This window comes from Punica granatum, chromosome 2 (genome assembly GCF_007655135.1).
Source record: "Punica granatum isolate Tunisia-2019 chromosome 2, ASM765513v2, whole genome shotgun sequence".
Lineage (NCBI taxonomy): Eukaryota > Viridiplantae > Streptophyta > Magnoliopsida > Myrtales > Lythraceae > Punica > Punica granatum.
The window spans coordinates 8796044-8853092 of NC_045128.1; the positions used below are offsets into that span (position 1 = coordinate 8796044).

Sequence of the window (57049 nt, forward strand, 5' to 3'; positions counted from 1 at the left end):
CACGAGATTATGGCGTGTAATGATCACGTTTAGAAAATCTTATTTGAAATGTGCGTTATCATATTCTTCTTCATTTCAAATGCAGTATGCTATACTTCAATAAATAAAAAAATGGTTTCTTATAATATTACAAAAGAAGTGGCAAACTTGCAGGCAACGGAATCCACATTGATACATCATTCAGGAACAATCTTTACCCAATACATTGAGGTAAGAAGTGCATGTATACATCCAAGTAAATTACTTCTATTTTTTTGAAATGCATTATTTAACCTCAAGTACTTTATATGCTTTTTACATAGTCCACTTGAATTATAAATAAATTACTTGAATTTACCATCCATTTATTGGTTACATATTGCACGTACGATTCGTAGATGCATATTGAGTAAATGCCACGATGGAATTTTCATGCCTAAACTGGTTGGTTTACCATCAATAACAAAAACCGGTCCCGTACCTATAAGTTCTTATAATCAATAAATTCTTTAAACCCTCCAATTTCTCTGCCCATCTTACCCTAAAAAAATAGGCACCGGCAAATACATCATAGTCGTATACTCTGTCATGTGCATCGCGCAACCCATCAACAGGAGTTGAATACAAAACTCCACCAATATGCCATGGACCACACCCATCCACCAAGTCCCACAGCAGACGGAGTACTATTAACTGCTCAATTACTCATGTTGCGTAGAAATCTTAATTTGTTCAAATTGAACTACCACGATGACCATACACGGTCCCGTATTAATGCTAGCAAGATTTAGAGGATTCTTTTTTTCAGTGAGAACACGGGGATAAACCCAGAAAATTTAGGGGTTTTGAATAACTGCTTTGAGGTGCTCTTGTGAAAAACTCCTTTGGATTGGACAAGTTGAAAAGAATACCTCGACTGTTATTTTCGTTCATCAAGTGCAATAGTGTTCAATGGATTGAATTTAGCCGTGCTGGACTTACAATCTGTTTGTAATTCTCTAAAATGCAAAAATTCAATTAATTTCACAAAATATAAATGAATTATATTTTTTGAATTCAAAATATGCAACATTTTCTCTTAAAAATACAAGATTTATACGGAACTCAAATTACGCCAAAGCCAACAAGATTTGGTCAGAATTTAATTCATTTGAAAGTAACCGCCTTAATTTTAAATTTCAAAATTCTTTTCAAACGTAATACTCTATTTTAAAATGCATTCAAAACAGTATCATTCAATTCATTTAAGTTAAATTTATTAATTTTCCAAACGAAATAATTTATTTATGATTAAAATTGAATCCAATCAACCTGAAATAAGAACTAATTCCGAACAGTAGTGTGTTAGGTCGACAATATGTACATCTAAACCATTCGAGGGATAACATATGAGCACTTAGAAAGGCCACAAGACAAGCTAGAGAGGATAAAGGTAATAATAAGAGAGAAAAACAGGACAAAGCAACAGAAACTATATTACCTGTCCTGTCCTGACCTTCTCTCAAAAAACTCAAGAGAGAATGACTCTCCTCCTCCCCAGAATTGCTGCTCACCACCATCTCTTCCCGGAAAGCCTTTGTTCTGACAAGAAGTTTCTCATTTACACCGAGGAATCAAGTCGGTAGCTCCACCTCCAATTGCGAGCAACCGCCTTAAGTTTAGATGAACTATTTCTCGTCTCTCTTCTTATGTCTCTCTGCGAATCCTAGGGTCTCCATTACTCTGAGGTTGGCTTGCCTGCTTTCTAGATCTCATTTATCATCGTGATATGCAGTATCTCTGAATCTCTTCTCACTGTCCTCCCGATTTAATGGCCCTAACTTTGTGCAATAAGTCAACGGAGGTGATGATCCTTCGAAACTAGCAAGAGGAGAATTAGAGCTCTTGATTGTGCTCTCACAAGCAAATGTAGAAGCTCCCTCTCTATCCATTTGTTGAGTTATGGAGCTTGAAGTACTGTGAATCCGGGTCGAACCCCGGCCCATGTTGTATTCGGCCCATTGATGATGTAATTAGGGTTTGTTCCCTTTATAAACAGCAGTTTATATCTCTTGTAACCCAACTCAAAATAGTGGAATACCTGGCTTGGCGATGCCCCCAGACGTAGTCAGAATTTCTGACGAATTGGGTAATCAATTCCGTGTGTCACTTTTGCTTTTTCTTTTATATTGTCTTCTACTATCATATATCAGACGCAACACCATTTTTATGGCCAGTACCAAAGACTGTGGTCCTCGGTAAGTACAGTGGTAACTTGAGAATAGCAGCCTCCCTCGCTATGCTATACAGTCATGTAGTTGTGGTCAATGATGCCTTTTCTCCTCCTTATATTAGCTTCTTGGTGGCTTGCTGCGATCATCCACTGCAAATGATCCTTTATTATGTTGATCATTTGCAATAAATCATCTTCAATCATGTTGGTAATGAGCTTCTTTGTTGATTGATCTTCTTGGTGAACTTTGATTGCTTTCATCGAATCCTTTCAAATCTTCAACATAGAATTGGTCCGTATATGCACAGGATAAGAAATATGATGGATCAAGGGTGCATTTTCTGGACATGATGGATCATGGTGCATTTTCTGGAAGAATTTTATCAACCTATAATTCTGGCATATAGGACAAAACGTGGTCTCTTCAGCCTTGCGAGATATGCCTCTGCTTGAGTACTGGAATTTTAGCTCTATGCTTCGAAGCGGACACAGTTTCTTATTCTTGATTCTTAAACCTACTAAGAAAAAGTTTTCGTTGCAACCATAGTATCTCTGCCCGCATTACTTGATCTTTGGCAATTTGAAGCGTGTGGGACTCCATCCTTTTATATGTGTAGATGTTCATATACCATTGTCATCAATTCCAGGGGGCCAGTTGGATACTGTCATCTTCAATTGCCTAAATTGCGCCTATCGATGCTTGTATATTTTAGATTATAATCCGTATCTCAGTTTATTATCTTTTATCTTCGTAGTCTCCTCTGCATTAAAATTCTATTACAGTTGGCATCTCACGGTCTGTTGTGCTCGTAGCCGGTAGAAATTTTTCATCATGGAAAACATGCACTACAATTTTGCATGCTGAGCTTATCCTTGGTTTCAAATCAATTTAATCTGCACATTTCTGGATCGAGAACTGCAAATCTTTTGAAAACAATGTGACCGACTAGATGAAATATCCAAATATTTTGTAGTTGAGATCTTGATTAAGCGATTCGAGCCGACCTCACCAGACTGAGTTAATTCTGATGGCAAGGTACCCTGTCACATTTTCGGTAAATTTTACCATTCTTCCATTCTCTTTGTTAAGAAAGTAGTTTTTCTTTCCCGATGTGATAGAACTTTGATTTGATGACAGTTGACATGAGCATCGAATTGTAGTATCAAATCAAATACTTCTGAAATTCAATCCAACAGAGGGTGCTTAGAACCACTGTACTGCTTGTATCGATCAATGCCTTCAAAGCATAAACATGGTTACTTGGGAGCTCTCGAGGTCTCTAATGTAATTCATCCTTCAACATCCTTTCGTATGGTTGCAAACTGTCATTAATTGGACTTTCTATGACTCTTGCTAAAAGATGCAAAGCTTTCCATTTTCTCCATTTTCACTTTTTCCCAAATTAGGCTGACTTGGGCGTCATTTGTGGTTTTCAGGAGGATGGCACAGTTGTTGGCAAGAGGATTCCTTAATCGTTAATGGTGTTCCCATGGATGGTGCTCTTATTGACAGCTCCCAGCCACTTAGCTAGCGAGCCCTCCATTGCCTTCACCTCCTTCTAGTCTCGAGTCCTAATGGTGAGTCTCCCGACCACGATTGTCAGTGTTTCACCAAAGACGGAGCGGCAGCCATGAGAATTAGAGGATTTTAAACCGAAATTATTCAAATGAAAAAAAATGGAAAAAACATTTTGTGTTTGAAAAATTATTCAATGATTATACAGAGTAGAACAGAGACACTTCCTTTTTTTTTGATAAATGGTAGAGAGTTTCATTAATCAAAAAGGATTTACATCATAGACCATTTACCCTATGTATCAACAAAACTAAGAAGACCCCTAATTACTAGGGGTGTGCACGGGTACCGGGTATACCCGGAACCGGTTGGAACCTACCCTAACGGGTAGGGTCCGGGTAGCTCGTATTGAAAATAGGGTAGGTTCCGGGTATTAAAATTAGGAACCTGTGAAAATAATTTCCGGTTCCGGTTCCGGTTCCGGTTCCGGTTCCTGCCTACAGGGTACCCGGAACCGGTTATTTATTAAAAAAAAAAGAGAAAATAGTAAAGTTACTATTTCCTCTAATGAATCAGAATATAGGTACTTTGTTGTGTGAGATCGTATTATGGATGTTCAATTTTGTCGATGGATTGATGAGACATATTATTATTTCATTGTTGTAGATTAATCTAAATTTTGTTGATATTCTATTTGGCGTAATTATTGATTATGTATGTGATATTTTCGATTTTATTTAGCGAAAAGAAAAAATTTACAGGTTCCAACAGGGTACCCGGAACCTGTGGTATAATACAGGTTCCGGGTAGGTTCCGATTCCATGATTCAACAGGATAGGGTCCGGTTCCAAAATCTTGGAACCTGTCTCTTACAGGGTAGGGTCCGGGTATTATGAAAAATACAGGGTACCCGGAACCGATCACCTCTACTAATTACACCCCAAAGAATGTTAGCTATGAGCAAAATGGGGGGTGTTAAACATGTAATCGACTAGGACAAAATTTACAACTTTGTGAGAGAATCGAGGGAGTACAATTAACTTTGCTTTCACGTCTACGAATATCTTCTGAACCATAGCTGCAGTACATGAGATCTAACCCTGATAGATTCTAGTATTCCTCTCACGCCATATGCTGTAAATATAATGCGTCCAGAGAAGCTTCAAACAAATCACACCAAGTTTCTTGCCCCGAAGAGAGGTTATCCAATGGAATTCCGAAATCCAGCAGACCATAGATCGATGCAAGCCAATTCTAGCCAATAGACTTATCCAGATTCCTTGGGTGACAGGACATTCAAAAAAAAGGTGGTCACGAGTCTCCTGCTGAGAACTACAAAATTCACATTCAGCTGCTGCGAGTTGAATCCCCCAATTTAAAAGACGGTCCTTAGTCAGTAATCTATTATGCACACAAAGCCAGCCGATGAATGATGAACGAGGAAAATGTCCGTCAAACCAAATGACATTGCTCCATTCAATTCTTGGATTTCTGGGACGTAAACACTTCCATGCAGTAGCAATAGAGAACTGCCCCGACTTGTGAGCGGTCCATAAAACTCTATCCTAATTGAAACCTGGATCAAGGGAGCTTGAGGATCTGAGCTTCTTGGCCAAGACCATAGACCATCCATCATATCAGCGCTCACCTGAACGTGCTCACCAAGAGAAGGGAAACAATGGAGACCTCTGCTACAAAATTTGATCAAGGGGCCCATTGGGAGCCAGGAGTCATGCCAGAAGGAGATAGAAGTGCCAGAACCAACTCCATAACTAACAGAAGGAAAGATCAGAGGACGGAATTGCAAAAGTTTCCTCCAATTCCATGAGCAGTCCCCAGGTATGCGCAAAGTTTCCTCCAATTCCATGAACAGAGACACTTCTTACGATATTATACATTATACAAAAGTGAAAAATATGTTATTTTAAGTAAAAATATTTTGTTGATAAAAAAAGTGAAAATATTTTGAAAATTGACCCAATAGAGTATTCTTCTATATAGTTTCTTGTTCTTCCTTTTTCTTTTGTTTTTTTTGGGCCAACTTCTATATAGTTTCTGAGTGACTCAAATTTGGTCTTCACCAAAGAAATCGTACCCCTTCAGCACTAAGGGAATTCTATTGGATTGTTTTATAACTTTTTTTTTTGGTTAGATTGTTTATAAAATATTTCGTTTTTAACTGTGTTAAGTGAAACGAGTGAAATGCGTATTAAGTAATTCAACGACCAGCAGCTCCCCTGCATAATGCGTGCAGTTTTATTGCTTTGATTCTTTCTTTGGATGTCAACTGAATTTTGGGAGGAAGGATAAATCGCCCTTCTCCAAAACATATCCACACGAAATATGGTTCAAGACCGATAATAACATATGAATATTACAAAAGTGAGAGTATTACAAAAGTGAGAGAATCCACGATAAATTCGGCGCATCGGAGTTACAGTTTGTTTGGAACTCTCTAAAATGCAAGAATTCAATTAATTTCACAAAATTCAATTGAATTATATTGTTTTGAATTCAAATGATATAAAATTTCTTTTTCAAATGTAAGATTTATGTGGGGAACCCAAATTGTGCCAAAATCAACCAGATCTGCCAAAATCAATTCATTCAGAAGTAACAGTTTTAATATTTAATTTCAAAATTCTTTTCGAACAAAATACTCTATTTTAAAATTCATTGAAAACAATATCGTTCAATTAATTAAGCTAAATATATTAGTTTTTCAAGCAATATAATTCATTTACAATTCAATTGAATTGAAATGAATCGAATCGAACCAAAATAAGAACTGATGCCTAATAGTATGTTAGGTCGACAATATGCACATCTAAACCAATCGAAGGATAACAAATGACCACTTAGAACACAAGACCAGCTAGAGAAATATAGGTAATAATAATCAGAGAAAGAAAAACAGGACAAAGCAACAGAAACAACATTACCTGTCCTGTGCTGAGCTTCTCTCAAAAATCTCAAGTGAAAAATAAGTTATTACGCCAATTTGGACCCTGAAAGAAGCTGGATTGTCCATAAACCAAACAAACTGTTTGTTAAACCCTGAAAATAACCCAAAAACCCGACGAGCTGCCCATTTTTAACCAGGTTGAAGCAATATCTCCATTACTGAATATCGGCAGCAAGAAGGATGTCATTAGCAGAAGAAACCTAAGCTAGATATGCCCATCTCTCATTGTCCTATGGTCTTCATGTGTTGTATATTCATCAATGTACATAAGCAGAGTGCCGTTAACAATCGATAGAGATAAGAACAAAGTATTGGTTCAAAAAGGTGACCAATGTCTCAGGGCTTCTGAACGGAGAACATGATGAAGGATTGCCGAATTTCACTCGCGTAGTTGGTGAGGCCACACAACATACACACATCCTTGATCTCCTCTGCCGTCAGGAAGATGTAGTTTGTCGGAAGAACCTGAAACAAGAAAATAATTACAGAGGGGTGACTGTGAGTATAATGAGCTTCATCGAATATTTCGAATGATATCGCTATCTGATTATCATGGGCCCTAATTCTCGCCAAGGCCCCAGAAGCTATGGCATGGAGAGGGGATGCTTTTACAAGCTTATATAGCTATCCAAGTCCCTCAATCCTTTCCGTCAATTATCATGGATAGACCTGCCTAGGACTGGCAGCGAAAACCGACAGATAGAGGGTATCTAAGATGATCTCGAATTGAGCAGAAGCTATGATCGAGTTCAAGGTTGGTTGAATTCATGAAATGATAGAGAGCTCAGTTTTGATCGAACTTAATTAAAGCATTTAATCTTATTCTATCACGGAATTGACTCCACAATTCATGTTGCAAATCACAAAAGAGGTGGTATACTGTATATCTATGGTGTGACAGGGTGAGTTTACACTTTACATGTCTCAAGAGCCTTAGAATCCTCGGAGTAGCTGGATTGTACCGAAGAAAGCTGGTCCCAACAAAAACTCCCCCGCTACGAAGAACACGGGTGATCTCTGCAATCTGAAAGTGTGTTTTCGATAAGTTTTGGTTAAGACTGTGAGATGTGAGTCATCTTCACAATTTTTTGAGAGCAAACAGAAGAGGAAAACTCACGGCATTGGAAGGCGATGACCAGCAGTGCAGAGCTGCACCAGCATGTACAGCATCTACTGAGCCTGAAGCAAAGGGAAGCCTCGCGACATCAGCTCTCACAAGAGCAAGGTTCCTACATTTTTATTCGTGTGGGTTAGCAATATATCGAAGCATTGAACTCGAGAAATCTGGGGAGAATTCCAACAACGCCCTCTGTAGTTATGAAAATTGAAGAAATCCCCTGCCTGCCATCCATACAACACTAACAGCCTCAGGAGACCCATAGAACCCACGGTAGAATAAGGAGTATGTTTCCACATCATATAATTAAAATATTATCCTGCTCTGTTCCATTTGATTCTCGCACCATACAAATCATACCAAACCGGCCATTAGGTGATGTGATGGCCCTGCTAATGCCAGATAGGATTGTGTGTCACATTTTCACCATTTCAGCTTCACAAGGACATGAAAACAGTACGGGAAAAGCATAGGGCTGAAATGTCTGATGGCGTTTATGTACTTTTTGTCTAGGTAGAATACGTGAGAGCTAAACTTACGCTTCCATTAGGGAGCTGTCGCTTTTAATGAAATCATAGCACTGACGGAGCATGTTCTCCGAGAAATCAAGGGCGATAACTCCCGAGTAAGTCTCCGATTTGGCAAATCTCCTCGAGAACAGACCACTCCCGCAGCTAACATCAACTAGAAGTCCGCCTTCTGCAGGTTTAAAGTACCTTTGAGCCATTTCAAACTGCATACATCCATCCAATTATTACTGTCGCATTCACTCAGTATATTAGGTGAAGATGAGTTATCGCAGATCTGAATGATAGTAGTGCTCAAAAGACGCACTTCTTCATCTGGACCTGGGAAGCCACTTCGTTTGAAGTTCTGTCGCCAACCTCTTTCGTATAAAAATGAAACAAGTGGGATCCTAGCAAAAGAGGGAGGGCAAAAATAGGATAGGGTGAAGAACTTTCCGAGACAATTCATGAATCGTTTAGTCTTATTATCAGAAAAAGAAATCACTGTATGTTCAAACCTGAACAGTTCGGTCCCGGCTGGTTTGATTTCATTGTACTCCTTCAAGCCCGCAACTAGAGTGAGATCAAGATAGTTGTCTTTGCTGGAATATGTCTTATTGCATTTCTCACACTCAAACCCCGACCAATGTATAGCTCTCCTGCAAATTTTGCACTAGACTTAATCCACAGTGGAAATACATGCATACACATAGCCAAATGGTATCCACTGAAACTCTGGTGAACCCTTTGCCATAAGATACCGTACAAGTTTAGACCCGGCGGGCCTTTTCTCATGAGTGGATTGTAGCAGATTGGACACGAGAATATTTCAGTATCTGGAGTCGGGTTCTTCTCAGTGGCTATTTCCTGAAATTGCAAACTCCGATGGGTCTCAGCAGAGAAATAGGATATTGAAAAACACGATTCAACGAGAACTGCATAAAGTTTGCACAGAAATATACCACGAGTATAAACAACATATGTATGAACAACAATGTAACCTGAAGTGCAATTGGTGGTGATATCACATAGCAGTTTCACGAGAATTTCAATTTCAAAAATATTCAATTCATAGACTAATTTTGAAGCCGGTAGATCTAAAATGGATATTACCATGTTGCATGGTAAGCCCAAACGGGGTAACGTGGAGTATAAAGTTCGACTTTTTTCAGGAAAATTCCAACCTTTTACCCAACCAAACAGGACATTATTCTTTTGACTGTTTCTTTATAAATCAACTGAATCTGGGGAAAGGAAAAATCACCCTTCCTCCTAAACATTCTTGATGAGCTAAGAAAGTTCTTTCACAGCTTACACGCAAGGCTCAGGTATTCAATTAATCCTGAAGCATAAACCGATTTAAAGTTCTTGTCGTCCTTCGAGAAAAGTGTTTTCGAATGGCTAAGTAAGAGCACTTATATTCAGCCAAAATACTGTTTTCTAACCACTCAGTAAAATAATGTGTCAATGCCTGCTATTTACTCACAAGGAAGGCCTAAGTAGTCAGCCAATCCATAGCATTGAAACCACCCGGCCGAAAACCTGTTCTTTGCACAATTAATTGGTCATTGGCATATATGTTACTCACCCCACTACATGACATCCAAAACTTCCTCCCCCCATATCGCTCCACATGGCCTTCCCACGCTTTCACATCCTTCTCCATTTCCTTAATACTAGGCAACTCAAACTTTCCGTCAAGGAACTGCGCAAGCCACTGGCACCGTATCTCAAACAGGGGCAAGTTTGACATGCTCTCAGCTTGCCCAATTACTGCGAGGCGTGGAATTCGGGGATGGATTGTCTGCCTGCAGAGAAACATGAGCGCATTTTGGTTGAGACGTACTCTCAGCAAATGATATGGATGTTAACATTTTGGTAGTCACATTGAAGTAATAATTGATGAGTCTAGTTGGATCACCTGTACAGAGGAATTATTGAAGTAGACGAGTGGGTGACGTATTTCCGGAAGATTGGAGATTCAAACATGTTAGCAAGCTTCTGGTCGCCTTTGTAACCTGTGGCAAGAATCACCAGATCGGTTCTTATAGGCCGGTCTTCTCCTTTGAGGATGACTCCCTCTTCAACGAATCCAAAACCTCTTGATCTCTTCAAGATGATGCTTCCCTTTTTTACCTTATCGTAAAAGTTCTTAGGTAGCCTAAAGATAGAACCGGAGGATACATCTTGAAGGAAACTCTGGTTCGGTATCATCCCGTACTTCCTGAGTGGAAGTTTCCACTGCAGATAGCACTCAACGAATTTTGAAATACCCCATCTCTATAAATGAACAGTACTTTGTTAGTCTTGCAATAAAAGTCATGTTAGAAGAAGTCCCACGTTCGACCGAGCAGAAAGAAACAATTCAGTTGATGAACATAATTCGACTCACAAGGGGCGAGAATACGGTGGCAAGAAGTCTGTGCAGCGAAGATTCACCAGGCTGGTGTGTTGATAGTTCTGCAAACCGCTTGCTGTATAAGTAGCCGATATGTGCACCCCGCAGGGAAACACAGGGAAGCACCCAATGGGGCGTCAGTTGGATTATCGTACAAGGATACTCGGCCCCTGATTTCACAATTCGAAATTTTCTTATCAGAAAAGAAAAAGGAATCTTATACGAGAACCTAGAAAGTAAACTATGGTACATAAGATGTCACAGGAAATGTATTGAAGTGTCGGTCTTACCATTTGTGTCTGCACATTCAGCTGCAATATCCACTGCAGATTTCCCCGAACCAATGACGGTGATTCGCTTTCTTTTGATGAGTTCTGCAGCCCCCAAATCATCCAGAGCAGAGTATACCCTGGAATCCAACACTTTCCCGCAGAACCGCTCAATGGACTGGTCTGGAGGTAGCTTCGGAATGTTTGGGAGACCGATGAAACATCCGATACAGAGGATCACAAATTCAGCTTGGTGCACCTGACCAGAGGGAGACCAAATCATCATACTATGCAACTTCTACTCATTCTGTGAGGATAGACTCATTCTGAGAGGAGATGCATCAGTGGGAAACATTTGGTCAGTTGACACTGATTGATTTACTAATCAATGGATGAAGTATTAAGCGGAAACATGCTGGAAGATAATGGTTTACCTCTATGGAATCGGTCTCCTTCTTGTGGACAGACACATGCCACTTACCAGCCGACCCGAACGCAGTCCCCGTGCCGCCCCATCTGTCCCCCATTTCCATTTCCTGCTCAGTCTCCCCAACATACCGGATACCAGTGACCTGGCAGTTCAGTTGGATGTGTGGCAACAGCCCGAATTTCCTGGCATAGGCCTTAATGTATTCAAAGACGTCAGTGTGGGCTGGGAACCTGTCCCCGCCCCCAGTAGGGGACGGCCAGTCAAAGTCCGAGAACTGCAAGTCCTTCCCGGGGTTGTGGAGCTCCGAGGACTGGATAATGTGCTTCAACCAAACGTCTCCAATGGTGGACTTGGCCTCAAAGACAACGGGGTTGAAGCCCTTTTGGATGGTGTACTTGCAGGCCAGAAGGCCACTTATTCCGGCTCCGATGATGATGACTCTTCTCTCCATTGTCAAAAGCTCTGTCGATGTAGAAAGAGAGGGGGAGAGTGGATGACAGTACTCAACTGAGCTTCAAAGTATCGCTAGAGGATGCAGTGACTGGTATGGAGATTGTATGATATTTTCAAAAATGGAAAGTATCATATAAACCGTCAAATTCAAGATTCTACTGGCGAATATAATTCATATCGTCTGATGGTGAATATAAATCAATTAATAAAAATTTATATATCATTTTCTGTAATAAATTTTTCTTGTTTTCCTGATTGAGAACAGAGGCAAAATTTGCAGCTCAAGGAAACTCAGAAAGATCTGGCTTTGGCTTATCCGTGAGATAAGTTGATCATTTATGAACCACAAAAAAAATAAATAAATAAAAAGAACAATTTGCCTCAAAAAATGAAGGACGTTTTGGGTCTGGCCAAAAGAAAAAGACAGTTTTGGTTTTCAATCTTTGGTGTTTTTGTCATTCTCTCCTAAATTTCTTTGTTTTTTTTTATCATCATTCTCATTCTCAACCATTTGCTTTTTGTCACCTTAGTCCATCCATCCATTTTTTTCCAAAAAACAAATGTTCTGTCCAAAAAACGATTTTTTATAATAATATAATTTTTGAAATTAAAAAAAAATACTTTTTTTAAGGGAGGAAAGAAGTAGAATGGAATGGGGAAAGGGACCAGACAGGATTCTCTCGTGTAGTCTTCTGCTACTAATGGTATATTCTCGACTGCAAATGCTTGGGAGTACTTCAGATCTAACGGAAACAAGGTGCAGTGGTGGAAGGCAATATGGTTCAGTTGGCATGTCCCTCGAGCCTCTTTCATTTGTTGATCAGCAATCAATGATAGGCTAAGCATGAAGAATAGATTACTTAGGTGGGTCATATCTGTTAGTGCTCATGAGTGTGAATTTTTCAGCGTGGAGGTTGAATCACATGACCATCTCTTCTTCACATGCTCTTTCGCTCGTGTTGCGCGTCTCAGCGGAGTTGGAATTCACAAAAATGTGTATGATTGAAACTTGAAAGTCGAAGTTGGAATGGATCTGCTGGTTCAACGGAAGAAGATTCGATTCCATCATTCTTAGATTACTGGGGATTTGTTTCATCTATCATGCGTGGAGATAAAGGAATGCCAGAGTTTTTCAGATGACAACGGGCTCTGCATCTTTGTTGCTGTGGCGGATATGGCAGTCTGCGAATTTAAGAATTCTTTTTATTCCTAGTTTAGAAGCAAAAACTCAGTTTTCTTTTGCTGCAAAAGCTTTTCACATATGATGAAAATTGTTGCCGAGGATTTTTTTCTTGGATAAGTGCATTCATACATATGTTTGTTAATTAATGGGAAGTATCATTACTTTTCCCAAAAGAAATTATTCATTTTTCAAACAATATAATTCATTTACAATCAAATCGGATCGAAATAAGAATTGATGCCTAACAGTGTGTTAGGTCGACAATATGCACAGCTACACCATTCATAGGATTGGAAATGTGAGCACTTACAACACAAGGACCACAAGACCAGCTGAAAAAGATAAATAAAGGGAATAATTAGAGAAAGAGAAACAAGACAAAGCAACTGAAAAGAAACTATATTAACTGTCCTGCGCCGAGCTTCTGTTGAAAACTCAAGAGGATGGCTCTCCTCCTCCCCAGAATCGCTGCTCTCACCATGTCCACCACCACTGTTCCCGTAAAGTAAAGCCTTTGCTCAGATGAGCGTTTTCTCATTTGTTCCGAGGAAATCAAGTCGGTATCTCCACCTTTGGTTGACACTGACTGCCTTAAGTTCAGAATCTTTATGGTTTTCAGGAGGATGGCACTGTTGCTGGCGGGAGAATTCTGCAATCGTCAATGGTGTTCCCATAAACGGTGTTTCCCGTTGAGGGCTCGAAGCCCTCCGTTGCTCGTGCTGCCCTGAGCTAAGATGCATCCAACGAAGCAATCTTTTATGGCCAGCCTCCACCACCTTCTAGTCTCTGAGTCCTAATGGCGAATCTGCCAACCCCGATTGTCGGCTGTCAATTTCTTATCTGCTTTAACCGTAGGCGGAACCACGACAGTGATAATCAGAGGATTTAGGTTTTCCTCAGAACTGTTCGAATGAAAAAAATGGAAAACATTTTGCTTTTGAAAGTTATTCAATGAGTGCACATAGTAGAACAAGGACACTTCTTAGGATATTGTACAATATATGAAAGCGATAAACATGTCATTACGACAATTTGGACCCTGACAGAAACTCGATTGTCTTGGAAAACCAAACCGGCTGTTAAACCCGGAAAATAACCCAAAACCGGACGAGCTGCCCATTTTTAACCAGGTTGGAAGCATCTCCATGTCGAATATTTAGTGGAAGAAACCTAAGCTAGATATTCCCGTATCCCTCATTGTCCTGTGATCTTCATGTTTTGTTTGTTTATTGATGTACATAAGCAGAGTGCCATTACCAATCAGTAGAGACAAGAACAAAGTATTGGTTCAAAAAGCTGGTTAATGTCTCAGGGCTTTTGAGCGGAGAACATGATGAAAAATTGCCGAATTTCACACGTGTAATTGGTGAGGCCGCACGACGCGCACAAATCCTCGATCTCCTCTGCTGTCAGGAAGACGTAGTGTGTCGGAAGAACCTGCCACAATAAAATAAATAAAGTGGTAACCATGAATATAATGAGCTTCATTAAATATTTCGAATTTTTACCAAAAAAATATATTTTTCAACTGCTATCGTTATCTGATTACAAAAAAAAAACAGAAAAAAAAAGAATTCCAGGTAAGGTTGAAGTCATGAAAGTATAGAGAGCTTAGATTTGATCAAACTTAATAGCATTTAATCTTATTCGATCACAGAACTGACTCCGCATCCCTGTGGTAAATAACATAATTAGTATACTGTATATCTATATTGTGACAAAGTGAGTTTACATGTCTCAAGGGCCTTAGGATCCTCGGAATATTGTACCGAAGAAAGGTGGTCCCAACAAAAACTCCCCCGCTTCGCAGTACACGAGCAATCTCTGCGATCTGAAAGTGTGTTTTGGAAAAAAGTTGGTTAATATTGTGAGATATAAGTCATCTTCGTGGATTTTTTCAGAGCAAAAAGGAGAAGGAAACTCACGGCATTGGAAGGCGATGGCCAGCAGTGCAGAGCTGCACCGGCATGTACAGCATCGACTGAGCCCGAAGCGAAGGGAAGCCTCGCCACATCTGCTCTGACAAGAGCAAGGTTCCTACATTTTTGTTCATGCGAGGTTAGCAATATATCGAAGCACTAAACCCGAGAAATTAGGGGAAATTCCCAACAACACCCTCTGTAATTTTTTTTTCTAGGTAGAATGGATGATAGCCAAACTTACGCGTCCATTGCAGCGCTGTCGCTTTTAATGAAATCGTAGCACTGTCGGAGCATGTTCTCAGAGAAATCAAGGGCGATAACTCCCGAGTAAGTCCCCGATTTTGCAAACCTCCTCGAGAACAGACCACTCCCGCAGCTAACATCAACTAGAAGTCCACCTTCTGCAGGTCTAAAGTACCTTTGAGCCATTTCAAACTGCATATATCCATCCAATCATTACTGTCTCATTCAATCAATATTAGATGAAGACGATTTATCGCATATCAGAATGATAGTAAGTGCTCAAAAGACGCACTTCTTCATCTGGACCCGGGAAGCCACCTCGTTTGAAGTTCTGTCTCCAACCTCTTTCATATAAAAATGAAACAAGTGGGAACCTAGCAAAAGAGAAAAAAGTGGAAAGGGTGAAGAAGAACTTTCAGATACAATTCATGAATCCTTCATTCTGATGATCAGAAAAAAGAAACCATTGTGTGTTCAAACCTGAACAGTTCCGTCCAGGGTGGTTTGATTTCACTGTACTTCTTCAAGCCCGCAACGATAGTGAGATCAAGATAGTTGTCTTTGCTGGAATATGTCTTATTGCATATCTGACACTCAAACGCTGACCAATATATAGCTCTCCTGCAATTTTTGCAGTAGACTTAATCCACATCAGAAATAACTACATAGGTAAATGGTATCCACTGAAACTGTGGTGAATGTTTCGTGTTAAGATACCGTACAAGTTCAGACCCGGCAGGCCTTTTCTTGTGAGTGGCTTGTAGCAGATTGGACACGAGAATATTTCAGTATTCGGAGTCCGGTTCTGCTCAGTGGTTATTTCCTGAAAGTGCAAACTCGGATGAGCCTCAGTGGAGAAATAAGATTGAAAAACAGGATTCAAAGACGACCACGTAAATTTGCAAAGATATGTATCACAAGTAATTACAACATATGTATGAACAACAACGCAACCTGAAAACTTTGCAATTGGCCGTGATATCACATAGCAGCTTCACGAAAACCACAATTTCAACAATATTCAGCTCATCAACTTATTTTTGAAGCTGGTAAATCTAAAATGCAGATTGCCGAGTTTCATTGTATGCCCAAACGGTGTAATGTGGAGTGTAAAGTTCAGTTTTTCCAGGAAAATCTTAACTTTATACCCAACCAAACAGGACATTATTCTTTCGACTGTTTTCTTTATAAGTCAATTGAATCTTGGGGAAGGAAAACTCATACTGATGAACTAACAAAGTCTTTTCACAGCTTACAAGGAAGGCTTAGGCATTCAATCCTGAAACTTAAATCAATTGAAGTTCCTGTTGTCCTTGAAAAGTGTTTTCGAACGACTAAGTGAGAGAACTTGTATTCAGTCGATATACTGTTTTCGAACACCTCAGTAAAATAATGTGTCAATGCCTGCAATATAGTGCTATTCTGTCGTTGCGGATTGCAAACCATATCTTTGCACGATGATTTGGCCATTGGCCCATATGTCACTCACCCCACCACGTGACATCCAAAACTTCCTCCCAGGATATTGCTTCATGTGGCCTTCCCAAGCATTCACATCCTTCTCCATTTCCTTAATACTCGGCAACTCAAACTTTCCGTCAAGGAACTGTGCGAGCCACTGGCACCGTATCTCAAATAGGGGCAAGCTTGACATGCTCTCAGCGTGCCCAATTACTGCAAGGCATGGAATTCGGGGATGGATTGTCTGCCTGCAGACACAGATGAGTGCATTTTGGTTGAGATGTACGATCAATGAATGATATGAATGCTAACATTACAGTGGTCACAAGTAATAACTGATGAGTCTAGTCGGATCACCTGAACAGAGGAATTACTGAAGTAGGCGAGTGGGCGATGTATTTCTGGAGGATTGGAGATTCAAATATGTTAATGAGCTTCCGGTCGGCTTTGTAACTTGTGGCAAGAATTGCAAGATCGGTTCTTATTGGCCGGTCTTCTCTTTCAAGGATGACTCCCTCTTCAGCGAACCCGAAACCTCTTGATCTCTTCAAGATGATGTTTCCCTTTTCCACCTTATCATAGAAGTCCTCAGGTAGGCTAAAGATAGAACCGGAGGATACATCTTGAAGGAAACTATGGTCCGGTATCATCCCATACTTCCCGAGTGGAAGTTTCCACCGCAGATAGCTCTCTGTGAATTTTGTAATACCCCATCCCTATAAATGAATACTACTTTGTTAGTTTTGCAATAAAACCACGTTAAAAGTTCCACTTTTGACTAAGCAGGAAGAAACAATCAGTCGCTGAACATTAATATATATAGTATATATTCATAATTCGACTCACGAGGGGCAAGAACAAGGTGGCAAGAAGGCTGTGCAAGGAAGATTCACCAGGCTGGTGTACCAATAGTTCTGCAAACCGATTGCTGTACAAGTAGCCCATATGTGCACCCCACAGGGAATCACCGGGAAGCACCCAATGAGGTGTCAGCTGGATCATTGTACAAGGATACACGGCCCCTGATTTCACAATTTGAAATTTCTAATCAAGAAACAGAAAAACGAATTGTTATACGAGCAACTAAAAAGGAAACTGTGGTGTATAAGTTGGCACTTGTGCCTCTGATGGTTCATTATAACAAGGGATTTGACTGTGTCATGAAAACATAAGATGTGACAGGAAATGTACCGTAGTTTCCATCTTACCGTTTGTGTCTGCACATTCAGCTGCAATATCCACTGCAGATTTCCCCGATCCAATGACAGTGATTAGCTTTCTTTTGATCAGTTCTGCAGCCTCCAAGTTGTCCAGAGCAGAGTATTCCATGGATTCCAACACTTTTCCGCGGAACCGCTCAATGGACTGACCTGGAGATAGCTCCGGAATGTCCGGGAGACCAGTGAAACGTCCGATGCAGAGGATCACAAATTCAGCTTGGTGCACCTGACCAGAGCGAGACCAAATCATCATTCTAGATACCAACATCTACTCATTCTGTGAGGAGATCCATCAATAGAAAACTATTGGTCAGCTGACACTGATTGACTTGCTAATCGACGGATGATGTATTAAGCCGAAACATATGCTGGAAAACAATGGTTTACCTCTATGGAATCGGTCTCCTTGTTGTGGACAGACACGTGCCAATTACCAGATGACCCAAATGCAGTCCCGGTGCCGCCCCATCTGTCCCACATCTCCATTTCCCACTCCGTCTCCCCGACATACCGGATCCCAGTGACTTGGCAGTTCAGTCGGATGTGAGGCAACAGCCCGAAGTTCCTGGCATAGGCGTTAACGTATTCAAAGACTTCAGTGTGGACTGGGACCCCATCCTCGCCCCCAGAAGGGGACGGCCAGTCGAAGTCCGAGAACCGCAGATCCTGCCTGGAGTTCTCGAGCTCCGAGGGCTGTTTCGTGTGTTCCAAGCAAACTTCTTCAATGGAGGACTTGGCCTCAAAGACGACGGGGTTGAAGCCCTTTTCGATGGTGTACTTACAGGCCAAAAGGCCACTTATTCCGGCTCCGACAATGACAACTCTTCTCCCCATTGTTGAAAGATCTGGAGATGGACAAACAGAGGGGTAATGAGGGATGACAGTACGCAACTGAGCTTCAAAGTATCCGTTAGAAGGATGTACTGAATGGCATGAAGAAGTGGAAGATGGTGTAACATTTTCTTTTCAATTTTGTACATAATGAAATATTATCTTTGGATAACTGATGAAACTTCCATTAACCATAACGAAGTACACTTCTCCAAAGTAAAACCATTAGCAACTACTTACATCACAAATCGAAAAGTTGTAGCTGCAAATGTCCCTTAGATCTAAGCTAGAAATAGAGAGAAGCCTTAGCTCAGTCAATACAAAATGAAAAGTTAAAAGGCAAATCAATAATTTCGATCGAGTAAACCTTAAGGGGCTACTGGGCGAAGACCCCACGACGTAATCGAACTTTTTACAAACGAATCCGTGTCTCTATGCGGATTGAGTAATTGGACCGATCACAAAAGGTATACATTCTCGGGGATCAATCACTTTCTCGACCTGAAAACTCGTATACTAATTCTTGATAATCAAATATAACATACACCCCAAAAAATACCCCGAAATATTCCCAATTATAGTGAGACTTTGCTCCGTGCACTCTCCGTGGAGTACACAATCGTCTCTCCCATGTGGTAGGGCTTCTGCTTCTTGCGGTGGCGTGTTGAGCCAAATGGGGAGAGGCTCCATTTTATATAGGGTGGAGAAATTGTTATAATTAATTCATTCATGCAAGTTGTGAGCACATTCCCTTTACCCGAAGAAAGATTGAGATAAGATTTTAGGAAAAATCTTTCCTCCTCCCTCCATATCTTCTTTGGGGTCAGACCACTCCAAGTTTCCTTTCTTTTTTGGGTAAGCTCCCTTTTCTTTATAATTCTCCAGCTAGTAGGGCCGCAGTAATTTGGCCCCACCGCCAACAAATATAAAATCAAATGTCGTATGCCGGATTTTCACTTCCATCTCCATTAATATTTGTGTTCAGCTTAGCTCTCCTCAATATACATACATAGCTAGCTAATAATAAGTTATATATATATATATGTATGTATGTATGTATAGCTTTTTATTAATTAAAGGTTAAAAGGAGAGTTCTGAAACTCTCTATAGCATAAAGGTGTCCACGTCTCCGAAATGGATAGTAGTAGGCTAAAGAAGTGTCTCTCCAGTGGCCACGTCCCAAAGAGGAAAATGTCACTTTATTTATTAAAAAAAAATGGATGGGCAGAGGAAACTGCTTTTCTTCTCCGAAAAGAAAAAGATTGTGCTCTTCGTCAAAGTCAAATAGAGGAGGCGAGAAATGGAGAGAAAGAGATAAAAATGACACGGTGCTAAATTTAGTTTTTAAATTATTATTTTAATTCACTCTCCTTAATTATTTTTTCCTCCAATTTAATAACATAATTATTCTGGATAGGGAAAAGAAACTTGGCCCGAACAGGCGGGTTAGAAGGCTCCTTGCAAGTTGGGGCCCAAAATTAACACCCTTAATATTGCTGGTAAAAAATGTCCTCATGTCTATAATTTCTTTAAATCCTCTACTACCTAGGGAAGTTGAATATACAACGTTTGATATTTGGGCTCATAGTCGTCATGACAACGTCGAGATACCACAAGACAAAGATGACCATCCATTAACAAGGCCCTATCGTTAGCTGCCGGATTACTATTAATTGCTCACATTGCTATGGAGTCCTCATTTGTTCAAACCGAACTACCGCTGTGGCCTCACGAGATCCCCTAATAATGCTAGCAAAATTCGGATGTTTTGAGAAACTGCTTTGACTCCTTTGGATTGGCTAAGTTGTAAAGTATAGTACAAGACTGTTAGCTAAGTTTGATTCGCGAAATGTTAGACTACAAGGATATTAGATTGCTGAAAAAATAAATCCTAAAATGCCAAATTTTTAGAAATGTTATGTTACAGTGTTTAGTGAGGGCATTGTATTTCTGAGAAAGTATATGATAATGTGACATTATGGTATTTGGTACGGGACATAGATTGATAGGAAAAATTTGTAAGTTTATAATAATGCCCTTATTATCTAACGTGTTTAGGTTAATAAAATAATTTTATACTTTATTAAGTTACAAGTGTTTAAAAGTAATACGGTAATAATATACTCCATACAATAAATAATAACATTTAATTTTTATTTTATTTTATTTTAACTTGTAATAAAGTAAGAAATATTTTTATATAATATATATAAATAAATGAAGAAAAAATTGGCCCCCTTGCCCGAGGGAAAGATGGTCAAATTTAAAAAGTAAAACCAACCTTCCTATCTCGGGGTGAATATTCCCACTGAGGTAGGAAAGATTTTGGAGTCTGTTCGTCCGATTTTGGAATCTCAACAGCAATCTCACGAACCAAAGTCCCCCTAAATCTTATTTTCCCACGATAGACCCCCTCATCAAGTGGAATAGTGTTCAAGAAAGATAAATCTTATAAATATTATAGACTCGAGAGAATCCACGATAAATTTGGTCGCACTGGACTTACTGTCTGTGCGGATCCCAATTTTATCTCTTCGAAGCCCGCATGCGTGCGCGCTAATCGCATGGCTTGGGAGTGTCCATCTTTCGAGGGACGAAATTCGGGTCTTACGAACCGGGAGTTCCGAATGCGGGGGTTCTGTTACGTGCGGACCTATATCTCGTACACCATGTCGGTACTCTAGTTTATCTAAGGTTTACCATTTTTAATTTATTTACTGATTGATTAGATTTCGCTCATCTCGCTTGTTTTGTTTTGACACTGTAAATTCGTGGAATTAATCGATTCAGCGTAAGAGACCGAAAGAGGAGCGGATCCTTAGGTCAGGGAATCGGTCCACCGTCCTCGCATCTCGACTAATCAGGCCATGATGGCCGGCTCACCGCCTGGACTAGACACATGACTTGTGTGGTCCCGCTTGTCTTGAGGACCCGTAAACTAATTCGACCGATTCCGGCTCTCAGACTCCACACTTGCCGACCGAGATCGTTACAAAAATAAAATGTTCAAATAAATACCTCATAATGTACTCTTGAATGAGAAATACAAATTACAACAAAATGGATCATGCTTGACATGCGTTCGGCCAATATTTCGCTCATGCTCACCACGTGGTTTGAACAACTGAAACTGAAATTAAAGCGACACGAGCTCATGAAAGCCGAAGGTAGGGTCCGATCGAACCGGCGAATCCCAAGAGGACCAAGTAGTCCTCAAAATATCCGCGGGATCAGTCAAGCTCCTAAGTGATTGTTTACCATCATTTCATGAGTCCAGAACCGAGTCATCCTCCACTTGGATATTACTACGGTCGAGATGGTGACTCGATGCTAGAGCCCATACTACACTCAGTGTATAGGGGCATTAGACCCCGTGATCGATGGTTAGGGGCGTTGGACCCCGTGCATACCGTGTCTTAATGGAGTTGGGCTCGACCCGCAAAAAACAGAAGAAAACAGATAAAAATAGACAATGACATATAAAACAGACAAGTTATGTTTTATTGTCAGATTTACGTGATTTATTAGATTATGAGCCGAAGTTACTTAGCACACAAGTTTTTGACCTATACAAACAAAAACAGAAGAACATAAGGAGAGAATCGGTCATAGACCACCCCCGGAGGGCATGTTGCATTTGAAAGGACTTGAAGGGATTTGACAGACATGCATCTATAGTCATATCTCGAATGGGTGGGTTGCTTTTAAATTATTATGTATTGTGAGACTGAGGGCTTTAATAAATTATGATGGAGGTATGTTTTCGCCTAAAATCTAAAAACCTAATATTTTGCCTATCTGTTCTCCACATTTGATTAAGCTGAGTTTGAAATTGATCTATTTTTTGTGTTTCGACCCGTTCTAATCACAAACTTAGGGAAATTGTGACACGAAACACCACGAGGGTGCCAAGATCTCTGCACTTGTCCCCAGAGGGACCAGACCACATTTCACGGGCCGTCCCCGCTCGCACCTTTGATCCAATTCCCTAAGCGTCTGAATCTACGCTAGGATGACAAAAACATGTAGATAGGAAATGAAGGGTAAAAGGGGTGACAGTCGCACCTAGACAGGCACCCACCCATTTCCTCATTCGACATGTTTTGACCCTCCTAACACCTATGGAGTTGGCAAATCATGAACTGGTGGTCATGCCCTTAAATCGAAAAAAATGTGTCTATGTGTACAAAAAGTCGAGACTACGTAACACGGATCGGCGAAAGTCTATAGCCGGTGTCGACCAGTTCCTTGGACTCATTGGGGTCATGTAGACCCCGAAGGAGCCAAGATACCGGTCGTTCCACCCAAAAGTCATCTAAGAAGAACTCATGCATCTCGACTCGAGCGAGCTCAAATCATGCCCAGACTCGAGTCAAGACAAGCGAGTGCTCCCTAAATATCCATGCTATGCGTGTTACATATCTCGGTGTTTTTTATTAAAATGTGAGTTTAAAAAGGGCACTGCCACCAGTTCATGACCCGTCGACGCGATTACAAATTATTGACCAGTTCATACAATTTATTAAAAAGCCGAGTAAATTAGTTAGTCGAGTGAAACATCTTGATTGTCGCATATGGGGAATTATTAATTTAAATATAGGGTAAATTACAAAAAAAAACCCAAGTTTTGTAAAATGTCTCAATTTTGTCCTAAATTTTGTTTTGTAACAAAAAAAACCATAAGTTTTCTAAAATGTCTCAAAAACGTCCCGTAGAGTATTCTTTTCTGAAAATGTAAAATTAAAGTTAAATTAAAGAAATGTCCCGAGTTTAAAAGCCGTAAATGCTCGAGTAATTAATCAAAAATACTTCCCTTCGATGGATGATGGAAATGACAATTTTGCCCCTCTTCCTCGTGATCATGCTAGATTGTCGATTTCGCATTCTCATCGAGCTACGATCCTCTCCACATCGCTCTCGGGCCATCATGTTGATATGCCTTACCCGGTTGTGAATAGTGACCCGAGGTTTGCCGGGCTATCTTCTATCAAAGCATGTGTTGTGGTCAGGATCGCTGTCATTGTTCTTTTAAGGAGCTGGTGAACCAAAACGAGGTGCTGACACTCCCTATTTGAAATTCTCTACAATGCAAGAACGCAAGAATTGAACTATTTCTACACAATTGACTTATGTTGCTTGGAATTCTAATGAAATCATTTTTTTTTCTTTATTGAAATAGGATTTATTTCTATATGCAATATTTACATTGGAATTCAACAAAAAGAAAGATTAACAAGATTTGGTCAGCGTTCAATTCGTTTATCCACCATGCCATGCTTGCTAGGGAGGACATTAAACCAGCCTGGAAATGGAGGTGGATTTCGTGGAGTAACCCTCATTTTGGTTGGTTTAAACTCAATACAAATGGTGCCTCGAGAGGAAACCCAAAACTTACAGGTGCACGATGTGGGCTTCAAGATGTCGATGAGAGATGGTTGAGTGTTTGCCTACAATGTAGGGATTGCATTCGCAGTAGTGGCTGAATTATGGATAGGAGTATGCGACTTCGAATATTCTATTTTTCACGATACTCGGACCCTACTATATTCGGGATATGTTTCAAGATTTTGGAACCGGACTCTACCATATTGGGATCTGCAATTAGAACCTATCCAAAACCTGAATTATACTGTAGGTTCCGGATACCCTGCTGGAACTTATAATTTTTTCTTTTAGTTTTTTACACAATAAATGAAATGAATAATTAAAATAAAAAAGATTACAATCACAATAATGCAAAACAGATAATAGATTAATCATAATCCATCTATCCATAAAACTAAAGGATTTTGTAGCTCTCCTTAGAATTATATAGTAGACAAAGTAAATAAGCAACTAAAAAATTATGTAGCTATCTAGTAGAAAAAAAGAATGATGTAGTTCTCCTTAGTAGACAAAATAAATAAGCGCTCCTTAGGATTCATATCTACTACATCGCACATAAAGGATTATGTGAATATAAAATAATTTTTTTAAAATAAATATATAGGTCTCAAATACCAATTTCGTGGATACACCTGTATGTTTGTAGTTGGAATCTATTTTTACCGGTTCCTTGAATTACTATCCCGACTCTATCCTATTTTCAATTAGAGTTACCGGGACTTTATCCTAACGGATAGGTTTCAACCAATTTCGGATATACTTGGTATCCATGCATACCCTTATGGAGTGCCTAAATTGGTTTGCTGCATGTTGCGTAGGAGTTTGGGCAGGGTTATCTTAGAAGTGGACTCGGAGGTGGCTTGTGGACTATTTGAGTTGGTTGAGAAATGTGCTCCTCAGGTTTCACATCTCGTTGCTACGACCATCAAAACCGTTTTGCATAGAAAATGGATTGTGGAGATTTAACAAATTTATAGGCTTGTTAAGTGCCGTTAGAAACTAGTCCACTGACACATATCAACTCGTTACTCTTTGACGTCATTGTTAGGACTTCTACGCTTCGTTACTGCTTTTTTTAGTTTCTTTTTTGCTTCTTCGAGCTCAGGCTCCGGTGTGTACTCCACAGAAAAAAAAACGTAATTTTAAATTTCAAAATCCTTCTTCAAATGATGACTCTATTTTAAACAGCATTCCCTACAACATTATTGAATTCATTTAAATAAATTTCATCATCCTTCTAGGCAACAATATAATTCATTTACAATTGAGTGGAATTGAATCAATAGCATCGAGCTGAAATAATAGAATCGATTCTAAAGAGGGTGTTAGGTTGACAATGTGCCATATAATAAGGCACTCTTTTTTTTTCGCCAAATGAAAATGTTAGGTCGGGTTATTAGCCCGCTATGACTGTCCTAACTAAGAGAACTTTACTGTCACGGAATGTTCATTTTGCTATAACTCATTAAGACTTTAGCCCACTTGATCACTGCAACCCCACCAACACACTATGCCCCAATTAAGGGAGCTTAACCGTAACGGAATATTCCTTTCGCCATAACTCGCTTAGACTTTAGCCCAATTTGATCACCGCGGCTCCACCAACACACTAGTGAATTAAGTTCAAGATCTACTAAATCAAGTATTATAGGCCGTCAACTGCCATCCATAATACATCCACATAGTGACGAGCTCTACGTTCTCAATGAAATTCGAATTCGTAATGTTCAAGTGAAGCGCTTAGAGCTTAATCACTAGGTCATCGTGCTGGTGGCCATATAATAAAGCACTCAAAAGGATAACATATGAGCTCAATTTAGAAGACAAGGCCACGAGACAAGCAACAGAGGATAACGGTAAAAGATAAAACAGGACAAAGCAAAAGAACTACGTTAACTGTTCCTGTCCACTGCTGCTCTCAAAATTTCAAGAGGATGACTCTCCTCCTCCTCCCAAGAATTGCCTCTCACCATGTCCACCACCACCATCCCCATAAAGCTTTTATCCCCACTCTCTCCTTCCGTGAATCGACTGTTCTTGCCCTCAACTCTTCCCCAATGTCTCCCCTTGAGAAACAGTCCAGATTTCATGTCTTCTTCTCTGCCCACCACTCTGTGTCTGAACCTGCAGAAAAGGGGAGTTGAAGCCTCGGTTGCCTTCAACCCCTCTGGGAATTTCGACCTGTCGTTGCATGATGACGAACAAGGTAAAATTTTTTCAGCTTACTTGAACAAACTGTTTGGTGGGTGTCAGGTAGTGAATTTTAGGTGGTCTGAAAGTTAGCCTTTTTGAGGTTTACGTTTGGCTTTTAGCTGATGGTCCTATGGGTTAGCTCGATCTTGAATTGCCCAAGTAGCAGTTACCTGTAGTTGCTCGTTACGCTATCGAACAACAAGCGTGACAAAATTCTCACTTCATTGGCTTGTACAGGAGAAACTAACGGTGCGTTTGATTTCAGAATTAAAAGTAACTTTGATTTTGATTGTGAAAAATAACAAATATTGTGTAGTGTGTTGAGTTAAAATTAAAGTTAAAATTTTTGACTTGGAAAATGTATATTTTTGTTGTGTAGTGTGTTGAGTTAAAATTAAAGTTGAAGTTAAAATTTTTGTGATTTTAACCCTGAAAATAAACGGGCCATAAATTACTCCCTTGCTGGGCACAAGCTTTCCAAGAATTAGCAATATCTCATATTTGCAACAATTTGTAATGCATTTTAAGGGTATACTTTTATCATAGTTTAATTCATTAATGTGGGAAAATCGAATCACCGACCAGTTCTGATTCAATTGGTGTATGTATGATGATCAAAAGTAGCACTGGTTCTTTCCCTTTCTCCGAGCCCAAGGTGTTATTATGTCCATGTTTGGATTTAGATTCATGTATCAGGAAAGGTGCAAGTTAAAGCTGGCAATTTGACATTTATGATTCAACGGGAGGAACTTCTCTGGTTTCCTCGGGAGTCATTTGCTACGGTTTGGTGTATCTACTTCACAAAATGGACCTCGAGTGAAAATCATGTGACTAGTGCTGCAGAACTTCAGGCATCGTCGCAGATTGGCTAGTATTCTAACCTTTGCTTGTTCTTTAACTGAAGATGATCAAAAGGTCACCCCTCCAATGCCACCGACGGAAGGCCGACTCGAAGTCGTGATCGATAATGACATTATTCGGCGTCTTGACTTATCACCATTTCAATCTGCCACTGGCATAACCTCACCTCTCACAGGTAAAGCATCAAGAAAATTTTAAGATCCTCCTCTGTCTAGGGAGTTTAAAGGTTCTAATTTACAAAAGTTAATTGCCAAATCCTCCATGTTTTCCTGTTTTGGAACCTGACAGCTGAGCCGAAGCAGTATCTTGAACGAACCATCGGATTCACTATCAACTACACCAGAGAAGACCCCAGTGATCTTAGAGAGTTATCCGAATTTCCCGATATAAGACTTTGGTTCGTGAGGCTTGATGCTACTTATCCGTGGCTACCTGTGTTACTAGACTGGCGAGCAGGAGAGCTCTCCCGTTATGCAGCAATGTTAGTTCCCCACCAGGTAATGAATGTATTTAGTTTCTGCTGGTTATGGCTACTGCTTTCTGGTGTAAATTACTTTTAATCCCTAGATTTCGTGTCTGATCACTTTGCAGCCACGCAATTTGCATTTACCGACTTCTACATCATGTAGTTCAAGCTTAGAAACAATTGACACTCTAGAGTTCACATGGTACCGGCATACACTGCATTTCATCTTTGGTTCAGTTGCTGCATCGGATCACTGACATCGTTAGGATCAATCATGTGAACATTCTTCGCCATTAATAGCTCCATGGGATGAGCAATATGATGGTTGTCCGGTAGAGTTTTTTGGATTAGAATGAGGATTTGACTGAAAGAGAAATAGAATCATTCAGTACAATTTTGGTGCAAATCAGCGATGCATATAAAGATAGAAACTGGTTACGAACTCGAGACTACTAGGTGCGAGTTGGTCTGATGTAAAGTAAAATTTCCCTGCCTTAAGAAGTAAATGAAAAAGATTTTCAGAAATCTAAGGAGAGTTATTCCGGTTGGCAGATGAGTATGCGGATGGGCGTGGTCTTCAATCCGGAGGCGCTAGAGCTATTCATCATGAAGAAGGTGGTGATCGTATACAACTGGTTGAAACAGCATGATGTTCCGAAGCCAAGACTGAAAGCGAGTGACATGGCGAGGATGCTTGGGTTTGGGATTGGGGACGAACTCTTCGACTTGTTAGATCAAACCTGATGGGAGCAGATACATGCCACCTGTGAAGCTTATTGCTCCAGGCGCTACTCTGATTGTCGAAAGACTGAAAAAAGGTCACCTTTTTGGAAGATACGAGTGCAAATTGAACTTGTCATGAAGCTCCAAATATATGTGAATATACATTACAGGAGAAGAAGTGCTTCGAGTCCTGGAGATATGACGATGGCCTTCCAGGTTTCTTAGAATAACCAGACCAATTGCCAATTGGGAAACCCGAACGAGGTTGTTCCGGGTTTCTTAATCCGTGATCGATATCCCTAATTTTTTTTTATCTTCCTTTTTCATTGATTTGGGCTAATATAATCATGCTATTCTCGTACCCCACTAATAGCAACAAACTAACACATTAATTAAACATGTGGATATATATTTCGGATATTAATTAATTATTATATAGTGTAAAATTGCAATTAAAATAAGCATAAAACAAAGAGCTAGCCTTTTGAGTTGGATTGGTGTTTTAAAGAGTTTACAATGTCTCTTGGTCGGCCAACTTTGGGAATAGTCCAAAACCAAAGTAGCAATTTTCCGTACACATTTTGGTTTCTTCCAACACTATCATCAATGGAGATACGCTCTCAAACAATGAGAGGAAGGGGGAGACGAGAAGGAAAAATGAGGGAAATTGCTTACTCCCATTGTTTTCAAATGAATTCTTCAATTATTATGCATAAATAAAGACTAAATTAAAAAAATTGAATAACTTGAGAATATATTAAAATATTTTTGTGAAATAAAATTATGAAAAATAATACTCTCACATCTCATAGAATGGGATATCTAAAATTATATTATAAATAGTCTCATTATTATGTAAAAGAACAAATCCACGGAATGGTTGATTTCCCTTCTACGTGATATTTAACAAGTTTAACAATATTTTTCGGTTTCATAGGGAGGCTCATGGGTATAGTATCATAAAATAAAAATACTAACAGTTAATAGAGAGACACGGGTAATTACATCGAGTATCAACCTGGAAAGTTATTAAGTGAGGGCATGTGTTATTACGCTAAGTTTAACATTTTAAATGAGACGGTTGTAATGTTTTAAAATCTCACACTTACAATAACCTATATAGCTATATCCAAAGATGTTTATATCCTTATATCGACATATCCCTATGTGTACGTGGGATAGGGATTTACGTTCTGTTAATGCTACAAATATACAATCATCTATCGACTAGCAAAAGAAAAAAAAAAACACCTAACAAATTCATACACTGAAGACCCGAGGACCTTGAAATTAAACAACAAATTAATTCCCTAAATGGCGGGACACAAGCACATATAAATTAAAATAATAAAGTTCTTGCTTATAAAAAATTGTATCAACCGAAAAAGAATTATTAAAAAAGAAAATTGTTCTTCCGACATTGTGGCAACTAGCTAGCTTTCATGGAAGAGCCAAAGGTTTTGTCTCAGTAGGCATAACTTACAAAAGTTGCAGAAAATCCTCATCTCATTTCTAAAATGCCACATAAAAGTTTTTTTTTTTTTGATGTTTTTCTTGAAGGGATAATTTCTTGAGCTTCATTACATAGGTTAGGCAACCCGTATCTGTTTAAATCAAGCAACAGATAGAAACCCTACATCCGGTGCACCTTTCAACATGGTATATCATGTTTCAAGTAGACATAGACAACCTAAATATGGTAGGTACCATGTACGAAGTTTGAAGCCAGTTGAACATTTTTTTTTTGTATTATGAATATATGTCAAGATAACTATTTAGATACTCTACAATATATGAGTACGCTGATTTAGTTATAGTATTAACCAAAAAAAAAAAAGACAGTCCCAAGTTTGATCATATATAATTTAAACCCATAAAATGAGATTTATGTTTCTCTAGTGTGCCTACCTAAATGATTGGTCTAATTTGCTCCCATTAAAATAACAATATTCTCATGCACTTCAGAGAGGGACAGAAAGGAACCAAACAAATTAAATATTCCGATTAAATCCCATGCATGTTCTCATATTGGAGACCTTCTGAAGTGCAGTCCTTATTAAAGGCCACGAAGATGTATACATACACAGATAGATACATATATACGCATACATATATATAGGAGCACACGGCAGAAGCAAAATTGACTTCATATCAAAACCACGCTTTAAGCTATCAAAGCGGATTTCCCAAACTTTCTCAGCTTAAATTTTCATTTCATCTTCCTCTCTAGGAAACCTTCTGTGATTTTTCTATCGAACCATTCTTGCATATCCGAAAAATGAAGCACTTGAGTTTGTCGTTGGTCGGACTTCTGCTTCTATGTCTCGCCCTTCCTTGCGCCCAAGGTAATTAATCTTTAATCCGAGGACCCATTGATCTCTCATCTCTGCCCCGATGTGCAGAGAAAGCCAGTTTCAATATCGTAGAGTGTCCTGAACTTTCCTGAATTAATGTTGCTTTTTCATGCTTCTGTGAAGGGATTCGGTTGGGAAAAGGTTCAACATTACTCCTTCATCATCATATCCATGTGAGTATGATTGTATGCAGAAATTGTACATTTATTATACGCACGACACATTTACAAAGACAAGTATCATCTGATATCTATTTAGACCAGGTCGATCACATACTTATGAATGTATCATTTTACACATATTTATTGTCATATCGAAACTTATATTTAACATGTGAATGTCATTCTACACATATAATTATTGTCATATAGAAACTCATATTTAACATGTATATGCAGGTCGAGGTTGCACCTATAGTGAAAGGCAATAATGGAGGAGAGGCTTCCCTTTGTCGGGACAAGGCCTGCTTGGTCAGTACCATGAAGAAGAAAGCTTCGGGACCGTCCAGAAAATCATCGAAAGATTGGATACCGAGCATCCAGGAAGATTACTATGGACCTAGAAGGCACAGACCAAGCATCACAAGCACTAGTTATATATCTTTTGAACATCAGCTTACAGTTTTCTCATGTTCAACCTTACTATCGACTTTTGAGATCTGACACATTAGAGCTAGCTGGTTCGGATAGTTGGAAATGTTGAAAGCTGATCATTCGCGTAGTTTACACTCATTAGGGCAGTCCTGAAGCCAAAATTTTTGTTCTCTGACATTTCTAGCTGGTTAATTATTCTGTACTTTTCAGAAGTTATATTAGTTGCGTCATTTTGGAGAATCGAAACAAGTGTAATACGATTCTTGTGTGCTAATTTAGGGGGCAAAAAAACAATCACGATTTCGTATACATATTGTTTTTCTTGATGCATATAGAATTTTTTTTGGTTCTGGGTATTTTCTAGCTTAAGAATATTTGAAATAACTGAGACTTCGAAAGAAACACTAACAAAGCAATCGATTTCATTCACAGGGAAGAGAAGTTCAGTTCTGTAACGCGATCGGAATGAATCAAATTTCCAAATTTCAATATGGTTCGGCATTAATTCCTTCTGCCTCACAATCTCAGGATGATTCTCAATCGACATTTTTTTTTTCTGTTTGGCCAACTCAATGACATTGTTGAAGCATGAAAACATAGGGAAGGTTCTTTTCTCCAACACAATTTTCTTTGGCGCTCAGTTGGAACTAATCAATAATCTTTTGGGCAAAGTTGAAAATTATTGGGTTGGCAGACATTTGAGGAGCAATTTTTGGATAATACTAGCCATTCCTCGGACTTACGTACGATGGTCTTTCTTTTCATACTGAGATGAACAAAAGTGGAATCGTAATATAGGTGATGGTGGCCAATTTTCAAGGAAAAGCAGTACTAAAGATAGAGCTGGCCTTATATCGGGTTACGGTATGATTTAATTTCTTATGAAAAATTATCCGATCCCTTTACTAAGCAATCGTTCCTTAGTCCCGTTTACTCTTAGAACCTTCAGAATTTTCGTTTATAAATTGTTAATAAATACCTTTCAGATTATTTAGTTCATGATGAATGCTTCAAGACAAGAGGCTTGCTAGGTTGGTCATTAATTGAGTTAGATGAGTCGTTTTCCAAAATTGAGAAACATTGCACCACCCGATGTCGTACCAGCACCGCTCCACAGTCCCATCTGTAATAGTTGAAACTTATGCTTAATAAACCTCAAGATGCGAATTCCATTTCTGCCACAAATTTTTAAACCTATCAAAAATCTCATTGAGATTTCAAATGATAGAATCATTTCGAAACCGTTGCCATAGAATCTCCCACACAAAACATATATTCATTTTTTTGGGGGGCCAAAAAACATATATCCAATTGATTCAACAAATTCTGATGACTATCTTATTGCTTTACATATTTCACGAATTACATGGCTGTCTCTATTCCCTAATATTTTTGTCCTTACAGTTCAAGTACAAAAGTGGCAATATGCAATAATAAACATTAAATTGTCTTCATTTGGGCTTGGGCTCATTGACGTGGGCCAAATTATTAGACATGATCGTGACACTGGGGTCCATTGTGGCGGCAAATAATTTCTGTAGGGAATCCACGCCGACCTTTAATAATCACACCTAAACCTAAAATCTAAAATATCCTAGGACTCCTCAATTCGAATTTATAAGTGGGGAAGCTGTGCAGCATTCAATTCCCCGGAGATTAATGAGCCCCCTTTTATCCGTTGAGCTTCATTGTTTTGAAGAAGGAAAAAAGGATACGTTTATTCAGTATCGTATCTCCTTAAAAAGTTTGATCGGCGATAACATATTCTGTGTATTCTATATAAATTATGAAGGTATTAGTGAAATCGCTTCTTCTTCTCTTTTCTTTTCATCTTCATCGTACTGAACACGGACCGGTAAAAAATGTTGATCTGGTGATTTGGTCTAGCATGGAACTTTGATATCCTAAATCATCTTGGAGGTCGACTAATCAGAAGTTATTGTCGATATTCTGAATTCGGTTCGATTGAGCATCTTCTCGGCTGGGAAAATTATATTTTGAGGGATGTTTGGAATGTTGCATGTTGAGATTGGCTAGTTGTCCCTCGGCATTACAACGGGGAGGATGATAATTGCACAAATTGACTTATCAATCAAGCATTCACGTTCTCTCTGAGAGGGCACACACATAGTTGATTACAACACCCGGGGATATTGTATGGATTTCATCGTCCCTTCTACGTTATTGGTACCTCAGCGGAAACGAAACATTTTTATTTTGTTGACTTTAATAATGTATTGCCAAATTTTATTCTGCCTTAGCTGCTTCACTTTTCTAGGTCCCTAGTCCAACTTTTGACACATCCATTGGTCCAAGCGTGTTAGGCATAATTTGAAGCCATTGGTACTACTACGACCACTAATGTATTAATTAGTAATATTAGGGAAGTAAATAAAAATTGTGAAAAGCTGAGGGACAAGGATGTAATTGGGGCCCATAACTTTCATCGGACCAGATTGTGCCATGTCAGCATCCACCAGTTGTACCTTTCCTCCGAGTTGTGAATCATGTTGCAGTCCAAGATTCCTTTTTCACTCAATTGAAGCGGGACCACACCCTCTAGGCTTTTGACCATAGGAACGGCTAATAATCACCAAGGTTTGAATCTTCTTAAAAGTAATTAAACATATGATGATGGTATTGGTTTGTGTTTGGTGGGGAAATTCCTATTAGTAGATAGTTCACCAAAGGACTAGAAGTTTGAATTTTCCCGATTTATGTCCGTCAATTTATCTCGAGTCATAAAAATTTCTACTCGTCGGGGATGCAATAATAGCTGCGCAAATTGGGTTGCCAATCAAGCACTCACGCTCCCTCTAGGAGTGCACATTGTAGTATAATTACAATACCCCTGATCTTGGTCATTCACTTCACATAGATAGTGTGTGGCTTCATTATCCCGCTAATGTTCGCCGTAATTTTCTCATAATATTTGCCCTATGGTCTCATTGAAAAAGGAACATTTTCATTTTGTTGACTTTAATCAAAATTGCTACTCATCACGAATGCAATAATTTTTTTGACAATCGGATGAACAAGAATAAATAGTTGTACTAACATTAGAAAGAAAAATGAAATGCTCCAGCTCTGACAAAAAATAAAATAATATAAGACTGCCCAAAACAAGACAACAAATTTTTTTACCCAAATTGAGAAAACAGTATATTTTTACAATAATAGGTCGAATCTATCTAACCCAAAATATATTATTCAACAATAATTGATGCTAGTTGATCCATGCGCGTTGCACAGTAATTTTTCATCTTTTTTACAAAATAGATAATTAACACATGCGATTTACAAATTAATATAGATAATATATATATATATATACTTAAAAAGGGCTACCGCTTAAGAAAATCATGATCACAATAAGCAAAAACACACTCTAAACATATAAAACGAACGATATGCTTATAAATAGACCATTATCTTATAATATGTATAAGTACTTAGGAAAAAAGCATATTGAACTAGAAAAACGATGGGTAAAATGAATTTTTCGGGTATTTATAGAGAATTTAGTATATTGAACTTCAAATATATCACATATTTCAATGAATATTTCCTATTATTGAAGAAACTTTTAATTTTTCAAAAATAATTTATTATATATTATTATGTGCAAATAATTTAGATACATTTGTAACATTTGTTGAATATAACACTAATAAAATATAGTATAAATTCATTTAACTAAAAATGAAATGTCAATTCACGTGAAGTTGAAGATTATCAAATGGAATGATTTGAGTAATCGATAACATCTCATCAAGAGCTGAGAGTTTCCAAATAAAACACCCACAATTCCGCTCTTTCACTTTTATATATTCTATAAGTTGGCTACGTTTGGAAATATTAGAGAAGAAAGGGCTAGTCATATATATATATATAAAATTATGCACAATATGTGACTGGAAACATATATTATTTGCTTCATAGTTAAATCTACTTTAATTTAATACAATCATATAAAGCATCTGAAAATTTTAACAATCAATATCCTTATTAAAAAAACATTATGTATTCATTGACCGACTATTATTATGCTATTATATTAATGCACCTTATTTATAAAATTGGTTGGCTTATTCAAGTTCCATAAGTAATAATACCTATTTATATACTTTATAAATCCTCCTATAAGATTGATTTAAGAACTATTATATTATATTATAATTATTATTACTATTTACTTTATGGTTAAGTAATGTCTATATTTACATTAATTTATTCGTATTTTTTAAAAAATAAAAGAAAAATTCGAGAGTAGACCAACCCTTATTATGCCATTATATTGATGCATATTATCCATAATATTGTTGACTTATTCAAATTATATAAGTAACAATCATTATTTAAATACTTTATAAATCGACCTATAAGATTAAATTAAGAACAATCATATTATATTATATTATATTATATTAAGAACAACTAAATTATATATATATAGATATAGATAGATATTTATTTGTAATGTAATATTTCTTTAATTGGGCTGTAGTTTTTATTTTAATGTTTGAGTGTACCAATTGCACAAAAAAACTTCTAAATTAATATAATCTTTTTGAAATATTTAATATATAATATATTTAATATTTAATATATATTTGTAAAATATATATATGTAAAAATGTAAAATTATACAATAGATTTAATAGATTTTTTTCGATTATAATGGACGGTCATGGGTCTAATACAGTAAATAAAAATCCCAATAGCTAATAAAGAGGTATGGGTGGTTCCATTGAGTATCGAACTTGGATCATCTTGATTATCAGACGATGACATTCGTCACTATGCTATACTTTCGTTAATATCTATATATATATATATATATATATCTAGTCGATATTGCTATGTATAGAATATATATATATATATACTTGTATATATTTGTCCACGGTTTTACTAATGTACCTTAGTGTATATGCAATGATTGAGCAAGGAATTTATCCTTGTATTGTTTTATTTTTAATGATAACAGAGAAATTGAGCCCTAAAATAGAAGAAAAGATAACAGAGAAAATCTTTTGTATTTAAATAGACTGTTCAGTTAATACATCTTTGCACTTTTATATGCACAGATTTGGGTCTTGTATTTGAAAAATTATTGTGTATACACACTAGAGATAAACCGTCAAAGTAGATAAAGTTGTGAAATAAATTATTTATGATAATTTAATTAATTTTTATAATCATATTCTAGCTATGAGAATATATATATATATATATATATATATATATAACCGAATAATTTTGAGCAAGCCTCTTATTTTCTTGAGTTGGGTCCAATGAGGAAGAAAAAAATCAGAAGAGAAACTACTCTTGTAAATGGCAAAAAAATATCAAATTGCTAGCAAGACTAATATCTTGTAGTATCCTTAAAAGTGATCTAAGGTTTGTGAAAGCGATGAATGATATTTCCACCTTTTGTGGAAATATCACATTTGCTGTTGAGCAATAGAGAAATCCAACCATGTCTTTGTCAAAACAATCATCTTCCCATTTGAACCGATTTATGTCTTCTAAGTAAGACCCAACCCAACAAAATGCCAAAACAAAGGCAGCTCCCTCCCCACATATTTTACACAATTATTATATCAATATAATAGAAGTACCAAATCCCACCATTACAAGTTAACGCTCATAAAACGTGTCTTTTTGCTCGAAATTTCATAAAGAAGAGGGACAAAGTTGAGAATATCAATTAGGACCGTTTTCCTTTCCTATTAAGATTTCGACTACGCGTATTTTATAAGGTGATTTTAGGATAGCTGGCACATAAAAAATAATCATAATGGTTGACAATTTCTCCCTTATTAGATTTTAGTAGAAAAATTCAATCCATATATGTGGCTTCATTTCTTGAGTGACAATCTTATACTCATACTATTTTTTTATTTTTTTATAAATATTTTTGATGATGTGAAACCGCATTTGAGGATGGTCTTCCCTCCCCCGAAGCTGACCTACTTCCCTTCCCTACTTGCCTGTGTTCCTATCCCTCTCCACGACTCGCGATGGTCAACTCGAGTTGATGCCTCTGCACGTCCTGCCCTCTCCACGATGACGATGGCTTTCTGCTCAAGTGTTACCACGGCGTCCGCCTATCATGGGCAGCTTAATTTATTGAAACAAGGCATCATTTGATTAATTATACACGGTATGTCGAGTTGATTGTGTTCTATGTTCGATTAATTCATTAATTAATTAAATATCCAATTAAAATTCCAACAACGATAACATGGTCAAAATCAAAATTTTAGCTCCACTTCTCATCCCTTCGTTGCCATTTTGATTTGAGACTTATCATCTGACTGCAGATGCGCCCCCGCCCGCATCTTGGCGAGGGGAGGAGCTGCAAAGGCGTCGGATTCCCTGGAAGTGAAGGAGGAGTTCAGGCATTGCGACCCGCAAGACGGAGGTGCGCAAAAGAGAAGAGGCCCGATGTCGACCGAAGAAAAGGCCATCTACGGTTACGGTCCCACATCGTAGGAAGTATCTATATATCGGTGAAAATTTAAGGAACAAAATTATGAATATGGGATTATCATCATTCTTTTATAAATGAAGCCACATGTACGAGTGTAATTTTCTCTGCTAGAATCTAATAATAAAGAAAATGTCAACTACAGTTCAATTACCCTAGAATTTCCATGTAAAGAATAGTCATAACAAGAAAATCCAATTCATTGGAGATTTCATTAATGAAATAATTTCTTATTAAGGAAACGTCCCCAAAAAGAAACCTCATCTCCACCACCAAATATATTTTTTTTTTGTTTATTTGGCGATTTAGAGAGATTCGCGTGGAAAATTTGGGTGCACTAACTCCAAATATTCTAGCATGCAACTTTACATGTTTAAGTCACGTGAAATAGACTTTTTCGAAATATCATATCATATGCTAAGGCAAACTAACTAAGATCAGAATACAACTATTTTTTTCTTACAATTTTTACATATGTGAAGAGGAAAAAACTGTTAAGTTGCATCCACCTTTGATTTCCTTTTAGGTTAATGGCTAATCTTTTTTCTTTCTTTTTTGCTTTAATTTTTTTTACATGTTACAATATATTTTTTATGATCTGGTCCGGTCTATGTCAGATGAAGTTGAACTCATCACCTACCAATTGAAATAAACCCACACATAATTTATTAGGACTCATTAAAAAGCTTCCACATCTAACCAAAGCTCTCGAATCACTACTAATAAAACTCTAATAATAAATTGAATAGCATAAAATCGTGTTTGCTGTGATGCCTATCTTGATTTTACTCTAAATATGTGAATTGTTTATATATATGATCTTCTACATCATATGCTTAGGCAGCTGAACTGTAGCCCGCGAAGTATGTTTACATTGACGGTAGAGTGTTCTAAATCTAGGCAATTACATATATATATATATATATATATATCCGAGCAAATTATATCGAGATAACTTTATTTCATTTTTTGATAAGAGAACTAAAATAATTTTTAAAATTTTGTATACAGTAATATATAAATGTACAGAAAATTTTCGTTTTTTGGTTCGCAGAGATGGACCGAGAAACTTAAGGAACAATCTCTCCTAAAATTTTCACGCTCTAAGGAGATTTACATATTATTCTTTAATTTCATTTTTTGAAATTAATACTATATGCTCCTTAGTTCGAAAATTTTAGATTTCTATTCGCCTCTCAAGGACTCCGTCCCTTTGATCGAAATGCTGCATCTGTCACTTATTGATTGGAAAGATACTGGTTGGAAGCCATATCTTTGAATTTTGGATGAAAACCATTGGATAAAGGATCATAAGCACTTCTAAAGTAATTCAAGCTACTTTACTATAAATTTAAGTAATTTGCTTGTCCAGTTAATACAACTATTTTTAAAGTGATTGCACCTTAAATTTTTTTGATAAAGGATTATAAGCAAACTTGATTGAAGTCAAGGACATCTGAATTCTCGGAATTCAGAAAACAAATAAAGAGTGACTGAATGACTTGATCCAATCAACAATAAATTTGGGGCTTATGATAAAAACATCCATCAAGTTGATTTAAAGCTAGCTTGGTGGCTGCGCAAAGAGGCAGAGCAAACCCTTTGGTGCAGGTTAATGGTCAATATCAGAAGCATCGTGGTAATCTTAAGTAAGAAAATTAGTTACGATACAAAATGCGATAAATATAGTAGGCCATCATTGAGGGTAATCATGTGAAATTTACCTTTTACTTGAAAGTATTTATTGGTTGACCTAAGGGAAATTTGCTAATGTAGGGGAACCAACTGATCACATTTTTTTCATCATTAATATAAAAAGGTGATGATTATTACGTACAGCCAATATATCAATGATCTTTCACATTAGTATTCAAATGATAGTGGCAATACCGTCAATTCAACCACCTTATTTGAGCGGCCGACTTATATCCAACACCAACCCTTGACATGACAAAGCAAAAAAACCAACACTTGACATATAATAACATTAAACAAAAAATGTCTTCTCAATTTCTTTATTGTCAAGGAGAAATTTTTTTATATTGTCATAAGAAAATTCTTAATTATTATTTACAATTTTTTAATGTAATAACCAAATAATATGATTTTATTAAAATTAAAATAATAAAAATGGGAGAATTTAAAGAACTAGAGATTATTGAAATTGAGTCATCAATACATGGTTACAAACTACCATGACGAGGCCACGGAATTCGCATAAAGGACATCCTGCAGGAAGGAGGCTCATGTATGTCTTGGGTAACTGGTCGAGAGGTTTGAAAAGATAGGGAAAAAGAAAAGGAGAGAAATATATCACGTGGAAAGGGCAGCACCAGCAGCAAAACCCCAACCATCCAGCCGATTTCATTCAGCCACGCCTTCCCCACTTAGAAAAATCTGGAATTTAACGGCCCTCATTCTCTCTCTCTCTCTCTTCTCTCTCTCTAGACTTCTTGCTGCTGTGCTGCCTCTCTCTCTCTCTCTCTCTGTCCTCCTCCGACTTGTAATAAACAGAGACGAATACAACAGAGAGCACCCTCCATTTCATATTCCCAGAATCTTCCCTCAAGACCCTTTCTTTCCCCCACCCGCTTCACCCGCTTTCTTCCTGTCCGCGTTTCTTTCGGCAGCCCCAACTTGCTGTGGAGCTCGGAGAACCAGAAAAGGGCGAACCTTTTTGCCAGTGAATAGAGGGCAGGATGTGTGTTCAGGATGCAGAGGAGATGGAGGGCCCTGACCCTGAGAAGAAGGGCAGCAGCTCCCCCAAGTCTCCTTCTTGGCCTTTGCATTGCGAGTTCTTGGATTCCCAAATGGGGAATTGGGGCAGCGATGAAGACGACGATAAGAAGAATAAGAGCAGTAGCCAGTCCTCTTCTGCTGTTGCTGCAAGCAACGAGTCCACCCTTGGGAGCTCATTCCCGGTAAGTTTGTTTGTTTTTTTTTTTTTCCCTGCTTGTCAGCTGTTTGAAGACCCTTTATCTTTTACTGGGTGATGGGATTTTCTCCCTCTTCCTCTTAGCTTATGGTGAAAGTGATGGAAGCAAATGGGAGAACTTTGCTGATGAACAATTCTGGGAATTCAGTGTGTGTATGGTTTTTGTGTATATTGTTCGTCAGTTTCTGCAAAGGACTCATTTCTGTCTAGCATGAGCCATGGAATTTCCATGTTTTGATGTTAATCATTGGTTGAGGATTTCTTTCCTTTTGGCTCTTTGGGAAGTAATGGGAAATGGGAGAAAAGTTTGTGAGAGGAAGTGATGTCTGATGGGATATGGAGGAGTCTGCAAAATTGTCTATTGATTAGTTCAAAGACTTTGTTTGAGTGAGTTGATTACGAGACTTGATGAAGAAACCCTCTGAGATTGTGGATAAAACCAAATCTAATTTTGCTTTTTCTTTTTTGGTAAGCTAACCATATTAAAGTAATCCTCATTTACTTATTATAGACGAACTATTTTTTCCCATTTCGTGTTACTTCCGCGGGATGGCACTATTTGATGTGCATAGATTGTTTCAGCAGCTGACCTAGTCTATAGAACAAGGATATGTCTTTTATAGTAAGGTGGATTTGGCTGCACTTCAACGTGGCTTTGACTTTATGCGGGTGAACGTTCATTGTGATTTTGCTTCACTGGATCAATTATACTTTCTGTTTGACATGTGTAATTCGTGTATACTTTAAGCTCTTAGGAAACATCTTCTCGTGGGTATTAAACACAGGTTATGGTTTCAGATCTTGATATATGTATATTTAGCTTATGGCTAACCGTGTGAAGTAAGCTTTGCACATGAATGGAAGTCTTTCATTGGAATTGAGTGATGTTATTGACCATCAACTGCTAAGTACTATACTGCGGTTGCTCATAAGTAGAGCTCGAACATTTTAAATCAACTTTTGTACTTTTCCTTGTTTTGGATGTGAGGAAGATCTTGCATTGCATAAATATCTCATGCTTTCCTTTTGTGTCTTTGCAGATTGAGAGCATAAGTGAGGACTGCATGGCATCTGAGAAAAAGCAGATTGCGGCACCAAACTTTGTGCCGAAGCTTCGGTCAGGGGAGTGGTCTGATATTGGCGATCGGCCTCATATGGAGGACACCCATATATGCATTGTTGATTTGGCTGAAAGGTTCGGCTGCAATAAACTCCTTGATGGTGAAGCGGTGTCTTTCTTTGGTGTAAGTTACTTGCCTCTGACTGCCCTTGACTCACAAGTTCACTTATCTCTCTTTTCCCAATTTATTGTCGAATTCAATCCACTGCATATTAGAAAGTTTCATTCTGGTGTTGATCAAGGATTTAGGACTCATCATTTTGGTTCTACAGTACCGGGAGGAATTTCTTTTCTCTTTGGTTCCTTCTCCTAAATAATTAGAGGAATAACTGAGGGAAAGATATATTTCATCATCACCTTATAAACCATGTGAGCTGATAAAACATATGGATGAATCTAATGTAACATATTCTTCTTCTTCGTTTTGTCATTATTCAAGAAGAGAAAATTGGTAAGTAATTAGTTTGCAGATAGTATATGCTGTTGCCTTAATTACTTTCATTGATTATTTACCACCTTTCTCAGTTCTTTGAACATCATACCTTTAAATAAATCTCCTTATAAATGTGCTATGATATCAAACCATATTTGTCTTCTTGTCCAATATATCTTGTTGTGATGTGGAAACTCGATCATGCCACAGGTCTTTGATGGGCATGGAGGAAAGGCTGCGGCGCAGTTTGTTCGTGACCATTTGCCTAGAATCATAGTAGAAGATGCTGATTTCCCGTTAGAACTTGAGAAAGTTGTTGTGAGGTCCTTTAAAGAGACTGATGCTGCCTTCGCTGAGTCATGTGCTCTCGAGTCGGGTCTTTCATCTGGGACAACTGCTCTGACTGCAATGATATTTGGGAGGTAGCTTAAGCCTTTCACTATTTTTTTCCCTTACTTTTGTCTTTCTAAGATATATTCATAGATGCCCTTCAGCCCATGAAAAGTGAATGTCTTTAGCCCTTTCATGTTCACACCACTGCTGGGCCAGCTAGCTTTATGTCATGTTTGTGAGGTTCAGCTTTTAGATGAAGTGACATATGGTCTTTCAAAATCTCATGGAAAGGATGCTTTTGGCTAGGTCTTTGTTGGTGGCAAATGCCGGAGATTGCCGAGCTGTACTTTCTCGGCGGGGAGTGGCTGTAGAGATGTCCAGAGATCATCGCCCATGTTGCACCAGGGAAAAGACGAGAATTGAATCCCTGGGTGGTTTTATTGTTGACGACTATTTAAATGGTCAATTAGGGGTCACCCGGGCACTGGGAGACTGGCATCTTGAGGGTATGAAGCGGAGGGGTGAAGGACTTGGTCCCCTGAGCTCCGAGCCTGAGCTAAATTTGACTACTGTGGTGAAAGAGGACGAGTTCTTGATCATTGGAAGTGATGGCATGTGGGACGTTTTCAGTAGCCAGAATGCCGTGGATTTTGCCCGAAGGAGGCTCCAAGAACACAACGATGTTAAACTTTGCTGCAAGCAAATCGTGGAGGAGGCAATAAAGAGGGGGGCCAGGGACAATCTGACGGTCGTGATAGTGAGCTTTCATCACGAGCGGCCCCCACAACTGGTGGTGCAGAAGGCAAGGTTCCGGAGGAGTATCTCTGCTGAGGGGCTTCAGAGTATCAAGTGTTTACTGGATGGCTAGCACAGCATAATTCTAAGTCTCCCATTGGAAAAGGTCAGCAGTTTCTCGTAAACAATAATGATAATAAGATTAATAGTTACACCCAATCCCTGTGTGTTTGTACAATAGATTCATCCGGGAAATAGTCTGTCAATTCTTATGACCGTCGATGTTTCTTTTGGTTGGCATCGAGATTGTGGCACAGAAAGTTCGATGCCAGTTCTTTGTTTCTTTTTTCGAATATTTCACTATAATCAAGCAACCAAAAGAAGCTTCCGACGATCGTAGGGATACAGATGTGTTGTATTTGAGGGCATTCAAGTTATTGTGTGAACAGTTGGTTCTGTATTAGCTCACGGAATAAGAAACTGTACATATTATTTTCCTACATCTGTGATCTCTTCACTTTTCCCTGCAATAATCTGCCTTTTCATCCGAACCTTTGGTACTAAACAGTGTGTGGGAAGCTCGATCTTTATGTCAGCCAGTGAACTAAATTGGAGAAAAGGGTGCTTGGTATATATATGGCAGTCACTCATATTATTCATCAACAACACATACTGATTACAGCTGAATAATACAGCTTATTTGTGATAGTACTCTCTCTTCCCATCAACACCAAGTACTAGAACAAAGAGCAAAACTAGCAAACCACACCAGACAAGGAACTTTTCTCGCCTACACCCGTTGATGCAGCACCCTGATCAATGGTAGACATAGGATAGGCGGGCAGCATCCTGATAATGGCAGAGGATAGGCGAAACTCGCTTACTCAGATGACTAATGTTTCATAGCATTAACATCAGCTGTAGGGAAGATCTTCTCAATCATTATGGGTGGGGGTGATGATGGGGTGGAGGTGGTTTGTGGGGCTCTGGCGGACCTGGAGGCGGTGCGTGCGGACCTGGAGGCGGGGCGTGGGGACCTGGAGGCGGCGCGTGGGGACCTGGTGGTGGAGGGTGGCCATGAGGTGGCGGTGGCTCGTGATGTGGAGGGCCGGGGGGCGGGGCGTGATGGTGTGGTGGGTGGTGAGGATCTGGGGGTGGAGGGTTGTGCATCTTGTTTGCTGTTCTCTTTCTTCACTTTAGCTATACATGCTTTACTTCCCATCTGTTGCTTGAATTTATAGAGCTGTGAATATTATCTATCTAATAAAATAAAAGACATATTATCTTCTTCACAACTGCAAGTCAAAAGCATGCTTCTGTTCTGGTGGTTGATCTAACTAAATAATTCAGGCGTTCTCTAGATGCCACTGCATTGCCTAGACAATGACGTGTGAGTTTCGACACGGAAGTAAAATGGTCGGTTAAATTATGTATGAAAAGCAATGTGGTCTTCAATTTTCTGAGAAAAATCTTCTTCTTTTTTTTTCCCGATTTTCAATTCGGTTGTCGCGATCCGGCCTAAGACGTGGGACAAAGGGTCTTTCATGGAACTTCATTTTCTTTTTTTCATATCAGCTGGAAAATAGGCAAAACCAAACCAGTATGGTTCTATGCTTCTCCTGTTTCAGCGGAGAATGAAATCAGGAAAATGGAAGAATGTTGACCCTCATTGGCTTGAGTAGAAGAACAGGCTTCTTCATTCAGACTTCTTGCAATACTCTACAGAACAGCAAAGACAACAAAGGTACTAAAGACATTGATTCCAGAGTCATTACCACATCTCTCTCACAAGAAGTTGTGAGTGAGACTGAAAACAGTACACTACTAAAACTCCCACGTTCTCGATTAACTTCTATTCCATACGGAGTCGTATGATTGCGCCGATCAAGATGTCAGCTTTCATCAGTTCAATCTTCTCTCATTGTCTCTGAAAGAAAGGATTCTCCTCTCGTACAAATGTTTGTTGCTGCCTGTTCCGGAATAAGTTTGGGTGACTATTCTCGTCGTCGTCGTCGTCATCGAACGTTGTCCAGTAAGTGGAGCTGTTCTGTCTCTCTCTTGCCGCATTCCGCAGCTTCTCCATTTCACCGACATGGTCTTTGAACTCTTTCTTCACCACATCTAGGACTAGATCCCCGTATTGATCGCACCATGTTCTGTACAGGAAATATTTTCAGGTCATTTTGGGAAGAGAGCAAATCATGTATGTTTGAACAAGAGGGAAAGGGAGGAAACTTCCTACTTGGGAAAGAAATTTTTCAGATCAGCCTTGTCAACAGGAAGCTTGGTGGAGATAGCTTCAATCTGTTCATTTCTATAGCCAGAATTTCCGAAATGGAACAACATCATAAGTACCCAAAATAATACTTGAGGAGGGAAAAAGCAAAAAAGCACCGAATTTATGGTTCATAAAGTAAGGCCGAGTTCTTACGAGAACTTAAGACTCGGGTTTGTGGAGCAGAGTTCTGTTTGAATCCTTGATAGCTCCTTCTTTATCTTCTCCCCCAGAACCTAAGCAGGTGAGAGCAAGAATATCAATAACAAGACCGAACCTCCAAACAAGAATCACCCTAACGTGGATTCAACACGAGGAAGTTGTAACTTTCTGTTCGCATGCATACCTTATCAATAAAGAAATCTGAAGGGGATCCATCAGAGTGCAACTTCCTCTTGATTAGCTTCGTGTCAGGCCCCTCACCTAGACACGAATATCCTTCATTGCACGACCTCTCATTCAGCGAGAGAGGGGCAGTCTCATCATCGGAATCATTCCTCTTCCACTTCAGACCACCCCAGTGCTTCTTCCCTGATTTCTTTGCTTTTTCCTCGCTATCATTTCCAGTGAAAAGAGCCCGAAATGGCTTTCTCTTTGGGTTTGCAGATTCCTGTAATGGCTGTGGAGGTGGTGTTGGTGAACTGGCGGACATGAGAATTGACTTTGTCTCGCTCTCTTGCTTCCTTAAGTGGCTGTCCCAAAATGGGTTCTCTGGGAACTGTCCAAATTCATTGGCCAGGTTTGTGTTCTGAGGTAATGTGTCAAAGATGGACTTTTCGTGCTTTCCTTTAGCAGCTTTATGAGATAAGGTCCCAAACCCGAAAGCTGAGGCTGCTCCTTTGATGTGCTGCTTCACTTTGGATTTGTTCTTTGAGTGAGAAGAATTCTCTTTGTTGATTAAGCAGTTTTCGTCCTTCAGGTCAATCACTGACCATTCTTCATCCGATGGGTTATTGCTGGTCTCCTGTTTCATATCCTTCCCGGGCCCCACTATCACGTCTCGTGCCTCAATCTCAGCTCCTTGGACTGCAAGTCTCTGCAGTAGAGGCCTCTTCGAGGAGTGGTACTCATCGATCGTTATGCACTTTGCATACAACAGCTCCTGAAATTAGCAGCAACGCTTAAGATACTTCAGGATCTGAGCTGTTCTCGAATATGCACAGGACAATTTTCGATCCTAAAGGTGTCAAAATAGTACAGCCAGTCTCCTGACATCTTAATATCATCATCCCTAGCAGCATGGTTTACTAGAAGAGCACCGATCCAAACGAGAGAAATGTCATTCATCCTATGATATTAGTCCTTAAGCACACTCAAGCAGATCAGATTCCGACTCTTATGCCCTTTGTCGATGTTTAGTCTCTCAGATGCTTTCAGCACTAGCCCATATTTTTCGAACAATTCCTCAGCATACCAAAAGGGATTTAATCATATCAATTACTTAAACTAAAGGTAGGACCGAAATCCACCGAACCATTCATGGTCAAATCCTAATTGCTCTGATCTAGTCTAAAGCCGTGGAATCTACCAGAAATCCTCAAGATACTAAAATGAAGAACTAAAAGATTACCTGCAAGAAGAGCAGCTTGTCTCTTAGAATGGTGGGATGCTCCTGATGGACTGGTGCTGCGATGAGTGTCTCGAGGAGATGAGTCCTGAAAGTAGAGACCTCATTCTCCCCCAAGATTCCTTCTTTATGCAGGCCCATCAAGTTGAGCATCTGGTGGAAAGAGTCCTGCTGCCACTTCAAGTTCTCGGACTGCATCTCTGAGAGCTTGTGCTCGGCAGAGGGCAGCCTCCGCTTCTTGAAGGAGAACGGCAGGATGTTCTTGCAGAGTGAGGTGATTGAGTCATGGAGCGTGGAGTAGTATGTGGGCGTGTATGTGTAGACCATTTTCAATCTGGAAACAGCACAGAAATTTCGACAGGATAAAATTGGTTATTTCGATCTAGGAGATTCTCGTAAGTTCTGCGAGCTGCGAATCAGGTCTACTCGGGGAGCTCCGGGCAGAATTTTCAGGGGAGAGTGAATGCAGTTCTGATCTCTATTCAGAAGACGACCAGAACTTTTCGGCAAGCCCCTTGATCCTGGAGATCTCGGGGAGGAATTCTTGAATAAAGATGAGGCTTCCTACAGAGTTCCACAAAGCGCCCTCTGGGTTTTTCCTGGAAATGCTTGGCAGCGTTTCTGGATAAACTGAGAGCAGCACCAGCTCGATGTCGGCAAAGACAGAAACTTTCTTCGACTTCTTTCTGGACCTTTGAAACTCAGCCTTGAGATCAGAGACGAGCTGAGAAATAAAGTGAGATTTCTGCAGCCTGCTCCAAAAAGACGGGCAAAGATCGAATTTTTCTGCGAGTTTCTTCGAGCTGTGGAACCGGGTTTTTGTTTATCGCGGGACTGTTTTTGTAGTAGAGGTTGAGTTGAGGATGTGTTATTGTGTGTTTGTCTAATTTGCTAGGACCTTGGTGGGTATGTCTGAAAGAGAAGGCGAAGGGGTTGCTTTCAGAAAGTTTGAATCAGGAGGAACTCTCTGAACGGTCACTTGGACAACTAGCCGTTGGAGATCTGCATGTATTGGAACCTTTAAACGACGTCGTTGGCATTTAAATCCTTGCGTTTCTTAAGTAAACCGCCTCTTATTGCATATGCAGTGGAAAGAAATTTGTCACTTAACACAATTCGACTTTTTGGTTGACCTGCGGTCGCCTGTGGAGATGACCATCTTCCTTTTTCTTTTTCTTTTTTTCTTTTTTTTCCCTCTCTCTAAAAAAGTGTTGAAACTCAATACAATAAAAAAAAAAGAGGAGAAAATGTAAAAACGAGAGAGATGGGGATCGGTTTTGAGGCATGAGGCCGTCGTCGCCGGCTACCACCAAACCATATGAGGTTGCAAGATGTGTTTACAGATTCAGGAGGTGGAGCCGTTGCTTAATTATAGTAATCCAATTTTTTAAAAATTTTCAAAATCAAAATAAAGTAGTCGCAAATCCAAATCTAAGGAATCGCAAAACCTTATTCTTAAATGGAGTTTTTACTTAAAATGACTCATGGTTTGTCCGCTTTGTCAAATTTATCCTATGTTTTTTTTTGTCAAATCTATCTCATGGTTTACTTTTTGCATCAAGTCTATCCCGGTATTATTTTTTCCGTCGACATCTAACGGCCGTGCTCACGTGGCACGTGGAGAGATAGTTGACCACACTTGCAACGTGGACGCCACGTCAGCATGGCCGTTAGATGTCGACGGAAAAGATAACGTCATGATAGATTTGATGCAAAAAGTAAACTATGTGATAGATTTGACAAAAAAAACATATAATAAATTTGACAAATCGGACAAATTATGGACTATTTTAGGTAAATACCCCTTCTTAAATTACTGAAATTTTTGAATATCTAATATTTTAGTTAAGATGTTTATTGAAACTTCCAAATATTTAGCACTTTTTTTAAACGTTAAATGCTTAAAAATACTAAATTAACATCGCATGTATTATATTTGTTTAAGTATTTTATCAGTACTTTTTTTACCAACTTATTTTATTAGTACTTCAAGTACTGAAATATTTAAGTGTTGGAAAATTCTTAGGACCAATCACGAAATTTTTAATCGACTGTCGAAGCTCAAAACATTTACTCTTGTATAGAAGAGTAATTATTTTGTACTTGGAAATGACTAAATTTTCAGTTGACTAAATCCAAGCATTGTCTCCTAATCTTAAATTTTCGGTAGTACATAATATCTTACTTCAGACTCAAGACGTTTAGTACTTTCATTATAAAATTCAGTAAGTGTTGCAAAATCTATATATATATATATAAAGTGACAAACTCTTTTCCCAGTCTCTCGGGAAACCACATCACAAAACTAAAACCTCGCAAAGCCATGTCATCATGTATGGGCCCCTCGTGAAGCCACATTGTAATTATGTAAATAATAACATATTGGACTTAATTATAGGGAATTTTTCTATTCAACATATCTTTTATTTATTTTAAACCTTATGTAAATGGTAAAAATTACAAAAAACATATAATAATGTATGCATATATTTCTATTCTAATTATGTATATATTATTACAAATTACATATATATTTTTTTCTTTTTATTAAATTTAGATATCAATCTCTCTTTATTTGACTATAAATATGTGTTTTATATTGTTTTGAGTTCTTCGACAAGCAACAAATTATAGGTGCTTGAATGAAGGTTGTTTCTTCTAATATCTTTTTTCTTATTATTTAAGAAAATAGGTAAATGGAGAGAGCTGGTTGTGCCTGTAGGTAATGACCTAAACCCTAGCTAGATCGGTCGGCATCTCGCCTCCCCAATCGCTGTGAGATATCGACTAATTTAGGGGTGGTGGTCACTAACGACGGCTGAAAGGGAGATAGCTGCTGGCGCAGTTGGATCTCCTCCAACGAGATTCAACTTTGAAATGATAGTTTATTTAACGAAGTAAGTTATTTAAATTTTTAAATCAATAGTAAAAGATATTGCAAACTGAGGTAAATTAATCTTATCAATTTATGAAATATGTAAAATCTAAAAGCCTGTCCTAATTTAGTAACCAATATATATCTACAAGTTTTTTTATGTGATGATATATTTCATTTAGATGAACCGCAAATGCTCAAAGTTAGACGTTGAGACTAGACCTGATTTATCACAGACATGACAAGTTTTTAAATTCTACATGACAATTTATTTTATTCAGGGTCGTTGTAAATGGTATATTTTCAACTTTCCCGAGGCGTATGAATCTGTATAATGAAATATAAATCCTAAATTGCACGAGTAGTTCCACTAGAGTATCGAACTAGTAATCCTTAGTTATCAGGCGATGCATGTGTCACTGCGCTACATCCTCAATCTTATTTTTTATCAATAATTATGATTATCCATTAAAATTCTACAGTTTTGTCGAAAACTGGAAGTTTCTACTTTACCACATAGACACGAGAACGTGAATTTTATTTTCTACGGGACGGAGCTTTGGGTTGTTGCAAATAGTATATTTTCACTGCACGAATGCGGGACTCTTATTCCGAATTTTGGTTTTTTTGCCTAATAATTGCTGTTCAAGAAAATCGGAGAAATCTTTTCACCAGAAAAATCCAATGACCTCCCAAATTCACGGAGTCAATAAAAACCACTTCTCCTCCTCCCCATTTGTAAATTCCTTCTCCGCCACAAAACATTTCTATCTGTCACCTAAACCCCCCACCTCTCCCTCTCTCAAATTCCTCGAACGACATTTCATTACAAGTGCTCCGCTGGCCACCATTAAGGTCACTATTGTTGTGGCCGCCACGACGAACATGAACCCGAACTCTTCATCTATCATGGAACCCCATAACATCCACTCACCCTCCTTGAAGCAGAAGCTGAAGTCGAGCCTGAAGCTCCCGTCCTGCTTCGTGCCCCACAATGATGAGCCATCCGTGCCCCCTGAGTATGCGACCCCCAGGCTAGTCCGGACAACCTCAGGGATGGGGTCTTCGAGGGCAGGGCAAGACCACATTGCCCCGGATTACCATTTCAAGGATAGGGCCAAGCATTTCATATCATCCCGCCTTGGTGGCGGGCCCCCGAGGCACCGAAGGAGGCACTCCTCTGCGGATTTCCATTATGATGCGGCGAGCTACTCATTAAACTTTGATGATGGCGGGATCCATGAAGGGAACGATTGCAGTCATGACGATGTCCCACCTTTGAGGAACTTCTCCTCCAGGCTGCCCGCCTCACCGCCGCCGAGAACAATGCCAATAAAATCGCCACCCCCGAAATCGCCACCAGGCATGCATCCGAGGGCTTTATGCTTGTAGAATGCTTAATAATTCGATGAGCATGAATCAAAGATTTTTAATTATCTAATATGAATCATAGATTTTTAATTATCTAATTTTCTCAACTGTGTATATTGCTTCCTCTACTGTTCTGAATAATTTTGATCAAAATTTGCATATTCCAAGCTTCGTCAAATTAAAATTAATTTAGATGGAAATTTGCGTTGGCTCATTCGTAAATAAAATTTATTCTTAATACATTAAATTGTCGATTACCTGTATGGATGTCTTTGTAGTGTTGAAGAAAGATTTTTGCCTTCTCAAATCATAATCATTTTATAACAAGCCAATTTAGAATGAAAATTTTACTTCCTGTCGACTTTTTTACTTAAAAACTTTTAAATTTCCTCTTGATGCATTTCTCGAGGTAAAAATTTAGCAATGTTCAATATTATTTTGGGCTGACTTGAAGAATGAATAGTGCGATATATGTATGGGAATTGTGCAGTGATATATGTCGCGGACTTGAAACTAATAAGGAGTCATGATTTGATGGCGTTAGTGGAAGTTTCGTGCTCGTTGTTATTATTATTTTTCTATTTACTATTACTAAAACTTTGAATTGAAAATTCATTAGGCTTATACGAGTTTGGACTCATTTTTACTTAAAAGCTAAAATTAATAAGTGGTGGTGCACAACTCTCATTTAAACCCACATATAATCTTTTCATTTTCTCCACGTGGAATTAATAATTCACAACACTTTCTTTTTTAAAAAAAAAGGATATTTCATACTAAATTTATGAAAATTATCTCTTTTTATAAGCGAATGAATGAATTACGATATAGATAATTATAATCCAACGTCTAAATGCAGTGTTAAAATAAAGTATTAGATATTTATGGGGTTCCACGATGGGCGGAGAGTTCGTCCTCACCTTTGTGGTGGCTGCGACAATGATAGCGACTGCGACGGTGGTCGGCAGTGGACTCATAATCAAAAATGCCGTAGGAGGAATTTGAGAAAGGAAGAGGTCGGGGTTTAGGTGACAGATAATCTTTTGTGGCGGAGAAGAAATTGATAAATGGGGAAGGAGAGCTGGTTTTTATTTTTATTTTTTTCGGTTATGAGAGAGGCCTATGGTCTAATACGAGAATAGAAATAATAAAGCTAAATAAGGGGCACGAAAGTCCCATGGACGAGGATCGAATTCAAAATCTCGTGGTTTTCGGAGGCGACTTGTGCCACCGACGAAGGGGGAGCTAGTTTTTATTGAGTCCGGGAATTTGGGAGGTTATTGGATTTTTCTGGTGAAAAGATAGTTTTCTGATTTTCTTGGAAAACAATAATTGTTAGTCAAAAGCAAAAATTCGGAACGAGAGTTCCATATTCATGTGATGAAAATATACCATTGCAACAATCCAAAGACATGTCGTGGAGAATATAAAATTCATGTTCTTCTTCTACTAGGCCCATGAATCTATTTTGTAATCGAAAAAAATTCAAGTTCTTGCGTCTATTTGGTATAATAGAAACTATCGGTTTCAACAAGAATGCAGAAAGATTTTGTTTAGTTTCGTGGACTACCACAATTATTTGACAAAAATAAGATTTCAAGATGAGAATACCAAATTCAGGATGAAAATGTACTGTTTGCAATAACCCTGAACAAAATAACATGCCATACCAAAATTAAAAACTCACATTCTCATGTTTGTCTTAAATCAGATCTAGTGCTAAGTGTCTAATTCCGAGCGTAGATAATCTCAATGAACATATCATTGTATTGGAAATGATTGTAGATATATTATATTGGTTACAAATTGGGTCACGCTTTTAAGTTTTACATTTCATAAATCGATGAGATTAATTTTGTAAGATGTCTTGGAACAGCATAACATACATGTCGATATCTTGAGCGCTCAATCGCTCCTAAAGCATGAAAATATATTTTTTGATTTAATTTTTGTTTTTGTTCATAGAGCAGACAATTCAAGTTTCATGATATTCACCTAATTTGCTTCATTTTACGATATGTTTTGCTAAAATAATTTTTAAAAAATTGCTATTACAGAGTTGGATCTATGATTTTGTAAATCACAATGGAATAGCTAATAACTAATTTCACTTCAGTAACACCAAGAATATACTGATGATAGCAATTAAAACAAGAAAACACTCATGGGACATAAACATTCATCTATGCCAAAATAAAAAATTGTGCATGACAAACACAACTACCCCTTAAACAATTATGCCACAAACACTAACAGACCATGGCTGGCCCTAATAGTTTACGAAATTAATCAAATATCAAATTAAACAAAATTTATTTGTTTGTCATTGTTGTGATTTGAAGAAGATAAAGGACATTTTCTAAGGGAAATGGGAGATGGACAGACATAGCTACCAATAACATTCGGCTTCTAAATATTGAACTAACTATAGGGAGAATCTTAAAAACTAATAAATATTGGTTATTGGAGATATGCTCCTGCAGATACAAAGAAGGGCAAGCAGTCGTTTCAGCTCCTTTGCTCCATTTTTTTTTTAGATTATAAGGGAGACCTATGAATATCATAGTATAATGAAATAGAAATTCTAATAACTAATAAATTGGCACGAATTGTTCTACTGAATATCAAACTCAAAATCTCTTGATTACTAAGAGAAGGCGTGCACCATTGCCTCTCACCCTCTTTTGATAGCTCCTCTGCTATTTCATGGAAACTCAAATTACAGAAAGGGGGTTGTGTCATAAACTATTTATTGGTCTTTTATGCTTGAATGTAACCAATAGAGTATGATGTATTTATCTTGTCAAAAGGAGCATCACATGAGAAATTCATTGTAGAGGCTACAAAGGTGCATTTGTCAAGTAACTCGATCTATTATTTATAAATTACTCCATCCCAATGGCCAAAGGAGGACTCAAGGAAGTAAAAAATAGCAAACAATAGCAATCAGAACGACAATAATGCTCTCGGTGATCCCCAACCTGGACCTTATGGACCTAATCAACAACAACTTAGCTGACAAAGCATTGCTCTTAAAAAGGCTAAAATGCAAGACCAATTATCAAGACAAGAATAAAAATATTTAATTTAATCGAACATACAATTACCTTAGGATTCATTACTATGATGAATTAAGCTATTATATAACTCAATGTATAAGAAGAGAGAAAGAATGAAAGACAACTTGACTTGTACTGCCAATGCGTCCGTGTGATTGTAAATGATGGAATTGTCTTATGTATGGAGAATGACATAAATATAATTTGCATCTATAATGCAATTTTTTTTCATTTTCTATGCCTTTGGATTTTCATTTTTTCTCCAACTTCTTGTAGTAGTTCAATCTTCCTCCATTCTAGTAATCTATGCTCCCCTTCACTTTGTGATACTCAGCTATATTGAGTGGCTCGACCATCCTTCGAAAGTTGGTGCTCTCATAGAGCCACCGTTTCCTCAAGTGGCCTTCCTCCATCTGGGGCTTCTTTCTCTACCTCCTCGACCAATCTTTCCCAGTAATCCGTAAGAACCTCTTGAATTTCACGACCCTATGGTCTCGCAAAAGCCGCTTGGTCTTGTAACTGTCATAGTACGTATACCCATCGTTCTCGGTCATCTTCTTATGCCACTCTAGTTGGGCCATGTTTACCGTTACCTCATTGAGTTTCCTTGCGGGGTCGAACATTTCCCTCTTTTGAGTAATCGTTGCCTTTTCGGACTTCAATATCTTCTTTTGCACCCAATTGATTTCGACTTTGTGTCCTGATGCTGCAATAAACAATGAAGGAACTCAACAAGCCATTTTTAGTCGAGAAATCATATGGTCTCATGCCTATTCTACAAGTCTCGCATAATTATGGTTTGATGATTTTTCTTACCTTATTTTGCAATAATTCAATTGACGTGAGTTGTGCAATAATTACAACCTTGTATGATTCAATTTCTCTCCAGTTCAACTACATTGTGTCTCCGCAAACAATATTACTTAAGAGGCATTCAACATTGGACCATAATCAACATCCTGCAACTCTTCATTCCCACATATTTTAGTTTTCATCCTCATGAGCAACTTCAAGATTGAATCAAGAGCTTCAAAGAAAGCCTTGCCGAATCCAAATAGAAGGAGCAAACACCCGAAAGAGCAAAGCCTTGGAATATTCAATTTTTTTAAAGCTCGTGAACAAATGAAGTCGTTTTTGTCATCCCCTGCCTAAAACATTGTTGTTATATTCCCAAAAAGGTTAAAATTGACCGAACTGATTAAACTTGGTCAAAAAATTTGACCATCTTCTTCCTCTCCCAATCAACCGAAATCCTAGCCCCTCTTAAACCCTACTTTGCTGCGGAGCCATGGAGAAGGGCCAATCCCAATTCCCATAGCTGGTCGACGGTATTCCGACAGAGGATTTGGCAGCAGAGCCATGAAGGAAGGCGATCAACAACGCTGACAGAGCCTCATTAAGACAATGGACGAGATTGCATCCTTATCTAGGTACAAGTCTACGGTTAAGATGCAGTATTAAAACCTCACTAGGAAACTGAAGTTGTTGACCCTGCTCTTCGAGGAGATTATGGAGATTAAGGAGCCGATCCCCAAGTAAACCACCGCCGCTCTCGTCTCCCTCAGGGAGGCTCTCATCTCAGTTAAAGAGCTGCTCCATTTCGGATGCGACGGCAGTGAGATTAACTTGGTGCATTAATTTTGCCTTATCGACTCTACCATCACAGCCTTTAAATCGTTTCGATCAATAAATTTAAAATTCTGAATCACTGCAACTACTAGTAATGTCAATTTGTTGCTAATGTTTATGTCAACAACTTTGGCTGGAACAAGTTCAACTGCTTTGTTCATGAATCTATCCTTTTGATTTCATTTTGTATTCGGATTAGGTTATCTTCCTCGGTGAAGTCTAATTTTGTGCCAAAGAGCTCACTAGATCAACCGAGCAAATTGCTTGCTTTACATAGAACTGTGAATTACGCCTTCCTGCTTAATCATGAACTATGGCATTGAATTATGCCCACATCTTAAAATCATCAGTGATGGCATCTCGACTTAACTCTTGGTACAACGCCGAGTATTGAGTTCAATGAGGCAAAGCCTATATGATAGATGATTGCAAGCACTATATTATTTTAAAGATAACCATCCTAAGTAAAGTGCTTTGTTTTTTTTTTTTGTAATGAAAAGGGAAGGTTGAGCAAAATGCTCTTAATGGATCAACAACATACTTTTGTCGGAGTGCATTAATTACGAGGCATTTTCGATAGAGTCCTCCTATATAAGTGTTAAGTGGTGCCACTTCTCGGAGCTAGGGTTTGGCTCTCAAACACTTATGAAAACAATATGGACACATGGCCTTAAAAAGTGTCTATATAATTACGAGTACTTGGAGTGTGTGAGTGATTGTGGGACTAGTCATGAAGGATCGCTGGTTTAAAACTTGCCTACTATGGAATCCAATTAGTTCGCGCATGAATTCACTAAGTGGAGGTTCAATTGAAAGACACCTACATTTATGCATGAGATTCCAGGATTACTTAAAGGTTTGAAAATGGTGGAGGATTGTTGGGGAATTTCAGACATCATTAATTTGAAGTTGACCCACATTTATAGTAATATCGGAAAAGT

At 38.5% G+C, this 57049-nt stretch overlaps 7 protein-coding genes and 1 long non-coding RNA gene across 13 annotated transcripts; 5 read left to right on the forward strand and 3 right to left on the reverse strand.

The window, feature by feature from the left end:
• Nucleotides 1–6840: 6840 nt before the first annotated feature.
• LOC116197687 (putative flavin-containing monooxygenase 2) lies at nt 6841–12037 on the reverse strand. Of its 3 annotated transcripts, none has more exons than XM_031527889.1 (12): nt 11397–12031; nt 10984–11221; nt 10688–10863; nt 10217–10575; nt 9884–10103; nt 9062–9162; nt 8814–8954; nt 8624–8705; nt 8329–8522; nt 7790–7901; nt 7592–7696; nt 6841–7137 (listed from the first exon to the last, which is right to left on the reverse strand). In XM_031527889.1, exons 1-12 carry the CDS (start codon nt 11841–11843, stop codon nt 7009–7011), a joined length of 2304 nt encoding a protein of 767 aa, XP_031383749.1. In that variant the 5' UTR covers nt 11844–12031; the 3' UTR covers nt 6841–7008. The 3 variants fall into 3 exon arrangements, with proteins under 3 accessions (XP_031383749.1, XP_031383751.1, XP_031383750.1); XM_031527891.1 differs by having other exon boundaries at nt 10984–11288; nt 11397–11538; XM_031527890.1 differs by having other exon boundaries at nt 6999–7137; nt 7592–7689; nt 11397–12037.
• A 1220-nt stretch (nt 12038–13257) lies between these two features.
• On the reverse strand, nt 13258–19353 carry LOC116197689 (probable flavin-containing monooxygenase 1). Of its 3 annotated transcripts, none has more exons than XM_031527895.1 (13): nt 19265–19353; nt 18262–18719; nt 17863–18100; nt 17501–17676; nt 17012–17370; nt 16683–16902; nt 15916–16016; nt 15674–15814; nt 15486–15567; nt 15192–15385; nt 14954–15065; nt 14761–14859; nt 13258–14465 (listed from the first exon to the last, which is right to left on the reverse strand). In XM_031527895.1, the coding sequence occupies exons 2-13, from the start codon at nt 18706–18708 to the stop codon at nt 14337–14339; spliced, it is 2298 nt and encodes a 765-aa protein (XP_031383755.1). In that variant the 5' UTR covers nt 18709–18719; nt 19265–19353; the 3' UTR covers nt 13258–14336. The 3 variants fall into 3 exon arrangements, with proteins under 3 accessions (XP_031383755.1, XP_031383753.1, XP_031383752.1); XM_031527893.1 differs by having other exon boundaries at nt 19073–19353; XM_031527892.1 differs by having other exon boundaries at nt 18946–19353.
• A 6628-nt stretch (nt 19354–25981) lies between these two features.
• On the forward strand, nt 25982–28694 carry LOC116197692 (protein CHLORORESPIRATORY REDUCTION 6, chloroplastic). The gene is made up of 4 exons (XM_031527899.1): nt 25982–26296; nt 27188–27319; nt 27433–27641; nt 28163–28694. The coding sequence occupies exons 1-4, from the start codon at nt 26062–26064 to the stop codon at nt 28352–28354; spliced, it is 768 nt and encodes a 255-aa protein (XP_031383759.1). The 5' UTR covers nt 25982–26061; the 3' UTR covers nt 28355–28694.
• Nucleotides 28695–29761: 1067 nt separating this feature from the next.
• Nucleotides 29762–31565, forward strand: LOC116197695. Its single transcript, XM_031527902.1, has 3 exons — nt 29762–30678; nt 30811–30860; nt 31086–31565. Exons 1-3 carry the CDS (start codon nt 30612–30614, stop codon nt 31347–31349), a joined length of 381 nt encoding a protein of 126 aa, XP_031383762.1. The 5' UTR covers nt 29762–30611; the 3' UTR covers nt 31350–31565.
• A 5513-nt stretch (nt 31566–37078) lies between these two features.
• Nucleotides 37079–37920, forward strand: LOC116197697. The gene is made up of 2 exons (XR_004155086.1): nt 37079–37449; nt 37610–37920. It is a non-coding gene; the product is annotated as an uncharacterized LOC116197697 (long non-coding RNA).
• Nucleotides 37921–40095: 2175 nt separating this feature from the next.
• Nucleotides 40096–44297, forward strand: LOC116197691 (probable protein phosphatase 2C 27). Its single transcript, XM_031527898.1, has 4 exons — nt 40096–40697; nt 41752–41955; nt 42475–42686; nt 42904–44297. The coding sequence occupies exons 1-4, from the start codon at nt 40476–40478 to the stop codon at nt 43463–43465; spliced, it is 1200 nt and encodes a 399-aa protein (XP_031383758.1). The 5' UTR covers nt 40096–40475; the 3' UTR covers nt 43466–44297.
• A 709-nt stretch (nt 44298–45006) lies between these two features.
• Nucleotides 45007–48083, reverse strand: LOC116197690. 2 transcript variants are annotated; one of them, XM_031527896.1, is made up of 5 exons: nt 47178–48083; nt 45954–46709; nt 45764–45843; nt 45575–45646; nt 45007–45488 (listed from the first exon to the last, which is right to left on the reverse strand). In XM_031527896.1, exons 1-5 carry the CDS (start codon nt 47499–47501, stop codon nt 45251–45253), a joined length of 1470 nt encoding a protein of 489 aa, XP_031383756.1. In that variant the 5' UTR covers nt 47502–48083; the 3' UTR covers nt 45007–45250. The 2 variants fall into 2 exon arrangements, with proteins under 2 accessions (XP_031383756.1, XP_031383757.1); XM_031527897.1 differs by lacking the exon at nt 45575–45646.
• Nucleotides 48084–50838: 2755 nt separating this feature from the next.
• Nucleotides 50839–51528, forward strand: LOC116197693. Its single transcript, XM_031527900.1, has one exon. It carries the CDS (start codon nt 50935–50937, stop codon nt 51439–51441), a length of 507 nt encoding a protein of 168 aa, XP_031383760.1. The 5' UTR covers nt 50839–50934; the 3' UTR covers nt 51442–51528.
• Nucleotides 51529–57049: the final 5521 nt, after the last annotated feature.

What these genes read in the sequence shown, in the direction of transcription:
- LOC116197689 (XM_031527895.1), bottom strand. Translation starts at nt 18,708, where the DNA reads ATGGGGAGAAGAGTTGTCATTGTCGGAGCCGGAATAAGTGGCCTTTTG. An exon ending in TTTGGATGTCACGTGGTGGG is followed by an intron (nt 16,017 to 16,682) that starts GTGAGTGACATA and finishes TTGCACTTTCAG; the next exon opens with GAAATAACCACTGAGCAGAA. An exon ending in GGCCTGCCGGGTCTGAACTT is followed by an intron (nt 15,815 to 15,915) that starts GTACGGTATCTT and finishes CAAAAATTGCAG; the next exon opens with GAGAGCTATATATTGGTCAG.
- LOC116197693 (XM_031527900.1), top strand. Translation starts at nt 50,935, where the DNA reads ATGAACCCGAACTCTTCATCTATCATGGAACCCCATAACATCCACTCA.
- LOC116197690 (XM_031527896.1), bottom strand. Translation starts at nt 47,501, where the DNA reads ATGGTCTACACATACACGCCCACATACTACTCCACGCTCCATGACTCA. An exon ending in AACCCGAGTCTTAAGTTCTC is followed by an intron (nt 45,647 to 45,763) that starts GTAAGAACTCGG and finishes TTCTGGCTATAG; the next exon opens with AAATGAACAGATTGAAGCTA. An exon ending in CTGAAAAATTTCTTTCCCAA is followed by an intron (nt 45,489 to 45,574) that starts GTAGGAAGTTTC and finishes TTTCCTGTACAG; the next exon opens with AACATGGTGCGATCAATACG.
- LOC116197691 (XM_031527898.1), top strand. Translation starts at nt 40,476, where the DNA reads ATGTGTGTTCAGGATGCAGAGGAGATGGAGGGCCCTGACCCTGAGAAG. An exon ending in CCCTTGGGAGCTCATTCCCG is followed by an intron (nt 40,698 to 41,751) that starts GTAAGTTTGTTT and finishes GTGTCTTTGCAG; the next exon opens with ATTGAGAGCATAAGTGAGGA. An exon ending in ACTGCAATGATATTTGGGAG is followed by an intron (nt 42,687 to 42,903) that starts GTAGCTTAAGCC and finishes GCTTTTGGCTAG; the next exon opens with GTCTTTGTTGGTGGCAAATG.
- LOC116197692 (XM_031527899.1), top strand. Translation starts at nt 26,062, where the DNA reads ATGTCCACCACCACCATCCCCATAAAGCTTTTATCCCCACTCTCTCCT. An exon ending in GTTGCATGATGACGAACAAG is followed by an intron (nt 26,297 to 27,187) that starts GTAAAATTTTTT and finishes CTTTAACTGAAG; the next exon opens with ATGATCAAAAGGTCACCCCT. An exon ending in CATAACCTCACCTCTCACAG is followed by an intron (nt 27,320 to 27,432) that starts GTAAAGCATCAA and finishes GGAACCTGACAG; the next exon opens with CTGAGCCGAAGCAGTATCTT.
- LOC116197687 (XM_031527889.1), bottom strand. Translation starts at nt 11,843, where the DNA reads ATGGAGAGAAGAGTCATCATCATCGGAGCCGGAATAAGTGGCCTTCTG. An exon ending in AGGAGACCGATTCCATAGAG is followed by an intron (nt 11,222 to 11,396) that starts GTAAACCATTAT and finishes CCCTCTGGTCAG; the next exon opens with GTGCACCAAGCTGAATTTGT. An exon ending in TGAATGTGCAGACACAAATG is followed by an intron (nt 10,864 to 10,983) that starts GTAAGACCGACA and finishes TTGTGAAATCAG; the next exon opens with GGGCCGAGTATCCTTGTACG.
- LOC116197695 (XM_031527902.1), top strand. Translation starts at nt 30,612, where the DNA reads ATGAAGCACTTGAGTTTGTCGTTGGTCGGACTTCTGCTTCTATGTCTC. An exon ending in CGCCCTTCCTTGCGCCCAAG is followed by an intron (nt 30,679 to 30,810) that starts GTAATTAATCTT and finishes GCTTCTGTGAAG; the next exon opens with GGATTCGGTTGGGAAAAGGT. An exon ending in TCCTTCATCATCATATCCAT is followed by an intron (nt 30,861 to 31,085) that starts GTGAGTATGATT and finishes ATGTATATGCAG; the next exon opens with GTCGAGGTTGCACCTATAGT.